This window comes from Argiope bruennichi, chromosome 5, assembly GCF_947563725.1.
Source record: "Argiope bruennichi chromosome 5, qqArgBrue1.1, whole genome shotgun sequence".
NCBI lineage: Eukaryota > Metazoa > Arthropoda > Arachnida > Araneae > Araneidae > Argiope > Argiope bruennichi.
Window position 1 is genome coordinate 119,727,371 of NC_079155.1, and position 60,948 is coordinate 119,788,318.

Sequence of the window (60,948 nt, forward strand, 5' to 3'; positions counted from 1 at the left end):
TGTGGAACTCTCTTCTTTACTTGATCCGTAATGATCAAATCTTTCAGTCCCTCCAAATCTGTGACATTCAAAGCCCTTATCCAGCCTTGAAAGTAATTTGTAACTTCATAAATGAAATCTTTCCAACTCTTCTCTGGATTTCTTTGGTGCTGAACAAATTTCTGCCGAAAACCTTCAGCGTTCAATTTAAACTTCTTCATCAAGATTTCCTTCACATGTTCAAAATTAAACAATTCTTCTTCTGGAATTCTTGCGATCAGTTCCACTATCTCTGCAGGCATGAGAGGTATTAAACATGACACCCAGTTTTCCTCATCAATTTTCAACCTCTTGACTTGTCTCTCAAACAATGACATATATAAGACAATGTCACATTCTTTTTCGTCGAATTTTGCCATGGACTTGGAAATTTCAATCTGCGGATTGATATGAAATTGTCCACCACTAGCTGAACTAGCATTAGCTGCAGCCATTCCTGCTTCTATTTTTTTCTTTTCCAATTCAAATTCCATCTCCATCTGTAACTTTGACTTACTCTCTTGTTCCTTTCTTGTAGAGATTATTGTTTCTAGTAAAGTTTTGACAAATTCTTCTTCATATACCTGACTGCCAGTAATTAATGTTTTTAGCCCATATACTGTTATATCAGATTTCGGTTCCTTCCCCATTTCAGTTGCCAACACTATAAGATCACACTTGATACCCTTTGCCAAAAAAGCCATTATTAAATAATAATTCTGACCCGAAAATAGAAATTTACCCCGTTTCTTTTAAATTATAGAAATACTTTTTTTTGTTGTTTTAAAAACGCGCAACAAGAATTCTGTTACTGCGGCGATACTCTTTACAATATTGAAAAAAAAATACTCAAATGAAAATAAAGTAAAATAATAATAATTGCTAACAATATTATCTTGATAATTTTTAAATTCATAAAACTTATTTTAACAATCTAAAATGCAAGTACATGTTCCAAACAATTTCCGTTTTATTTGAAAACATTTCTTAAAATATTAAACATAAAATGATTTATGCTATTGCGACACACTTTTTATAATGTAACACAAATTAACTTTTAACAACTTTTGTTGTCGTTCTATTTCACAACAATAAAATATAATTTCTAATACAACACTCTCTTTATACTTATATCAATAAAAAAAGAAAATGCAAAAGTAATAAATCTTCCATAAATAAAAATCATTCATATTAAAATATTAAACCAGAATTATTTATTTGAGCTATAGTCAAATGTTACGAAACAATAACTGAAAGAATTTAGTACATAAACAATCATAAAAAGAAGAGAGTATTAGAATGCTTTCCCGAATAACAGCAAATAGTATTAATTCTAAGAAATATCCTTTTAATAAAAAAAAACACAAATGGCATAAATTAGATGATAAAAAAAAAACCATAAATCTACTCTTTCCTTTTACTTATTTCTTGTTTTCTTTTTTTTTTTTTTTAACTGCCGTCAACAGGATTCATAAAACAAGAATGATTTATCCAGAACACCGGAAATACGTATATCAATCAGAAAAGTATTATTTTAAAAATATCTTTCGTTCGGAATCGAAACGAAAGTTTTACTGGTAATTATTTTTCAACCAGAATACAGAATTATCAAGCACAAAATTCAATTAAACATATCACTTATTTACTAGAATACAGAATTATCAAGCATAAAATTCAATTAAACATATCACTTATTTAAGACAACAATCAAAATAAATTCTTTAATGTCCAGAATATCTGAAAAAAGAACATAAATATCAAAACAAGTGAAACAAAAACACGTAGAGCTTATGATTGTATTTTCCACGAATTAATTCGTTGTAATGTTTATGGAACAATTACGTTATTATATATTTAAAAAAATATATCAAAAGAACACCAGTTTTATTCTTATAAAAATAAAGAATTTATTATAAAATGATATACAATTATTTATGACAGCATTCACCCTTTCAAAACGAAACGATAGTGTTAACAGTTTTCAGCTCATTTCTTGATAGAAATAAATTTTTAACACAGCATTTTTTAGTTTTATTTTTCTAAAAGGTACAATAATCAACTTTCTTTTTTTTTTTTACTCTCTTTATTTTACTGACGTAAACTATATTTAATCATCGTAACCACTGACGCGGTATTATCACTGACGTAACAAATAAAATGGCAAGTTCCTGGCGGAACAAAGTATAAACTATAATAAATTAATACTTATTTGTGCTGTAAAGATATATTAAAAACAAGTTAGAAGGTGACACAACATGCAGAAGTTAGAAATCTGGATATCACTGGCGTGATACAACAACTTATATTCCTGACGGAACAAAATCACTGACGTGATACAACAAATTATATTCCTGACGGAACAAAACTATATCTTTACATGCGCGCCAAATCAGTAAACATTTAGCTTACCTGAGTTCCTTTAGCTACTGCCGTAACTTCCCTCATCACATACCTGGATTCGGTGGGTTACCTCGATTTCCTTCTGGATTAAAAGAAAAGATAATAGACACCATTAATCCAGATCCCGTTCGCTGCCACCAAGATGTCGGCGCTGCCGAGCTTTTTTTAATTTTTATTTCTCATCAGAAAAATTAATAAGGCAAAGACTGCCCTTTTAGTAAGTAAGTGTAAACAAAAATAATTGGTATGACACCATATTTAAATTTTTTGACAACATTTAATTGACGTAGGACGAAACATAACACACAAGAACACTATTACAAAATTTAGTACGTGAACCTCATAGAGCTCCGAAAATCCATCTTTTTTTTCTCTCGGCACCGTCTCTCCCGCCGTACTACTTCTCCCCACTCTTCCCTTCAGTTCGTTTTCTGGTTCTAATCATCCGCAGCACCCTCACAGAAAGAATCTAAAACTGTAAAAAAAAAGGAATATATTGTAAGGCATATGTAATATCGATGCCATTGCAACTATGGATGCTCATGCTACAATAAATAATACAGAAATTTTCTTCTTTGTGGCAATATAGAATTTTCAGAATTTTCAACTTCTGATTTTTTTTTAAAATTCGTTATACCTTTTAATAAACATTGCAATGGAAACATCATACTTGTTTAAACATGCGATAATGCAATGCTATTCGAAACAATTGCACCAATATCAAATAATATTTAGAAAGTTTTTACTTCAGTGTTTTGGGTTCAATTTAATTACTGAAAATTTAACCCAAATTATATTTATTTTTAACTAAGGGACTTCGTCGTATTCTCGCTTTTGCTCACCAACTTCAATGTTGTCCTCAAATTATGCATTTCCTCAGATTAGTGGAGTTTCCTGAGGGATTGATTCCTTCTCTCCAGACAACAGAATTAATTGAAGACAAATTTCTTTAATAATGCCATGAACAGAAAAGCTCAATTGGAAATTTAATTATATTTAATTATAATTTAGTTATAATTTAGCAGAAATCTCATAAAATTTTTAACCTTTTCGGTAGAAATGAAGAATTAAAATTTTAAATTAAAAAGTTGTAAATAAAATAAATAAAAAAAAAAAATTTAAACCGTTAAAGGACATCTTTAGTATGTATTATTTAAAGTTATTAATTTTTACTAATTCAGAGCATCTTTAAAAGCAATATTTTTATTGCTGCCTACTTTAACCTGGATTCTAATTCCACCTCTAGATTTCATTCTGGGCAATGCAATCGAATATGGGAAAATATTGCACATTTTGTGTTAATAATCATACCAAGTATGTCACAACTCAGACCTTATGACTTATCGATGGTCATGGCAAAAGCTAATCTCACTGGAAATTGTAACCTTTTCAATATAAATGTCATGTATGAGTATTTTTTAATCGATTTTAATACATGGCATATTAATAATTGTGCCTTTTTTGTGACCCGTTAAAATCTCAGCATGCAAAATGTAGCACTCAGTCTATCTAACCACAAAACAGAATCACTTCAAAGTCTATTTCCCATGCACAGATTCTTTAGCAACATTACAATGCAGCTTAGCTTTAAGTTTAGCTCTATAGGTGAAAAGAAGGAAGTAGTTGAAGGAAATGATGGCAACACAAATCCACCGATCGGCTTATTTCTAATTCAAAACTCAAAGCCAAAGGAGGAAAATGTTCTTTCTGATATCTAAATATTTGTTTAATTTTTCACATTTGCCAGCTTCGTAGATTCACGATCAGCTTTTTTTTAATTGGCAGATTCTCTTTCAATCTTTCTTTGCATTTTTTCTTCATCTGATATCGCTAGAAGTCCCATTACTATTCAAAAGTAATGCTAGGTTAACACGTGTATTGTTTAAGTATTTAGACGACTGCTAGGGGAGAGACGAAAATTCTCCGTTACAAATGTAAACAAATCGGAAATTTATTCATTAGTATTACCGTATTACCACAAACGGCGTGTTAAAAAAAAAGAATTAACAAATAATATTGTTTTAAGCGCATTATGTGTTGATTAATACTTTATTTTTTCCTTTTTTTTTGTCACCATTTCATCATTAAGTAAATATAAATACTTACTAAGACATAATAATAATTCTAATTAAATATTTCGAACAATACTGGCAAAACATACCTCAAATGTTATGGGTCAAATGACCCGTTATCTACCAATCACTAGCGAAAAATAAAAAAAAAATTATATAATAAAAAGAAACTGCATTAGGATCACAGTTTCTTTAGAAGAGAAAGTATTCGCAATAAATGTAAATGTTGTTATCATAGTAAAATAAAAAAAATCGAACTCTACAATCTTGAATTAAAATCGTGATTTAATTTTATCCAGACGACCTATGAAAAGCCAATGTTTATGGAATCAATAAAACAAATGCTTATAGAAAAGAAAGCTTCTAATTAATATTTACCAAATACTTACGCAATGATATTTAATTCAGTACCCACGTGGATATGATTTCGACAGTATTGTTGATTTCTGAAGCATTTATTGAATATGTTGCGTTTATGATTATCTTGCAATGATGCATTCCAAGAACCCCTTTCGAACAACATTCGGTGAGATAAACAACCAATAACACAGTTTTCTCAGATCATTTCTAATAAATGACATCAGGAATCATAGCTGGTCAAAAAATAACCGTGTAATGTGTTGTAGGCTTTTCCGGGATTTTTTTTAACTTCTAGTATACGAAATATAGAAATACAATTTTAATGGTAAAAATTCCGAAATCGGGATTATGATGAATATGTACATTTTAGACCTCCTTGAGACTGAAAACACTCATTTGTGGCATTATATCTGTCTGTGAGCACGATAGCTCAAACCCGCTTTGAGCCAACCAACTAAAAATTGGTATATGATATTTAGTCAAATTTATAAATTTGCAACAAATTTTTGACGAAATCCATCTGCAGGTAATTGGTCTGTCTTACTGTTCCAATGCAATTGAACGCGATAATTACAAAATGCAAAGATATATGAAAATAAAATTTGGTACATATCTTTAACATCTAAAATAGATGCACTTATAAAATTTTGAACAAAATTCGACGAAAGCTAAACCGGTAAACTACGGTCTGTACTTTTGTATGAATGTAAATACAATAATTCATAAATGATATGACATAAATCAATGGAATTTAGTATTTTATCTTGTAATTGCAATTATAGCTTCGTATCAAATTTTTGGTGTCAATCGACGGGTAAGAAGTCGTTCAAAAATATGTATTCTTGCCATCGATTCAGTAAAAATGCTAAATTCATTCCATATTTCTTAACTACCGCTCAACAATGCCATGCAAGGAATTCACGCTCTTACCTAAGCTCCGCATTTTATATTCTTCGAAAAAATATAGCAATGTTTGCAGATCCAGTCCTCTATATCATCATACTGTAAAAAATGTAATTATTATAGATAACATCCATTTCTTTTAGTTCTTCTTGTATTTACCAACCCCAAATATATCACAATGAACGATATCCTATTTAAGTTGATGTTTTTAAGATGTATTTTCTTTATTTTTGCTCAAAATTGCTTAATCTTTAATGATCAAAAAGTTTGAAAAATGGAAGAATCTTTTATGTTAATTCTTGGTATAGCTGTAAGTCTTCAAATTAATAAAGTAGACACCATTGACGGAACCGGAAAATTGTTAACAAAAAAATGTATAATATATCAGAAAGAAGCATTGATTTTATCATTAGTATTTTTTCTTTTTAATACCATATGTAACGACGGTAAATTGTTTCTATAGAAATTGAAGAGTTGTTTTGTCTTCTTTTGTTTTCTGGTTTATATCTCTCTTTGTTGGCATTTAAGCTTCGGTTAAGTTGCTTGGATTCCATTTTCACTTTTATTATTTGCTTTTATTATTTCATGTGCATTAAAAAATAGATCGATGTTGATTAAGTTTTACAATATTCTGCAAATCTTAGAAAATCCTTCAAAAAGAAATTAAGCACTTGATATTTATATATCTCCATGAAAATATCATGAAAAGGACCCATGGCCGTAAATTAAAATAGGTAGATTAATATTTATTTTAGATGCTACATGAGGACTCTTTCAAGACAGGCTCCATAATTTTGTGTCTTGGTCAGAAGACGAAAACTACAGCTTAGTCAGAGCTTCTCTATTCAAATTTGTGCATCATAGCAGCAGGAAGTTTTAGGTTTCTGATTCAATCCATATTAGATTCATATACTAGGTCAAATGTTTTGGTGAAGCATAATATTGGTGAAATAAGTAACCAATTTAATTATGAACTCTTGGACATAAATTTAAAAATGAAAGCCATTTGCTTCACGTAATTCTTTTATATAAGGGGAAGAAAATTTCCTCAAACAACTTTTTATGTGAGTGTAAATAGAACAACTCAAATATTAGAAAGTATTCAGAAATTATATATAATATAGATATAGCGCACTTGTGATCTAATTGACGCATCACATTTATATCATATTGATGTATTTTTAAATGTTGTTCTTTTATTCAAACGTTTCAAAAGTAAAATATAACGTAACAAACGAATATTTTCTATAAAATATTATAATTTAGACAGAAATTAAATGTTATTTCTGTTATTCAAATGATACGGTGAATTGGTGCAAAATTGCATAAAATATTTAACATCGTTTCATATTTTGCGACAAATATTTTTACTATGCATAAATTTGCAGTTTATAATGATATTGAACGATATTATATAAACTATAATTTCTCTTTATTATCCAGCTTGATTGTTACAAATAAATATTACATCTGACTCGTACTGATATAAAGGTCATAAAGTCACGAATCCTTCGATATAGTATACTGGTCATTGTTATAAATTCAGTTAAGGTAAAAAAAAAAGAAAATGTGGTACTATAATAAAATTGCCAATCATATTTCATGGTATCTAAAACTTAGAACTATTTTCAGAAAGCAGTTAGGTTCAGACAGTAACAAAGGCAATAAAAATACCATTAATTTAATTGCTATAATATTACTTTTACACTGAAAAAAGAGAAAAATATTCGGTAGGCCAATCTCACCTCATACTACGTCACATATATAGTTAGCAGATATGACTAGGCAATTTTAAACTGAATTGAAATAAAAATTAACTTCATATTGTGAAATTTCAAGTATTAGATAGTAAGATAGCCCAAGATAGCCCGGAATAATCTCGGGACTTTTTGTTAGTGGCACTTAGCACTAATAATATTGCAAAAATTTACCTCAAATACTTTATTAAAACTTGTAATCGAGATTTCTAATACTGGTTGACTATATTCTCTATATTCTCCACATAGTAAAAAGCGAAATATGCAATTCAAAATCTGACCAATTAGGAATTTTTCCGGTCTGTATGTAAGATACTAAAGTTAGAATGTTATTAAAAAGAAGCTACTAAAGTTAAGATGCTAAAAAATAATGATAGTGCTAAAAAAATAATGACTTCACATTGTGCGCATTGTTATGTAAAATCGCCCAGTTGGTATATTTTTTAAGGAATCCGACAAGCTGGATAGTGAAAATGAGATCTTGTTCTACGTAACATCAAACATACGTAACAAAAATTTAGCCAAGCCACGTTCACATTTGAGATAAAATTGCTGACAGTAACAGAGTAAGCAAAAACAGTGATAAGATGCAGTGAACAGCCAAAGATATCCTTCTCTGGCAGCATACCAAAAACAGAATTGGTTTTCTGAAAAGGCGTGACATCACATAAAATTACCTAAAAGACATTCCAAATCTCACTCTCAAAGAGTCCACACAATCTCACAAATCAAAGAGTCTCAATCACAAATCATCATCAACACAAGTCATCAATCACAAATCAAAGAGTCTCCACAATCTCACTCTCAAGATCATAATTCTTATATTTTCCAGAACCTTCACCTTTATAGACACATTCATCTTTCGAGCTGTCGTGTTCAATAAACAACAACCTATTTAACTTTAAATAATTGTTGGATATTTAGAAAGGATCTGCTTACAAAAATGAATTTTCGGATCCGAATTATTATGATGTTTTTGTGTTGTTTTTTCCAATTCCTCACCATGATCTCAATTTATGTAAACAACTTACTGATTCGAACCCGACCTTTTTCTAAGTTTAGTGATTAGTGATTGGCAATAACTGTTATGAAAATCTAACTGCTTTAAAAAAATTCGGTTCGCCCTTTTTTTTTTTTTTTTTTGAGAAGGTATATGAGAAGGAATGAGACGTGTCGGTATGTGATGCAACGGCTCGAATCGTTTGCCTAAGGTCTGTTAATTCTTTTTTATATGAAAGTATAATTTTGATTGCTTCAGTGATGAGCTAATTGATTTTTTAATTATCTTTAATAAACTTATTTTTAAGAAACTGCTTTTATCATTATGCTTCCTTTTGAATTCACTTAATTCACGTACAAATATTCTAAAAGTGGTTAAAAATATAAGTGACCAAAAATTCAAATTAACGTGTGAAATGAGCAGTTCTTTGTAATATGGCAAGCGTGAAAAATTCCTTGTATTTCAATATTCCATTAGAGTGTCTAATAATGTCATTAGAGTGTTAGTGTTGCAGCTAGTATGAATTCCTTATCACGATTTCTTTCAATTTTCGCAACTTAATAGTATTCGCTGTTTTTCTTCTATAAATAAAATCGAAGAACAGGTTATCACCTCAAATTTTTCTCTAACAGCAGTCTTTTGCCTGTCCCACCAAATAGAAAGATGACCTTGGACAAGGTTTGAATTCCCCGAGTACTTAGATTTTTACTTTCAGAGTCTCACAAATGAGAGTTATGTGCTTCGTAGTATGGTAAAGAAAACGGATATGTCTCTATTAATTGCATGGCATCGGCATGAAATCTGCAAAGAAAAATTAATCTCTGGCGTGATTGTAGTGTTTTTACTAAAACCTGCGAATGATTTTTGGCAATTAATTGCTAACATGCTATATATACACGAGCACCAAGTACAAAATTGAATATACATTTTAGACGCTTTTTTCAGAATGTTTGAAATCAAAATTTGAATTATAACTGCAGTCAAAAGATAACATACCAAATTTCATTCATTTAAATCATTGCCTTTTTTTAATTATCACAAGCATGCAAAAGCACTGACTGACAGACGATTAATCTTTTAAAGTAATTGGATTAAAATACAATTAGGATCTGCACTTTAGCTGTTAACCCTGTGTGCCAAATTTTATTTATCTAGATCTTTATGCGTTGTAGTTATCGTGTTAATTTAAATTAAAACTGGTGAGTAAACATATGGTTTCTGTATGAATATGACATTCAAAATTTGACAAATTTAATATAAAGATCATAAATAAAATTTCATATGTCTAATAGAAAACAATTTTGAGTTATCGTATTCACATACATGCAGAAAGAGCGACAAACAGGCGTGATTCTAAAATTATATTTTGCAGACTGTGGGAGGTCTAAAATATGGATATGCATCAAAAGCTAAAATTTCAATTTTTTGGCAATTGCAATATTTTCTTTTTGTGAACTTTATTTTCGAGAAAGTGAAAAAATGCTTTGGAATTTTCTGCACTTTAAACTTCCCTCTAAAAATAAAACATTCATATCTACGATTCTTATGATTAAATTTTGAATCTGTATTTATATTTGACGAACTCATTGCGCTGACTCATAAGAGGGATTCATATATTCTTTTATTCACTTTCTATTATGACTGTGATTCATATTTTCTGTCATGAATCAATTTCATGAGTCAAATGACTGCTAAAGAGTTAAAATCAGGGTAAATTATTAAAATGGCTTCCCAAAGATTTTTATTCTTCATATTTTTTTTTTTAGAATTTTGTTTATTACTCAGAATTTTCTTAAATATTATATGTTTTATTTGATGAACTGTTATCATGTTTCGTTCTCGTTATGCAATGAAGGAGCATTAAACTTTAAATATCAACATAATAAAATATTTTATGTAAGCCATTGCATATACAGAGCATTGTATTGCTAAGAGCAAGAAGAAGAAAGCAAAATTTTATTCTGGTGATGAAAACTATAACATTATGCTAAACCTATGAAAATTTATACCTCTGTTTTTTATTAAATTCCGAGAAAATGCTATGTATGTAGGCATAGTATTATATATCATCATAGTCTATGGCTTAGTATAAGATGTAAAATTGTTGACTTGTGACTATTTAATCAATCATTTGATAATTAATGGAATTTCATATAAATTTTTGATAATAATAGTGGTATAAATTTGGATTGTTAAATAGTGGAATTCGATATATTGCTTCCAAATAAAAATGTTTAAAAATAATCTAAAAATTTCAATATTTTGTTAAATGTTTGTTAAAAACTCTTAGAAGCAATATAAAATAGCAGTTTCACAATGAAAATATTATAGTATGTAATCAGAAGCTTAAAACCAAAAAAAAAAAATTATATGCCATTAGTTAAATGCACGACACTAAATAAAATTAGCATAATATAAAGCTCTGGGTAGTTAGTTATGCGTATTTGAAGGCCTCGATCCCAGAGGCGGAGGTTCTAGGTTCGAGAATTGATTCAAACCCGAAATCGTTACAGGTTTGGTGATATGTGGGTTTAGTAAAGTTTCTCAAGCATATGTAATACAAAAATATAGATATTTCAGAATGTTAAGTTATAAATACCTACTTAGTATTAGATGAAGAAATATTTATGAAAGTGAAAAGATTTTGTTTTCTGCTTAAAACATACAAACATACACAGACAGTTTTTGATGCAAAACATTGATTCTCCACCATGTTGACTTGACTAAAAATACTTGACTAAAAATAATGAAAGTTTCAATGTACGGGTCGACGGCATTTTATGAAATCGGGGTTTCCAAACTGCTCCAATGCTAATAGAAAGTCTTCAACATAAATGGAAGCTATATCAAATTGTAATTAAGTGTTAGTACTTTCACTCTCGTTTCATATTATCATTTTTATTACTGGCATAATTGTCCTTAATCATTTTTATTTTTGTTACTGACAGTACATAACACTTTTTTATAAATCACTTACTTATGTGCATTACTTGTTGCTATCCCCTCTTATTAAAATCTTTTTTTACATAAAATTATGCTTTGTTCTGTGGATAAAGTTTAAAATTTTGTTTAATTTCTAAATATTAAATTAATTTTTGCATTTCTTTTTGTCTTTAATTTTAACGACTGTATAATGTATATTTTTCTATTGTTCAAATTTGGTTTAAATCGGTTTAAGGGTTAAGAAAGAGATGTGGAACAAACAATCCTGCACAACCACATGCCTACAGTAGTTTATATATATATATATATATATATATATACCCTAAATTTTTTAACCAGACTTAAAAATTCCGTGTTAAAATAACGCAAATACTGCTCAGAGGAACTTAAGAGAACAACTGTACATATAAAATCTATTGTTAAAATATTTACTTTCCCTAGAAAAATAAAGTATTTGCTCATCAGTTTACTGTCACGTAAAGAGAATATATTTTTTCAAAAATGTGATAATTTATAATTATCACAAGGAAGTGTGAACAAATGTATCACATTACAGTAAGCACCTAAATTTTCCTTAATTTCTTCACGCAATTCCAGCATGCTTTCTCTTATGCAGTGTTTCCTTTGATGCAGTTTCGCATTTATATAAAAAGGAAAATATTTGTTTCCATATTTCGTCAAAAATATTTCACGCAACTGGAGCTTTATAAAGATGAGAAATTCCTCCCTTTTTTTCCCCATAATTGACATATTGACAAAGAAATCCTCAAAATGTATAAGAACACCATAATCCAATTGACACTTTGCCTTGTTGGATGTGTTTTAACTTCAGTGATAGCATTCGGTCCGATGGCACAGCCAGCTATGATGTCTAAAGGTAGATCTGAAGGTGAAAAAATGAAAGGAATGGCTGATGAAAATGATATGTCTGAAGAACAGTTCTTTAAATGTTTCAGCGATATCAATTGCAATTTAGGTATGTAGATTCAGATATGCAGAAAAGTATAAAAGCGTCGTAGTGAATTTGATTATTACAAAATAAAATGCAAGCCATGAATATATTTCCTAAAGTGATTCCGTTATAAAAAATAAGAATTATTTAAAAAATGATTACATATTTAGTTATTATTTCAATTTAAAGCTATATTCAACGTTCTTTTTTAAAATAATATAGTATTATAAGCAATATTTTTGTATTTTTGAAAGGCATTCCGATTAAATTTTTAAAAAATCATACAGAAAAAAGATTTATGTTTTCAATAATTTTCAAACATTTGTGAAAACTTAAAATTTTTAGCATTAAATTTGATTTCAAAATAACATAAAGCATTGTTGTACTGTAAAATAATTTTTAAAAAATTCATTAAAGTGAGAGGAAAAGCTGTTAAGAAAATGAAATTAATACTACTGAAATTTTGTTTTAGTTTTAAAGTGGTGTAAAAATAGATTCTGTGCTGTAATATATTTCAAAGTTATTGAGGAAAACAATATGATTTTCATTAATTTTTAAATGGAAATCTAATTACAATTTTGACAAATTTTATTTTGGTGAGTAAGCTATAACCAGAAATTAACTGCCAAATTTGATGCTTGCATATTCAATGATCTTCCGTTTAGAGGTTTTGAATGATTTTTAAACGGATATTCTCCCAATTTTGAAATAATACTCCAGCCTATAAAATTATTATGTTACAAAATTTGAAAATTTAAACTTGTTGTAACGGCTGAGAGTATAAATGCGACATCTAAAGCAATGAAATGTGTTCCTATAAAATACATTTCATTAAATTCATAGATTAAAAAAAATTATATAAATTTCAGAAAAGCGTTATTTTTTTATATATTTTTTTAACTCTGTCAAAACCAAAAGGCTCCAATTGTCCGTTCAGTAAAAAATACGACTGGTGCCCAAAGGACCTAAATATCAAAGTGAAATTCTTCACCTTCCTTTTTCGGTAAGTATGATTGATTGAATACTCGAAGCATATGCTTCATATGCTTCCCTCAACCAGATGAGGTTGGAAACCAGATAGATTTTCTGAGAATTCTCAAAAGAATATAGTTATGCTTACTAGACATCAGCTAAATTGAGTTCTCTTTTGTATTTCAATATCTTAAATACACGAGCTGTCATTGTGTGAGTTTTTTTTAAAGGGATTTTGAGGGAGTTTTTTTTGAAAGAGAAACTCGAGACTTCTAGTAATTGGAGTTACCAAAACTTGAATGATTTTAGGAATGAGAGGATTAAAGTGATATAAAAATGAATTTACTTCAGTAATGAGCTGCTAAGTGACCGTGAAAAAGATTTGAAACAACCATAAATTTCCAATTGTAAAACTGTTTAAAATTTTGAAAAATCTATTACTTGGTGAGTAGCTATTGTCCAATAAGTTAATATGCGCCAAGTTTGGATCTTTGGGACCAACAGTCTGTCCTACAAATCTTTTTGAATGATTATTATATAAGGCCTGTTACATGACACAAGTGACAGATAATTATCTGAACGGTCTATTAGCATTATCATAACCACTAATCACAGCATTATCATAACCACAGAACCAATCTATTAGCAATATCATAATAATATTAACGCAACATTTATTCTAAATTTTGAGTACACTGTCTAAGAATAAGCTTCGACTTCATAATTCTAAGTTTTTACTGCAAGATACGCAAGAGATTTCAATTGTAGATTGTGCAAAATATTTTTCAATCAATCATGTAAACCTAATAAGTTTTATGTATGTTATTTTTTCAATTCTCATCTCTTATCCATTAAATTTTGTTGCTTATTGATCCAAAATGGATCTGTTTGTGCTTAAACAGTTTAGACTTCAGAACATGAAGTTTCCCGATAGCCCCGGAGTTTTCCCCAAATAGAAAGATAAGCCCCAATCCATAAATTTTAATTCTGTTAAATATGGCAAATTTTCGCTTGAAAAAAAAAATTGAATTTATCACCAGTACGCTTTTCTTGAAGTCTAACCCTTACGTATTTTCGACTTAAGGCTTCTTTATCGATATTCTTTTTTATCATTTAATTTAAAAAACAAATAATGTTAAATATGAAGACATTTATTTTAAAAAATGAATACTTAAACATAATTTATTACTTATAAAATTATCTTTGAAATATTCTTCACAAACAGAATTATTTAGATTTAAATACTTTAGATTTGATTTTACTTTTTAAATATTTTAGATTAGATTAGATTTAATTTTTTAAATATTTCAGATTAGATTAGATTTATTTTTTTAAATATTTTAGAATTAAATAGCATAATTATTTATCATCTTTTCTTCACAAGTATCTTTTTATGCAATTTGTTTCGTATACAGGTCCAGAAGCAAAAGCAGAGATGTTTGATTGCTACCATGTACCTAATGAAGAGGTGATTATGATTGAAACGATGTTTATTTAGCAAGGTTCTAAATCTGTTTCAATTTTTTGTTATAAATTTTACAAAATTTTTGTTACAAAAACTTTTTTAGATTTCTAAGTTAAAAATTTTATTACCTTTTTCATAAAGACATCTTTCATTTTAATTTCCTCTTGAAAATGTTTGCCCTCTTTGGAAAAAAATAGAAATAGGCACATGTCATCAGTTAAAGCCCACTCTCACAATTTCAAAACTAAGACAGTGTTATCATTTGACTTATTTTCTTATCAGGATTAAAAGTTGCAATTGCTTATCCAAAGTTGTGAGCAATGATTTACTGGGGTGCTATAAAATTAATACCAAAATTTTTCAGACATGAATATACGCATAGATTACTAAACTTATGTGATCATCAAAATTAATTTTAGCAGCTCTATGTTGAAAAAAAACGGTATTCCTTGGAATACTGATGTATCACGATTGTAGTGAAATATTTGTAATATAATGTTTTTCATCAATGTGTTACATTTCAGATATCGAAAATAAAATGGTGTTTTGTTTTTCTTTAATTCTTTCAGGAAATCGCTGAATATGCGCTGTGGTTCAAAGATTGCCCAGTCGGCGAATTCGAACAGTATGACATACCTACAATAAACACTGCTTTCTGTAAAATGAATGAGACAGACCAGGTACTTGAAACCTTATATTATTTAAGTGTTTGCTGTTTTCAGATCCACAAAATGGATGATTTGTGGAAATATGGATTCATTAGAGCTATAACGTTTGGAATCATCAAACACAAATCTAAACTAAATACTTAGAAAAAAAGATTTTCTATTGCCAATTCTACAAATAGTACGATAATCCAAATAACTCTATTTTTCTGCTCTGAAATCAAACAAATTTTATCCTTTTATTTAGTTATATGTAATTTACAAATTAATTTGAATCGTATTAACTTAAAAGGGCATATTCATATTTTGTATTGGCCCTCAAGATATCTTTTTATCCATTAAACACATTCAAAGTTTTACGAAAATGAAACCGAATGTAATTTGATACAAAGCAACGGGAGCTATGTGGGGAAAAACAAGATGTAGAGGTTTTCTTTACAAATATGCAGAAAATATGAAATTCTCATAACATTTTCCTCGCTTTTTATATTTCATTAATTGATTTAATAGCTTAAAGCGCCGGCGTCCTGGCGTAGGGGTAGCGCGTCTTTCTCGTGATCTGGGCGTCCTGGGTTCGAGTCACCGTTCGGGCATGGTTGTTCTTCACTGTTCTATCTGCGAGATGTGTGAATGTGCCCAACTGTAAAAAGGGATTGAGCAAGCGAATGTGATGCGTGAGTAGCTAAGACGTATTCTTGGTCCTAGTTGGCTCTACTAAGAATAAGAGACGCTCCCTTGGCTTAAAATCGCTGGCTTCGTCAGCGAGCTTGTCCATAGCAAGTGTCATTAGAAACAGCAACAGTTTTATGCTAACATTTCAGCTGTTCTTTCTTATACTTTGAAAGATGCCAGTCATAACTTATGACAAAATATGAATTTGAAAATATAAGCTTTTATTTTGATGCTCATTTATCGAAAGAAAATTAAGTTAATTACTAAACGAAATTTTATTGTTTTATGCTCTTTACATTCATCGCTTTATCCATTTAAAAGCATACTAAGTTGAAAATAGCCATTAATTATTGATACGTAAAACTAGATTTTAGATTTATTTCTGTAATTCCTTATGCATTGCGTAAACATAAGTCCCGGTCTAAAGAATAATAAGGATAAATGTGTTGGTGGTCAGACATTTCATATACATCTAAGTATTTTACGTATATATGTTGGAAGGAAAAATGCAACTCATATGCAATTTTTTAAATTTAAATTAATTAAAATGCAAGCTGAATTATAATGAATTTTTGCAATAACTACTGAAAACATTATCATACATAAATAAATTTTGCACTGTTTCAAAATTTTAATAAATTGTCTCTTTAATTATGCAAATTTAATAGTCTTGAAACTTTTACCTGAATTTTAGCAATTTTTTTAAATAGTTTTTTGCTAGCAACTTTTATACTAATTTTCAATAATATTTTGCATTGTTAACCTGAATTAAAGAGTTTAAATAGTTACGTCTAGTATTTAATCATGTGATTTTTCTTTCATTGTTGGAAACTAAAAAAAAGGATATTTTTCAATAGCTCTGCAGTTTACAAGAGAAATAAAAAGGTGAATTTACATATTTTAGAAAATGAATGAACTGAATATTTACGCTTTTAATTGCACTGAGGTGGAATTGTTCACATTATTTATCACATGAGATTATATACATCAAATCTTTCCCAAAGCAAGTAGCAATAATAATCAGTTCCTATATTTTCTGATTTATTTTTTATAAACATAATTCATTTCATTACTCGTTGAATCGAAGAATTTTTCGATCTATTGATTATATCCAAATATATGCTGAAAAGTATAATAAATTTTATTTAATATGAGAATGATTGACCTTTTACTCCTCATAATATTTGATATCTTCTTCGAAATAACAAAATTTGAACCTAATTTAATTTGAAGAATTCGTATTTTTATCCTAATTTGATATTTCCATTAAAAAAAATTAATGGATAAAAAATTTTAATAAGTAGATGACATTTTCTATCAAAACAAATTGAATACAGTTTTAAAAATTACATTTTTAAAAAGATATAAACTTGGTTTTATGACGATTGATTAGTTCCTGACTAACAAACAATATTCGATATTTTATTAATGAATCGTGCGCAAAAATATATGAATTCATAAAAACGTAGTAGTAAATACTCTTCGAAGTAAGAGATATATCTTAATTTTCCAACAACTCCTTGCAAAAAATTCACACAAGCACGTCTAGGTCACAGCAAGTCCTGCTCTTCATCATTTTGTTCCGTGTGTACCTTTTAATAATGTCGGTATCACAAATAAATAGAAAAATTTGCTTTGTTTTCCAATGAGTTAATAATTCACAATTTATTTGTGGATAAAAATTATAAAATTGTACTTATAATATTACATTTTCTAATGATTATTCATTTACTATTTCTAGAGAACATTAAATGAGTTTTTTGCAGAAGTGGCCGGATCCCATATAAAGGTAGATTTTATGGTTTTATTTCAAATACAAATTTTACATTTGTAAGGATATTATTCATTTTTTAAAGATATTTAAAGTATTTTCATCAAAAAAATTTCCGTTGGAGTTGAAGCTAATAATTATCTTTATATTAATACCCCAATTTAAATGAAATTATTGACCCGCAGCCTCATCCATCCCATTTAAAATACCTCACATCATTGAAGTGGAATCAACTCAACACCACAGCCTTAATGTATATTAAATATTTTATTCACCAGAAAAGCGCGAATCAATCGCACACCTCTAATCTCATTCTTATAATTGATTCGTCAAGATTGCTTATTGAATAAATGTGAAAAACAAAATTCTACCGAAAACATTGTATAGAGAATGATGGTTATTATTCAATGAAAACATAATAAATAAAATTCAAAAAACATTTTGTACATCAGAAAATAGAAAATAAGATGTCATTTCTGCTCTTTTTAAATCCATACATTTTACGATTTCCTCGATTTGTAGAACTAATTTCATAGCTTTTTTTAAGTAACACAATTGCTCCTATTTGCATTATTACATAAATATACATTACATGTTTTTAATGTTATTTAAATTATAAAAATGTTGTACAAAATATCTACCGTGAGTGTGTGTTTGTATGTGTGTGTACGTGCGTGCGTGTGTGCTTGTTGATCGATCGATCTCTACATATCTTTACGTTTGATTCAGAACTACCAAACTTGGCACATACATACTTTTGAATTAAGAATGCGATTAAAAGTTATTTTTTGAAATTTTAATTGGAATAAGAATTAATTAAAAATCAAATGATGTACTGTCGTTTTGCTGCGATGGCTTTCTAGAGTTTTGTTGGACAAAAATGAATTTTACACTATATTCAAATCTCAAAATTTGTCTTCTTTTTATGATACCAATTTAATAACCGAGCAAGTTTTTCCCCGAATTTTGCAATTTTTTGAAAACATTTTTTTTCCTAACTTCCAACAATAGATTACATTGCCGCCTCGAAATCCAAAACCTTTTTCAATTTTTCATCAAATGCTGAATTTTGGGAATATTTTTTTCCATTAATCAAAGTTAAAGAAGTTGGATTTTGTGTAATTTCAGCGTACAGTATCGTACAGCGTACAATGCGAATTACAGTATCTCGAAATTTAGAAGGTGGATAAATCAGATATTTCCATTTTTAATAGCGCTATAATATTATAAGATTGTCTCCATTAAAAAGGTTTAGGTACACAATAAATAAAACTTAAATAAGATAATTAAAATAAAAAGATTTTATTATCAGATAGTTTGTGGAAATCACTGATATGAAGTTATATCTAAAAGGATTTATATGTAATGTAATATAACCTGTATTCCCGGAGTACCAGCTGATCGTCTGAGGCGACTAATCCGAAATAAAAAATGAAGTATTGTCAGATTTAATTAATAAAATATGTCAATATGTTTGGAATAAGCAGAATTGTATAAAGAAACCATAAAAAATATTAGTATGGGCATTGTACTGGTTCATAAAAACATGCTTCATAGAGAAAAAAAAAGTTAATTTTCTATTTGTTTTACAGGAAATCTGTGGAGATCGTAACAAAAAAGAGAAATGCAAAAGAGTTAAAGAAGGAGCAGTAAGTTCAAAACATGTATTTCTCGTATTAGATATCCTTTTAAATGTATATCTGAAATACCAATAAGAGCATGCATAGGTAATTAATCATTTATCCCATCAATTTTTATAAGCATCTCTACTTGATTAAAATAAAGGGCAAAGGAAATTGCTTTCATTTTAATTTGGATTACATTCACTTTGGCAAAGGAATGTAAACTCATAGCAAATATATTGAACAAGAAAGGAATTGTTACACAATTATTAAATTTATCCATTATGAAAAAAATATATATTGGAATTAGATAAATATAATACTCACAAGAAAAAAACAATACCGTTGTATTACTTTTCTTCATAAAAATGCCATTTTCCTTTGTGATTACATTGTTAAGCCTGTAAATTCTTCACACGTGTTTTTTTTTATCTGAATGTTACTATTTTTATCTTACTCTAAGGATAATATAATAGAATAAGTGATTAAAGTTGTGAATTCATTTAAATTATAGCAAGAAGTATGATAATAAGTGTAATAATAAAGTATAATAATAATTATAAAGTATTATAATAATTATAAAGTATAATAATTTAAAATCCCTCCATGTAATTTTCTTGAAATTTAAGTTCCAAAAATGGAGTGATTTCTGAATTATAGTTCAATGTTTACCAAAGTGTAATTATTTAAACTAAAGTGCGATGGGAAAATTTCCAAAACGAAATAATAAAAAAAGGTAGGAAATCAAATAAATTCTTCGATTCTTATTCATTGAAATACTAAATTAGATTGAATAAAAAATAGCTAAAAGCTTAAATGAATTGTAATTTTAAAAAACGTCTTCTATTAAATACTGATAAGGTTTCGATATTGAAATTAAAAGAGGAAAATATTTAAGAAATTATTTGGTGAAGTTATTATTTATTATGTGAAGGAAAGGCGTCATATCTTTTATTTCCATGGTTGCACTGGATTTCAATGAAATATATTGTTTTTACCCCTGAATATACCAGCGTAAAAATTCGATTCCTTGACGTTTTCCCTTGTTGAATGTAAAATCTAGTTTAATAAAGCCTATCAGAAATCTAAACTAAGAAACTTCGAAATTTGAATTATCCTATAAAATGGATGAATATAAAGAATCCATTAAGCTTTCCTCAGTTCAGTATGAAATCTAGTTTAATATCGTGTGCGAGAAACCTAAAATAAGAAATTTCAAAATTTCAATTCGCATGACAAATTGATGAAAATAACCAATTCAATATGCTTTCCTCTTTTGAATGCAAAATTTAGTTTAATAACACATATCAGAAACCTAAATTAAGAATTTTCAAAATTTGAATTCGGCTGAAAAACTGACTAAAAGAAATAATTCAATAAATGATGAAATTATAAAAGGCATTTGTTATAATTACAAACAGAAACTACAAATATATTTGTTAATCTCTTAAGCAGAATTTCAATAATAATCAACTTTGACATTTATTGATATCATGCCACCTAGTTTCTTGTCACATAACAGAAAAATTATTTCCAAATGGAATTGAACTAAATTGTAGTAGCTGAGGAAACAGCCGTAAAACAACAACAAAAATCATCATTTTTTTTCCCACAAATGTTTTATAGAATTTATTAATCATAAACCACGTTTACAGAGTTTAATATTGTGTACTCAGTTGTTTAATAAATATTTTAATTATTATTATCAATGTTATTTCACTTTTCATGTAAGCTTAGAGTTTAACTTTTTCATTGTCTACGTCTGCTTCCAAATTTTTCACCATAATAAAAAATCGTGGCAGGTCTTATAAGACACATATATGATTTTAGCAGACAATGGAATGATAAATTAAAACTCATTTCAACCACATATGGAATATTATCATTAAATAAAAAGAAATTCTTAACAATTATGTGTAATCCATTTTAAATTAAACCGATTCAAAAACAACTTTTCTCAACTTAAATTCATTATTTTTTTAAAAGATTTAAATTAAAAGTAGGCACATATCAAAACTAGTTTATATTAATTACATGATGTCAAATGATAAATTTTTAGAGTTCAGTATTTGAAATGTTTTGTTTTTTAACTTCCAAAATTTCTACTAAGTGAATTACAGATTTTATCCCTGAAATTTCACTTAAAATATGCTGAACTAACTTAAAATTTTTCTCTCATTATCTTTATTTATTGCATATAATATACTATTTACTTCGGCATATAATTTGTTATGTGTTAGACAATTATAGTATATAAAAACTTTAGCTAAGTACAGAATAGAATCAAGTTATTCAGTTTTAATTGACCTTTACAAGTTTTAGGTCATAATTTGTTTTGTTCATTAATGGTTGAATCTTAATCATTTGTTAAGAAAAATACCATTTCTTAAGATTCAATATCTCATTCATAAATAAATTTTTTGTCAGGATATGATAATTAAATATTCACTGTTATTACAAAAATTCACGAAGCAAAGAAATGAGTTTTCATTTTAAATTCAATTGGAAATTAACTTTCTTTTGACTTATGAATACAAAATTTATGGTGAGTTTAAATTACGAAGAAAATTTAGATAAGATGTTTCTTATAGATAAAAAAAAAGAAAAAACACTAAAATCTCATTCCTAATTTCTCATGAGATAATTTCGTTTTACGACATGTAGTTCAAATAAGTTGCATGATTTTTTAACTTACAATATTGCATTAACTGGATTGATCCATTAAATGCGATAAAAATGATTATATAAAGATGTTACCTTTAACATTAATCTGATGATTTATTAATCCGAAAACATTAATAAACCATCGAATAATTATCCATCTTTATTTCTTTTCATTGATAAACGTTAAATGTGTAATAAGTGTTTCTTTCCAAGATCATAAAATAAGAACTTTATACAAAGTTTGAGTACAAAAGTAATACATAATTCATTGTAGAATGGTTATAAGAAGAACTAAAGAAATGAAATTTCATTAGTAAAGGTACTGATATTTTTTTCTTTTAAAATATTACTTCGTATATGATATATAATTCCATCATTACACTGCAGCCATTTCCATTTTTAAAACGCATTTGCAAGTTCATGAAACAACTATAATTGTTCAATATAACATCTTTCACAAACGTTCTTAATTTGAATTTGATGCTCTCCCTTTAAGTCTCTAGTCGTCCAAAACAGATAGACATTGATGACTCTAGATCAGTGCTATATGGAAATTATAGAGCAAATGCCTATTACTATCTTCAAATCTGTCAGATGCAAAAGTACAATCTGTCGTTATCACAGTACAGTTTGGTCTTCATAGTGCGCAATTCTTGCTTTTCGGTTCATGAACTTCTATCGCTCTGCATTTAGATTCACGGGTTGTCCAAGAACGAACGATATCGCTCCGGTCGCTCCATGTTCTAGCGAGATTACCCACCTGTTATTTTAAAAGAACATCGCTATCAATTTATTGTGAGCTTTGCAAATAAAAACTTCTATCAATGTGGCGATGACAAGGTGACAAGGTGAGTACGAATGAATATTCCAAATTTGCATGTCTATTAAAAGAAAATAAGTCAAAGTTCAGCCTTGCTGTTCATCAGAAATCAGAAATACCAGTTGAAAGTTTGAATTCAAAGCATTTATAAAAGTAAAACGTGAATCCCACCAGAAATGCAAATGATATCGAAACTCTATATCGAATATCGACTCATCTCACAATTTTATTCTGCGTGCTTGGTGTGAAGCTTTGAAAAGATGCAGAGATGCTTGTATGGCGTTATTTGATTTTTTTTTCTAGGGCTACATCAAACAGGTGTTTGTTTCCCCTCTACCAGCTGACGTTTACGAACTTAAGGCATGCATATCTGCATGCTTTCCAAGCGTCTCATCAGAGATGTTAAAAGAATATGGGTTGAGTTATTGTATCGCCTTGATATTTTTCGTATTTTTGGAAGTGAACATTTATAATTGTGTTTAATTGAACTTTTTAACTGTTACTTGTAATTTCTGATGACCAAAAGGTTGTTTTAAAGCCCTGCAAACTTGAAATATTTATTTATAATCGTCCTGTATAATGCCTATAATTAGGAATTGCCTGGTGCTATTCAATTACTACATGCTGTAAATAGATCACTTATGGTATTTGGCCAAGATAAACAGAGAAAAATGCTTATCATAAGTTAGATAATAAATAACCAACAATAAAATTTTATGCTTCTATTGTCCGTCATCTTCAAGTTATAGTGGATTTGTGTTAACTCGTTTTCAACATGTGTATCTAGGAAATGATATATTTTTTAAATATATGAAGGTTATTTTTACAAAACCTAATTTTTTTTTCATTTCTTTCCAGCAATGCATTTCCCAACTTATGGAGAGATACGTAGCTGAAGGAAAATGTGAAACGATTGATCAAAAGGTTCCTGAACCTCCAATATAACCACAATAAGATTCTTTCATTGGAATTGCTATAAATCAAAAGAATTGATCAAAAGTTCTACATAAAATTATTCATTAAATATTTTGTTTCTGTTTAATTCGGCTTTAAGTTCTTTAGAGACATAAAAAAATACTTATGTCAATTTTTTTCATGCTCTTTGATATTTGTGGAATGAAGAATTTAAGAATTATAATGCAAGCAAAAATGCTTACATTTAACACACTTTTTTTAACTGCAATTATGTTAAATGATTTTATATTTAGGGGAGGAGATTTGTAAGTTGTTAAAATTCAAATGCAGAGAAATATACTAAGTAATTTCTTTTACATTTTTATAAACAGATACCCAAATTGTCTTCATAACTTTCATATCAAGTTATTTCATTCTTTAATCAGATACATTAAAGAATTACTCACTCTTGGAAAGTTTTTCTTTCTTACTTTTTTTCAAAATTTTCAGCTGCATAGTAAAAAAATGACGTTAAACTTATTAAATTTAAAGTATATTAATTTCCATTTTAACAGAATCGTTAAAACTTTTTAAATTGCACTATTGAGTAAGAAACATATTTGAAAATATATCAAGTTTAATATGTATGAAATTAGCTTAAATTGTGTATACTCCAATTGCTATAATATAGTATTTTAATATTATAAACTTTAAACTATATTAATCCATTCCGGATTAAATTATGACATTTAAACCTAAATATTAATTTCGTCTTTCCACTGAAAAAATATTATTACTCGTTGCTTTATACTCTAAAGTTATTTACTATGATATTCTTCTGTTTATTTAATGCCATTTTAAATATCAATCAATTAAAGTTTTATCTAAGCTTGAAAATCATATTATAGTTGCTTTTCACAAATAAATTGATTCGTTATCTTACTTTCCTAGTAAATGCGGAATTAATTATCTTCAAATAACATAAACTTATGAGAGAATTGCTGTTAAAACTCAACCCTTAAAAATTATCAGACCTTAAGCTATACTTCTATGATATTTCATAAAATCCTGCAGAAAAAATACTAAACATGTATTTATTGATGTTGAAAATTAAGAGCAAATTCTCCTTTGGTAGATTAATTGCTAAGTATTGAAAAGATTGAAATGAATTTATGCATTCACATAGGTTGATATAATACAGGCAATATGCAATATGAATTCATGCTGTAATTTGTGTGAATGGGTCATCAATCCAGAAAAGAGTAAAACTGATGTTAAACGATGGGAAAAAAGAATCGATTGGTGATATGGTCTTCTTTTAGAGTTATACAAAATATGCAATATGAATTCATGCGGTAAATTAAGCATTTTATGTTTCTGAATGTTTCTGGTATTCTCATTACCTATGCAGAATTCGGAATGTTTACAGTTTTAAAGGTATGTTGATATAATGAATTTTATATGGACAATCAGTGTCGCTGTAACAGTTATCACCTGGCCGACAATATTTCTTGAAAATGAGAGCAGTCGCTGTATTGGTCAGCCAGATCTTTAAACTTTAAATCCACAAAGAATGCCCGGGACACTTATGAGAGAGCGAAGCAGCTTAACTTCCATCTCTCCCAACCATCCAAGACCTGAAAACACTGCTGCTAAAAAAAAGGAGGAATGATTAAAGCAGAGACTCTGCACTGTCCTAATTTATGCTGGAAAATTTATTTCCAGCATAGATTTTCATAGTGAATTTTTCACAAATGTTAATATTCTTTACTGTGTTTATTCGATTTTAAGATATCTGTTTTACTATTGCACCGTTACAATTATACAGTACAGTTGTTATTTATTTTGTACTAATCAATGTGCATATCTAATTTCATTGAAGACTATTTCTGAGAACAATAAATCAAAAGTGAAAATTCTTTGAAATAACGTTAATAATAATGATAATGTTTGTTTAACAACAGAATACACAATATTAAACTCAGTAAACTGCTTGATTCGTGTAATTCTCGTGTAAACACCAAATGACAAAAAGAGAAAGGAAGAAAATGATTTTTTGTATCTCTCTAAGGAAAGACTTAATATGGAAAGAAGGATTATTTAAAGAAGAACCAATAATAATATCTCACAATTACTACGATAAGTGACAATTTTAAGCGTTATAAGGTCCATTCGTCATCCCAAAATATGATGAAATTAAATATTTTCAACACGCCAAATTTCGCACCAATTTGTCCTATCGGGCAAATGATATGAAGTTAAATATTTTCAACTGGCCGAATTTTACACCAACTCATCCTATTGTGCAAATGACAGAAATAACAGTTAGTTTCCCTTTAATTTATAACATAAAATGGTGAGATATTTATATAAAAGAGAAAACTTAGAAATTCATTAAAATATGACCCATAGGAATAGCCATAAATGTGCTAAATCTGATTTCTGAAAACTTAGTAATATTAGAGTTGTACCATTTACACTCAAAAGGCAATTTTGCGGGGATTCTTTTTTTTCACTTATAAAAAATTAATGAGTTGTAAATGACTTTCGTTTTCATCTCCGCAATCAAAGGCTCATAGTAAAAGGGTTACTAATTTCATCAATATAAGTATATTTCCCGAAAACAATTCGATTTTGGAAATGAATCTAGCATGGTTGAATTAGAAACTTTTAAAGTTCTAATATAATGCAGAAATTTGAATAGAGGGGTGGTGACAGGTGGAGTTTTCGTCTTCTGACCACGGCATAAAATTGTGAGGTCTGTCTTAAAAGAGCCCTCATGTTGTATCTAAAAGAAATAATAATCGATCTATCTTAATTAACACTTCATGACATTTTTGATGATGTTTTCATTGCAAGACATATAAGTGCTGAATTTTTTACTTGAAGATTTTTCTTAATTTATAGAATAAGAGACAAAATAACGAATTTAATCGACATCAATTGATTATTTTAATGCACAAGAAGAATATAAGTGAAATAAATATAAATGAAAATGAAAAGCAAGTATCCGAAACTCTGGTGATAGAGGCGTGAAAAGAAATGTCCCAAAGCGAGAAATTATCGCAGTAGGGATTGGTTATAACACTGATGGAAGTTCAAGTATATCTCCAATTATCCAATGTTATTGAAAAGCATATATTCCTTTTCTAAATTTCTACCCATTATCTGAAATTTTAATTTGCAACATTTTAAAAACATGTTAACATAGCTCTTGATATATCACCAATTACTGAATGTTATTGAAAGCATATATTCCCTTTCTAAATTTTTTATAATGATTCCTCTTCTCATAACTGTAGACACATAGATTTAGCAAATTGAATCTGCAGTCATTACTGTCTTATTTACTTCGAAGGAAAAAAAGGACTCACAAAATTCTACTACAATACATCAGACTGCTACTTTTTTTACTGAGGAAACAGTGGCTGTTTAACTCACCAACGTTGTTCGGAAATGAAGTGATGCTTCAACAATTGTTGTATGATAATTACGAAGTAACTACATTCTTAAATATTACTAATTGCTATCGAAATCATATCCTCGTGTTGCATGGCACTAAATGGCATTGTATAGATAATTGAAAGGCATCAATTGCAACCCCCCTCCCAATCTATAAGTTTGGGTACTATTAATTCCATAAATATTTGTTGCTCATAGACCATCCTGTATTTTAAATATTCTAGACCTCCCCCTCCACTATTTTTAATTTAAAAGAACCGCAAGTGAGCCATATTTCGATAAAATTTTCTCTTTTTTTTTAACTATGATAAACATATATTTTATCACGAATTACTTTCTCTTCTTACCAATGTTTGAGCCCTATGTGGTTTTTAAAAATAAATATAATTTATATTAAATTTTCAGAAATTAAATTGAATCCAAATAAATTCAATTAAAATCTTTCCAAAGCATCTTACTTATTGTTCCTGTCACAATACAGAATTACAATAGCTTGAAAATTGATATCTAATGTTACATATATTTGCATTTAAATAATTACTTTAACTCTGATAGCCCCATCAGCTTTGGAAATGAAACGATGAGCCGAAGCTTTATGAAAAAGATAAAGAATTTTAATTAGTCCTTTATTCATTATAATACAAAATTATTCAAAAGATTTGCTCTTTTTACATATGACTACAGCATCTTTATGAAGTCAAGGAGAAATGTTTTGAATCAAATACACAAGGAAGCGTACTTTTGTGTTTGCATGCATAATAATTGTCCTATATGATATCCTAACAACAGTGTTTTAGTTCATATCTGACGATGGGAAGAAAGATTTCAACAAGCCTTTTATCACATTCAATAGCCACATGAATGTTCTGTATACAGCTATGTAAATCTCCTGAAATTACATCTCGTGTTTTTATTTAATTGGAATATATCATAATTTCAGTCGTAATACTTCTTCTGCATGGAAACCATTGATGGATTGATGGTCATTGATTCTATTGCGTGGAATGCTGTTAATGCATATCTATTGGTGTTGTTGCTTGTGGCACTTGACATAGACAAACCCGCTGACGAAATCAGCGATTTTAAGCCCAGATTAGTTTATCTTATTTCAATAGCACCATCTAGTACCAGGAGTATGTCTTGGCTACTTATACGACACAGTCCTTTTCACCAGGCGAATTTCATTCATTAACACATTTGATTCACAGATCTTAATTTAGAGCTGAATCAGAGAACGATCACCTCTGATCCGTCACCCCCAGTGGTATTGTCTCGACTTAGAGAACGGACTTTGTGTCTACGACAAGTTTATACGTGCCCCAACCACTTTATATACGTGCATCTGCTCTCTGAGTTCGAACTCACAACCCAAGTGGTGCGAACCCAAGCCTTTACCAACCAGGCTATCAAGGACCCTGAGGAGTATTTAATAACCACATGAATATTCTGAATACAGCTACCTAAATAGTCTGAAATTACTTCTTGTGTCTTTATTTCAAACTCAGTCGTATATTGCAGACTCAGTCGTAATGATTGCAGTGCGTTGAGATCATTGAGGGTAATTATTGATGATCATTGATGTTATTGCGTGGAAGGCCATTGATGAATTCATAGTCGTTGTTGCCATTTTGAAGAAGGCTATTGATGGAAACCCGCAGATCACATAAATATTATGCATTAGGTTATATAAACATTCTGAAATTGCTTCCCATGTCTTTATTTCATTTAATCATGTTTTAGACTCTGACTTAAGGTCTTTATGTGCATCAGTGAACGCGAAGTCATTGTGAATGCTTCACATAGTAGAGAAATGAACTTTTCATGGATATTGCCCTTAGGGCTAATTGAGATTCACAAATGAAGTAATTATTATATTCGCAAATATATATATATATATATATATATATATATATATATATATATATATATATATATATATATATATATATATATATATATATATATATATATATATATATATATATATATATATATATATATATATATATATATATATATATATATATATATATTGTCTTTCTGCTTTGTGCTGAAATTTTGTTTTCAGTAGTTTATTATTATTATTATTGTAGTTGTTCTATTCACGGAAGTTAAGCCATTTGTAGTCGGCGCAATTATTAATTATTTTGAATAGCATTGCATTAATGTATGTTTAATTAAGCATAACGCTTACATTGTAGTGGTAATTCAATAATATAAAAGAATTTTAAAAAGCAGATTTTGAAAATTCTGATTGTTTTATATTGCAAGGTACATTACCTCAAAGGGAAAATTTTCTGTATTAATCGTTCTAGCTTGAACCTTCTAACAGTGGCACTATTTTATTGATATCACATTTTTCTCACAATTGATTCATCTTCTGTCATATTCTAAAAAAAAATACTAAAAATACCAAAAAGATATAAAATATTTGTTTTTGGTATGGTCATTCATTATATTAGGAGACATTAAAGACAAAGCGAAATCGTAAATGTCAATTCATAGAGAATAGATAGTAATCGAAAATTCGTCTTTACCTTGCAATTAATAAATAATTGCCTGGGATAGTATTAATGGGAAATTTTACGATGCATAAAAACTGAATCCGATTCATGCATAGCATGAAAACGGTTGAAAACTTCTTGAAAGTAGTGGTTCCATCTACTAAACTCAGTACATCATGGAGAACAAATCGAGCATCGCGATTTTATGCTTTTTAGGTCTGTTTGTTATCGCTCAGGGTTTGACGTTTAAATATGAAGACTTGGAACAATATTATAAATGCTGGACGTATTCGAACTGCGTTTCAGGTAAGACTGAAATTTTCAAAAGAACAAAAAAAAATATTTTCTTTATTATTTAAAAAAATTTTTAATTCATGACCATTTATTAATAATTACTTTAATAAATATTTATTTTTATTGGCTATTGTCAAAAGCGGAACAAAGTCACAAAATTGTCATTTATTATATAATATTATTAATGTAAAAATTTGATGTCCGTTATTATTATTATTAAAATTAAAATAAGACAAAAAGTCTTTTTGAACTTATTAATTAATTCACTTTATATCTAATAACAGAAATGAAAATTTAGAATTTTTCCATGAGTAAAACGAAGAAATTGTGCATATTGTATGGTTTTTTTTTATGAAATTTTAAATATTTTTCGGTAATTCAAATATTCAAATTACTGAGATCGAATTTTTTTTTTTACTTATTATTCGTATAATATATATTTAGTGGAAAAAATGTTCTAACATTACTTAAAATACTGTATTCTCTAATAAATTTTATTAAATTAATTTTCAGTATACCTAGGCCTACAAGATTTTTATCTATCGAAAATTTGTCTTACGAGCTATTTTAGAAGGAAAATGAATTTAATTTATTTCTGGTTAATTATATTATTATATTAAAATATTAAAAGAAAATGTAAAAAATGATTACAAAGTAAAATCCTTGATTAAAAAATATATTTTTTCAGCAGATCCTTGTTTAAATAAAAAAGATAATGAACGACCCTGTGGCATGTTCTCTCACTTATATTCAAATTATGCTGTAATAATTTTTATTATTATAACTAATTAAAGGATATTAATTAATAATTTTTATTAATATTTTTTATCATATGTTTAATTTTACAAAAATAGTCTACACCTTTCAATTAAAAAACTTAAACGAAAATGAAATATGGAAATAGCTTAGAAAGGACAAAATTGTAAAAAATTAAAAATATATTTTAAATTCCGGCTACAAAATGCCCCCTTTTTTTTTTTTTTTTTTGCAAAAATATTTTGTTTACTGAAAAAAATTCGTGCTCTTGCTGCTGGTGTATGAATATAATTTCTAAATCAAATGAGTGAAGTTTACTGAATGCAGGTAAAAGAAGTTTAAAAGAAGCAGGACAGCACACTTTATGTTTTTATTCTTCGTAAATAATACAAACTAAAATATTAGTATATTTAGTTTGTAAAGAATGCTTCACATTAAATGCAATAACATTCAATAATATATTCTTGAAATTTTCATGATTTTTAAGTGTATGAAAAAAGTCATTCTTAATAACTAATAATATAATTAAGAATATTTTTAAAAAATTTCAATGCGTTTTATTAATTTAAATATCAAAACTTTTGGAAAATCATATTAAAAAGTCTTGAGAATTGAAATAATGCTAAATAATTTTCACAAAGGAAAGTTTTATTAGTTTGAAGCTATTATGCTTTTATTTTTTCAGATGAAGCCGCTCAAAAGATTGAAGACTGCTTGAAGATCTTGAAACCAGACGTAAGATTTATCTCAAAATTTATTTCATAACAAATAGTTTTGTAACTAAAATATTTATAATAGAATCCTTATGAATTAATTAATCTAAGATCTAAATGTTACTTCTCGGCATGATATTAAATTTTCTTTTTAATATTTTGGATTTAAATTACAAAAGCCGATGGTCTCATTAAATGTTCTTATTTATAAACTCTTCAGGAGAAGTTTATTATGTTACGACGATATTTGTAACCTTTATAGTAAATTCAATTTTCATTAAAATGAAATTTACCTTATCATTTTAAGTTTTAAAAAAATCTTTAAATTTGGCTTCTCAATAATATTTTGAATTTTATATTTAGCTACTGTAAATTTATATGCAGAAATTTATGCGACTTCCTTTCTTATATAATCCTAAAAAAATATTTGCAGAAAAATTCGGTTCTTAAGAGAAACAAAGAGAAAAAAATTATATTTGAGCTTTCTTTCTTTTAGAGCGGTATATATGATGTTTCATTAATTTTTTTTCTTTATATATATATATATATATCAATTTCACTTAATATACTGAACTAATCTGCAAAGAATTAAATCGTGCACTGAACAAAAAAAGAGCATCTAATCTATCAGTGGTATCAATGAAACTTTTATTTCTCCGCCTTATTTATCTTAGTTTAAACCACATTATTTACTTATAAAGGAAAGTAATAATTATTGTGGCACGGATCTGCCGAAAAATGTTCTTAAATCTTATTTTCTACTGATATAAAAGAAACCCTGATACTATCCTTTTTGGATAATATAAAGTTTCTGCTTTTTAAAAAGTTTTTTAGAGATTTTATTTTCCCCCACCAACAAATGAAAACTGTTTACTACCAAGAAATGAAAACTTCTTAAAATACTTACTCAATATTTTTCCAGGAGCTCAAATCTACCTTCCAGTACGTTGAAGATAATTACTACAAATACAAAAATGATGACCTTCCTGATGCAGTAAAAGAATACTGCAATGATTATGATGATGAAACAAAGGTTAGTATTTCTTTTCTTCGCACAAAAGGATAAATTTTTTTAAATGATACTTACAGTTCATTTCTTGCTTATAATATCAAAACATGACCGTGTGATATAGTAAATTATAATTTTATTGATATTTTTTATTTAAAATAAACAGTTTTAATGTGATATAATTCTAATATTACACTGAAAACATACATACATTTTTTGTAAATGAATTATTTGTATAAAATATTTCATTTATTACAACGGAGACTTATATGCATTTGCCTGTGTTTTAATGTATATTTAATAATATAATTATTTTCTAAATTGAAAAAGCTTTACTCTGAGGATTCACCATGATTTCCTATCAAAAAATTGCGATGATTCAACATGTTTCAATATTAATTAGTGTGATGTTTAAACATGATTCATTATAAAAAGTATGATGATTCAACATGATTCATTATAAAGACTGTGATGTTTCAGCATGATTAACTATCATATTATGATGAATTAACTTGATTCACGAACAATAAATATTGTAATGATTCAACTCGTCCCATTCACAACTTTTTCCTCAAACCACATTTTTGTTTTCTCGTGAGCGTTACCTGAGTACACAGAAGAAACTCCGTAATCGTAAAAAATAAGGCTCAAGATTTCTAAACCTTTTGATATTTTAGACAGTTATGAGAAAACAAGCCTGCAACTTTGCCAGTGTGTTTGCCCATATGAAAAAATGGCGGTTCAAAAGCACTATGTAGCAGATGAATCAACTTAATGAAATAGAGATTTTTTTTTTACATTTAATGGAAGTAAAAAAAAAGAAACGGGTAATCCATAAAATTTATAAGTGTTGCCAAAAACGTTTAGGATGCTACAAATTCGTTTATAAAAATTATAACTGGTTCAAATAAAAATCTCACGTAACATATATGAATATATAATTCATTTAAATTTTTCTCTTCTGTAACAGCATTAATTAGATCGATCAATTATCTTTTACATCGCGAAAAATTCATTCACTGCTCCTTATTTATTTAGGATATGTATGTCCGAAATTTTAGAAAACTGTTTCTAAGATATTAAAATAATTTTGATAAATTGTTACATTTGATGGATTTTAAAGATTTATTGTAAAAATAATTGTTTTTATCACCAAATTCTTATGTCCGTATTTAAAACTTAATATGATTTTTAACATTTTTTTTTATTTTTCATTTACAGCATGATGCCTATGATAAAACATTGAATGGTGTTCTTACTTATGAGAAGGTAAGAAATGTGATATTTACTTCTTTTTATGTAATAAATGAATCAGTTGAAATCTATACTCTGTGAATAAAGGGAATTAAGTTTTATTTCAAACAATTTGTTATGCTTAAGATTTTTTTCAAAAAATGATGCAGGAGATAAAATGTCACCTGATGTTAGCTATCTCATTGACATCAATTGCTTTCTAGAAATAAAAAAAAACGCGAAAGTAATTTGCTTTAGAGTTCCTTCTACAGATGACAGTAATTAATTCCTAGATTTTTTCATATTTTGGGGATCTCCTTTCTTCTCGAATTGCTTGTTAAACAAGAGTAGTTGCCAAAAACATGGTTAATAGAAATCTCCACCTAAATTTACAAATTCCAGGGCATGCATCAAAAATTACAGTGTAGTGTGGTTTAACATCTTCATTTATAATTGTGACTTACTTGTTTGAACAGAACATACGCTGATATGTGATCATTTCAAGATATGTGACATACTCTGTACGTGGTGTTAGAAATGCTGCTATGATCCGAAATCATCAGTTTAATCATCCAGCAGAGAAATTATATTGACACTATCATCTTTATAGAAGGTGGTACATTACCACCCAACTCTGTACTTATTCGAAACCTAATGCAACATTTCCGAATGCTATGTAAGTCATTCCCAAATGTCTTCACCAACCCGTTTAAAATCCTTGAGAGTTTGCAATAATACAAAATTTACAAGTCATGAAAATTATTTTATTTGTGAAAAGAATGTTCTATTCGAATTTCATAATCTCTAAGAGAAGTGTAACTGAATAATAACTAAAATTTAAGGTGTAAGCACACACTTGAAGATTTTTTTTTTAATTTTAACTTTAAAAGTCCAGTTTTTTCACAGTAGGTCATTAATATATGTTTAAACTCATTTCAGTGAGAAAAAACCACATTACACTAATTATTAATTAATTAAATTATATTTAATGAGCAAATGAGCCTATTTTTTGAAACATGATATTTTAAATTCTAATTTGAACAGACACATTATTCCAGTTGGAAATGATGCCTAATATGAGTCTTCAAGTTGTCTGCCTCAATCAAGTTATAAAAATATATAGTTTTTTTAAACAATTTTTTCATCAACAATGAATAGAAAAAGCGAGATTTTTTCTGTCATTTTAACTTTTAAAAAGCTATAAAAAATTTATTTCTATAAATATAACTTTGTTTGAGGCACAAAACATCTGCTATTTCATACAGATTATTTTGATATATAAATAACTATATTTGGTTCATTTCTTGTTGCGTTACGATTGTTTGAATGAAGCAACATAGTGGAAAAATACCATTCTTCATAAAATGAGTTTTAAAAACTCCGTAACTAGAGTTTTCAATGAAAGCTCCTCAAGAAAAATAATTATAACTCGAGAAATATTTCGAATATTGACAACATCTTGGTATCGTTTGAAAGCTAAAGGACCAGACAATATTATTAAGCAATAAAAAAAAATTCGATATTTTGAAAGATTTTCGAAGTTTCAAGTGTGTACATATACCTTAATAATATTTTTTTACAAATTTTATCATACAACGTTACAAAAAGAAGCTATTTTTTCTATCTTCCCTAGGAAATTATTTAATTATCAAAGGGGCATTCATTTGTGAATAAATTATAAAAAAAATGCAATAACGTGTTTCTTTTGCAGTTTTTATGCTTACTGTTCTAATAATTATAAAAAAAAGACATTTTCCTTGTTGACTCCTTTTTAAGAAATTTTTCAAACTGTAACTTGAAGAAAATACATAAATTTAAAGTCAATAGACTCGCCAATTTACATATTTATCTAAATATATGATAAAAATACTTTAAAAAATTTATTATTCACTTAATTTTTTTTAAAAAAAATAATTTTCTTTAAATAAAAGATTTTATTCATAAAAAAGTATTTCTTCAGGACAAAGACTCAAAGAATTTTATTTAAAAAAAAATTCTATTCACCGAAATTAAAATTAAAAAACAAAGGTTATCGACAACATGATCGATACAAGTGACTAAAAAGAAAGTACAAGTTTAAATAAATATGTAACAATATGAATTTCGAAACAAAAGCTTTCAAGAATTTAGAATTTTAAATACTCGTTCTTGATTCGGAATGATTTTATTATTACATAATTTTCTTTGTCATTGTATTTCTTTTAACTTTTTGAAGAACAAGAGTAATACTAAAAGCTTCACAAAATCCAATATAAGAAACCTCAAGTAATGCTATATAACTCTTTTTTTTTCATTTTACAGAAACTCTGTGGCGAAGACAAGGCAGGAGAATGCTCAAGACTTGGACAAACAATAGTAAAGCTTTATTTATTCCCTAAATTTAATAAATCAAAAGAAACAATCTGTTTATAAATATGGTTGCCTACTGCCTATTTCTAGAAAAATAAAAGAACAAATTAATCAAATGAATTAACTTTGAACCAATCACCCATTTTTAACTGGATTTAATAGTAGAATTGTTCAGCGTAAACATGTAAAAGGAAGTATGCGTATCTGCGACTTCCAAATATATTTATCGCAGTTACAGTCATGAAATAATAGATGAGTAATCATTATAATGATTCAATACATCTCGAAAGCTGAATGTTAAAATTTAATATAAAATTTCGTTTAAATTCTATTGCTTTTTTTATTATTTTATACATTTTATTCTAAATTGTTCACTCGAAGCAGTTTTTCTATAAAAATAATCAAAAAGGAAAAATTAGTATATAGTATGTATTAGTATATCATAATTAGTATCAGCAGAAAAATTTATATATCGTGAAAGAGAACAAACAATTATTTTTCTTATGAATTTCTTTTTGTATCTCAGAAGTAATTGACTGAATTTTGAATAAGTTTTTTTTTTTAAATTAGTCACTTTAATTGAAAATTTTTAAGAATTGAAAGTAAAATTTCTGTATCTGATATTATAATTTCTTAATTAAATTATTTTGATTTGATTATTCGACCACTTCTCTTACTTCAAACAAAAATGCTCAAAACACCTCATTTAATCCTAATCAGTTCAAAGATCGCTAATTCATTGCAAAAAAGATTTGTTTGAAAAGATTCACTTCTTCACTGATTTGGCAAGAAGCCAATATGAGAAATCAAGAATCATTAAAACCATTTCCATTTGATATTATTAGATTTTTACAGCGTAGTTTGCAAGAAACTTTTTAATTTCATAGCCTCTTTGTCTTTTTCTTTTCGTGGTTTTTAATCGGTTCTGTTTTAATTTTTATCATATGTAATTTACCAGTGAATATCATTGTCACAAAGGAAAATAAATGCACAAAATCAATTTTTTTTATTTCATTATTGTATTGATTACGATTGGAAACAGTATGCGGATTCTGCTAATTACTCATATTATGCTAGTTTTATATTTAATACACTTCTTTTTTTGCTTTTACTTTCATTTTTTGCAACTTCTCTTTCAATATAATTAATTATAAAACAAATAGAATCCTAAAATAGTCATATTTCTTATGCCACGTTTTTCAAAACATATACATCGAATTTGTTATGGCTGAATTTCAGAATCTGAAATTAAGTTTCAAATCACATGTACGCATTTTGTGTTATTGAAAAGATGTAAGATCATTAATTAATATGCTGCAAAATGCTACAAATAATATTATTGAAATTGTAGAAATTTTATATTTTTCAGTAGTAAATTTTTGAAAAACAAATTTTTCATTCTCTTATTCTTTCTCTTTCAAATAGATTGCAATTATTTAATGAACACTAACATTTCTGACAATTAATATCTGGAAACTGTAATTAAAAATTTAACTATAGTAATTCATTAACATATTTCGCTTTCTTCCTATTCCGAATTTTTTTATGTTTCGAGTTTTATTAATCTAAATATTTTTAATTGTTAATATTCCCTTTTTTACTTGCAGGGATGCGTTTTCTCATATTTGGACGTGTTGAAGCAAGAAGGCAAATGCAAGACAGATAACTGAGTTTTCAGAAATGCCTTCAACTCTTATAAAAAATATATAAGAGTGCATATTTTTCTTGAAATAAATCAATTGATTGTTTATCAAGGATCTTTTTATTTCATGAAAATTTATTGAACAGATCTCCGAATTCAAATTTTTAAGTAAAGTAATAATTAAATTGAATGAAGTAATTCGGCATTTGCTTATTCTACATTTACGTTGATCAAAACACCCAGAATGTGTATGATATAATTGAGCTTTACATTTGCTTGTTTAATAATATTAATATTACTGTTATTTGTAACAATAATAGCATAACTCTACAGATATTTTGTCCTCATATGCATATACTAAGAAAAAAAATTGAAACTATTAAAATTTTTGATAAATCTAAAAATTTTAAATATCCAATATTCAGAAGAAAATATTTTCAAAACAGATTTGGAATTATGTTTGTCTATATAACAATATCAAGTTATTTTAAAATTGTAACGAGCTACATGAGTTAAATGCGGTATGCATTTTTTGCCTCAAGGTTGTAGATCTCTATCACTATTTTAAGAATTCCGATTATAAGAAGTTTGACTGTCTATCCATATGTATATGAACATGATGATTCAAGCAAACAAAAAGCGTAATAGGCAAAATTTGACACATAATTTATTCCTAACAGTGTACGTGTGTTTATATCCACATACGAAAACACCAAAATTGCAGATCTTTATTAAATTTTGAATCCAATAAATTAAACTAAAGAAGCCCAAAATCTGCACTTGACTATTGTATCATGAAATGTGATGTGATGTATAAATATGCAATGATTCCCCTCTTTATTGGTCACAACAGGACTTCTCGAATAATCAATTAAGCACTCTAAAGAAGAAAGCATAAATGTGTTTTGAGATTATAGTGCCAATGGTTTTCATTGTTTCTATCAGATTTTAACGTTGGTAACTTAAAATAATTAACAAATCAATAGTCCGCGTAAAGCTTTTTATTAAAATTTTTCTCTTTTTATGCAAATAGATTTACTTTGTCCATCTATAAGAGCTTCTTCGTCTTTCTTGATAAATAGTGCACCAAAGGGTCATTTAGAAAATTTAAGAGTGGATCAGGCATTCAAAAAAGGACATTTTGAAACTATTAAGAGGGGCGATTGGCGAAAATGCTAACCACAACAGGGAATTCTTTGTTTATAAATTTAATTTAATTAATAAAGATATTTGAAGAAAAAAGATACACCAAACAAACATTAATATAAAAGTCATATGTATGGAAAACAAACTCAAAATAGCGAAACAATATATTGCCACGTATTGATTTATTGTATGAATATCGATATAAGTGATATATTGTATGAATATAAATATGCGAGGTGAGCACATTTTTGGTCTGCAAATTCTTTCAGCATGATTTTGAAAAGTAAATTTTTGAATAAATTTTAAATAGAAAAATTATGAATAATCCTTTAAGCACTTGTTTGAAGTGCTTCAAAGGTTTCTTTCTTTCTGGTATACTTCCCATTGCCTCCATCATTTTCTATACAACTTGTAATATTACTATTCAATCAATTTCATTGTTCTGATATTGTGAATTTGTTTTCCTTTAAGGATGGGTTGTGCACTTCATCTAATGAATAGTTTTCTTTTACTTCATTAGGGGGCAAAAACGCGACATTCGTGACATAATTTGCTAACATAAAAATGCCTTGATTTTGCATGTCTAATCTACCTTTAGAGTTTAAGAACGAAATAATGAGACAACAGAAATGTGTACTAGATATCACAAAAAGTTGCTTCACTCAAAAACGTTGTCATGGACTGATTCCGATATTGAAAAGAAATCATCAGTTAAGAATAGGGACTTATGTTACATGAAATTAGAAATTATCTGGTGAAAACAAAATGTCTGTAACTCTTTTATTTTTACATGAAATATTAGTTTTAAACATCTCAAACATTCTCTAAACATAATTTTTGGAGTGTATTTTCTTTTGAAAAATATGATTCGGATACATTAGACGTTCATCTTGAGCAAAGTTTCATGATATTTTCTTAAAGGACAGGAAAGCTGGCTTCTGTGGCGATTCCACACTGGTTGTTTTTGTTTCTGGACATTTTAATGTAACCATTTTCTCCCCAACCGGTACCCCAACTGAAAAACGAAATGCTTGGAATTAATATCATCTATGAAATGCTGCATTGAGATATAGATGCAATTATTTTTTAATGATAATAATTTACAAAATTTTTAGAAGTGCGAAAATTATAGCTTTCATATTAGCAATTGCAATAACATAAACTTAAGGAAGAATATCTAATGGTTATATTTTTCATTCTAATGGTTTAAAACACGTTTTCTTTCAAATTGTCATTTTATAAACATAAAGTTATCATACTTAAAATATATCGTACTTTTTTTACTCCGCCGTTGAACACGGCATAAAATGTAAGTTCAAACAAATTATGCTACTTTTAACCCACATTGATAGATTCGCCTCTAAATATAAAGAATAAATTTTAAAAACCAACGCAACGGCATTAAAATTTTTACAGTTCGGCTGAGTACAAATTTTAAAATCTTGCAGCAAAATTTATATTTCTAAATACTAATTAGAATTAATATTCTAATAACATATCTAAATTTCTTCAATTTTTTTCACGTAAACTATGTCTTCAAAAGTTATATCGTCTCAGTTTCACGACTAAAATAAATATTTATTGGAATAAAAATCATTTTGAAGCTTTATTTCTTATTTTCATTTGTAAATTTAATTTCCAGTTAAATATTATTTTTAAAAGCCTATTTTCTTTTATGACGGAATAAAATTTGAACTTTAGAGAAGGAATAATATAAGCATTTAAAAACTAGAATCTATAAAGCGTAACTATCTCTCAAAATTTTATTCTCTTACACAATACCATTTTAAAAACAATCCCATAATAAATAACTATGCATGATATACATAAATTTTATCTAAATTTTTTTACATCTTATCTAACTGTAAATCTTTCTTTTAAAGATTACTTAAATGTATTTAACCTAAAATTTAAAAGGATAGAAACTCTTGAGTAAAAAAGTTATAGAAATATCTAATATATAGTCAAATTTCTTTTAATTTGTTTAGCCTGAATCACTCATTTACACAAAGTGTTAAATGAGTTGTGATCTACATGGAATGCAATGTTGAATGAGTTGCCAGTAATATCCATGAGAGTGAACTCACTCTACTTCTTCGTGAGTGGAGACTCCTTATGAGAAAAATACAGAAATATCTAATATATAATCTGTTCCCTTTTTATCCATTTCGTGTGAATCATTCATTTACATTAATGAATCATTCATTTACATTAATGAATCATTCATTTACATTAATGAATCGTTCATTTACATTAATGAATCATTCATTTACATTAATGAATCGTTCATTTACATTAATTCATTTACATTAATGAATCATTCATTTACATTAATTCATTTACATAAATGAATGATAATAATAATAATTGAATATTGAAAAATTTTAATATTGAAAAATGCACTATTATACGAGTTGCCAATATTGCCTCTAAAAGTAAATCATCTCCTTCTCTCTGAGTAATGACTCCTCATGAAAAAAAAACATAGAATATCTCATATAAGGCCAGTTTCTTCATAATTTGTTCCATGTGAGCAGTTTACTTACAGTAAACATTTAACATCATACCTGTTTTTGACGAGCCAGTAATCATTTCCATCTTCAGATCCATATCCAACGGCAAGTACACCATGGTCCAAATAAGTGCTGCTGCAATTGGGTTCATTGTATATCCCACCTCTTCAAAGAAAAATAAGATATATTATATTTGGGTTCCAATATGTTACAAATAATAGTTAATATTTTTAAATCGAAGTCCCTACCTACGCCATCTGTGATTCAAATTAAGACTAAACTATACATTAGATTTACAGTGAAAATAACGATCAAATTCGTATCAAATGAGGGATAAACCTTTGACATGTACTTAAAAATTTTAGTAAATAAAATTTTACCTCATCTATCATGTTGCCATTTACCAGTTCTGATTATTTGCATTTTCAATGAGAGGTTCTATAAACTAAACTTTATTAATATGAATACTCTTTGCAAAGAAGGCAAATTTGAAATTTTCGTTGCAAGATAGCAGTTAATAATAATTTGGAGCTGCATACATCAGTAAATGCTACACTACATTTCTTATTTTGTTTGTTTCTTATTCACTCATTGAAAAACTCATTATCATTCTCATATCATTTGAGGAGCAGTTCACTCAGAAACATAATATGAAATTTAATAAAAATATTTTTTAAAATATGTCTGTTACGAAAGCAATTAAATGTAGAATGTTTTATTTGTTTTAATAATTTTCAAAACTTTTTATTTTATAATTCTCTATTATGTTGCATTCCCTCCTCAGATTCAATTCCAGGTGACAATTAAATTTCAATGAAATTAATTGAATAACTGATAGTCATTTTTAAAAATACTAAAATTGTTTTGAAATCAAAAATATATAAACATATGAAATTTGCTGTGTTTTATTACAGATATAAAATAAATAAATTCAAATAAAATTGTTTAAAAAATTCTAAAATATTGAATAGTTAGGAAACTGAGACTATTTTTAAATAGGAAACTCTTTTGAAATGCTATTTCGTATAATGAATAAAAACATACAGAGTATACTGAGTGATCGTATCAAAAAATTATTTTAAAAATAAATGTTCAATTAGAATAATACTTTAAAAAATATAATAACCAATAAAAAGATATTTTTTAAACACTCAACAGGAAAATCTTCAAGGTAAGATTCGCACTCTTTTAATAATTTTTCGACTTCTACTAATTAATGTCAAAATCACATTTACATTCCTTTTGTATATGTGTTAGTTTTATTGTCGTATTTTATTTTGAATAAAAATAATGTCTCCCATCTTTTTACTATTATAAAAATGTCAATTCATGTGATTTAATAGTCATATGACGAATCAAACTGCGCATGCAATGAGATGCTGCAATATGTGACACAGCACCCTTGCGCCTTATTTTTTCTATTGATATTGCTACGTTTTTATATTGCACAGCGCTTTTGAATTGAAAGAATGCACTTTCGACTTTTAGCTATTTTAACACCACAACTCAAGGCTTTTATAGCACAAAAATACTTTTAATTTTCTGCGGTATTTTTGTGGAAATTAGTTTGTTTTTATTTAATACAAGCCATTTCTGGCAACCAAGGTAGTTCGCCAATATTAAAAATGGATCAAAATTTCAATTAATTATTTCTGTGACTTGCTATTAATAACTTCGTCAGTAAAATATTTTAAAATTTGAAATCTTGATATTCAATATATTTCACAATATTTTAGTAATTTTTAGCCCTTATTTTCTTTATATGATGAATTTCTCTGATTTTTTATCTATATTTTTAAACATCCAATTATGTCTCAGACAGAAGCAACAATTTTTAAGAATGAATGTATTTTTTTAAAAAAAATTCCACCATTGCTTGATTCAGATTTTAAATTTTATTTGTAAATATCACAAATTTTATTTTAAAAATGACTTATATTAAAGTCTATTCAACATAAAAAAAAAAATAAGCCGAATCTCCCTATTTTGATCTTTAATAATGGAAATAGTTTAATGTCTAAAATCGAGCATTCTTAAGTTCAAAATTGTTATTCTTAATATACTAGAAAATGTGTCTGTCTCAATGGGTTGTTAACCTGTTAGCATTATCTGAAATTTGAATGTCACAGTTTAACTAATGATAGTAAATAATGCAGCAGAAAGTCTTACATGCATTGGCTTGTCATAGATTGACTAACGAAGGTTTTAGTAGAAAATCTTATGCGTGTCGATTGAACGATTAAAAAATATAAAATATATTACTTGCAGTACATTTTATGTTACATATACAGAAACAATAAAAGCTTCAGTTCCTTACAGTGGAATATTTTTATCCATAATGTTCACAACTCAAAAATAATTTCAAATTTGGTTTGATAATAGTGATAGTGACCCATTAATGTAAAGAAATCAGACATGACATAGCCATAAACAAACAAAATTAATTGCTGAATATTATAAAACTATGAATTTTGCTTAGCATAAATACCAAGAAGAAAAGTAAGTATGATTAAATAAGCAAAAAAGTGAATAAACTTATACAAAAAGAGGATGATATATTAAGAAATATTGTAAAGTTTTTATATAAAAGAAAATTAGAATGATAAAACATCAAACAAAAAAAGTCGAAACAATACTGAAAGAAAATATAAACAATCACCAGCTCATTAACCTTTGCTACAATCCAACATTTAAAAATGTAAAATCTCATGACAGACAATGCTCAAAAACACTCATTTTCAAACTAATAATCAAAATCAAACTGTAATGAATCGTGATCTGTTAAAAAGAAAATATGCATTGCTGAATACGAAATCCCCAAAATTATTGAATAGGAAAAAAAGAAAGACCCTAATACTGTTGAAATGAGGTAGAAAAATCCAAACAAAACAAAAAAAAAACAAATTCTTAGAATTCTTGATTTAAAAATTTTTTTACTCATTACGTAAATTGATATACATACTGGTACAACTGGAAGCTGTCATGGCTCGCATCAATAGCAACCGAAATCGGCCCAACCATTGCCACGGCTATCTTCAAAGTATCTTCGTCTCTTGGAGTGACATCAGAATAACCTAAGCACATCGTTTCTGAATTTTTCCTCTTGTAATTGCACTTACCTACCTGTTAGGAATAAAGCTAAACCTTAACAAAAAATATATGGTTTTGGAAACTTGAAATAATTTCTGCCCAATAATCGGAATTTAAAATATATGGTTATTGGTATGAAAAACATAATTTTTTAACTCTCAGTTTTTCTTTGTCTCCATTTTATTTGAATAATAAATTTCAAGGAATTGTTAATGTTTATAATAAGAGTTAATTAAAATTAATAATTTGGAGACATTTTTTTTTAAATTGCTTCAATATTTTTAAAAATTAAATCCCTAGTGTAAGTAAATAATAAAAATTAGAAATCCCCAAATATTGTACAAAATCTGCGTTTTAAGAATTATGAACTTTTTAAAAGTTCATAATATCACAAAAATCATATAACACCAATTTATGTGGTCTTATTCATATTTACATATTACTAGTCGTCTTTGGTGACTAGTTGGTTCGGCAGGAATGTTAGTTATTTTTATTTTAATTAAATAAGATTACCATAACTCGATTATTATGCTTTTTTAAGTAAGTATTTTTAAGTATAAAATTAAAACAAGCATTAACGTTGTGTTAATTTAATAGCACCTGCTGTAATTCAATGTGTATATTAACCATTCTAACAGAATCAAATCCAATGACATCATGGTGCTCTTAAAAATGCTTCTTCCAAAACTCATCTTATAGTTTTCATTATAATCAGAAGTCTCACTTTCTTATTCTGATTTACAATGCATGGATGTTGAATTAAGGTCATTTTCCTTAGCTTTCAAAAATGGACGAAAATCAAGGGGTTAAATATCTGAAGAAAGAATGAAAATGGTCTGTTTTTTTTTCAACATTGAAACCGATTGTGGGAAATTAATAAAAAAAACATTTTAAATTCAAGAAAAATATAAAATTGTGCAAAAAGAAACTAGCCACCCAACTTTATTATGGCATCGCTCATCATCTCAATCAAAAAAATATAGAAAAGGGTAACATACTGTTAAAGATTTTTTTTAGTTAAAAATTTTCTAAGGGGCTGTCTATATATTGCAATAAGAATAAACAAAATTTCTAAATTTAACACTGTAATTAATTTTTCTAACAAATGATAAAAATATATCGAGAATTTTATTTCTTTAGTTCATGCAACAAAACTTTGCATTTTGATGCTTTCAGCATAAAAGCGATTCAGGGTGAGAGGCAATTTTAACATATTCAGTGCTTTTGATATTTCTTTTTGAAAAAGAATCTTAAGTTTTCCTTGAAATTTTCACTTCAGATATTTCGTCATAAATGAAGTATCAATAGATTTTAATTTTTTCAAGTAAATGTATTCATAACATCAAACAAGGGTATTATCATGTCAAAGTTTATACGATTTTAAATAAGTATATAATCGCCTCAAGTGAATGTTAAGCACAACACCTTGTAGTATACATTACTACCTTTAAAACTGTATGTTTATTCTTGCACATTGTATTTTATTTGTATTGTATTTTAAAGTTAATTTGTTGCATTTTACATTAAAGTTAATTTTACAAATGAAGAATTACCTTCGCTTTGTAAGGATAAGACTTCTCAGAATCAAGTCCTCCATTCAACATAACATATTGAAACGAGGCATCCATATCTCCACCATCGCATCCATCATTGCCTGTAAAATTAAATTTGAATAGATTCAATGCTTTTATCTAATCAGTGCTTATAACAATTGCTTATGAAATATAAGTAACATGCATTTACAATTCGGAGGTAGTTAATAATATACAATTTCTTGCAGATGATTGCTAGCTTACTTATTGCATATGATACGCATTTCTATAATTAGCTCATATAGTTGTCAACCAATATAATTTAAATAAAAAAGAAAAGAGAATTTTATTTTATAAAAGCATTTGAAAAGAACTCCATGGAGAAATTTATATTTTATAATTTTTCGCTTGTTGTTACCTCTCATCTAACGTCCTGATCACGTGATAAATGTAACTTCGCATCTTACCTATGCAGCTGTCAAAACCATTAAAAGATAAAATTAAAGTAAAATGCGACAGAAAAAACCGAATATATACGAAATAATACGAATGTGCCTACCGAATTTTTAGTTACTAATTCAGAGTTAATAAAAGTAAGAAATATGAAAACTGATTTAAAAAAATATGAAAAATATTTATAAAAGTACATCATAATGTGTGCTGTGTTCTTTAAGGTGCAAAACTTTTTAACCTTATGACATATAACATTCATTAATTAAAAAAATAAAAAATAAAACATAATTGGTTAAATAGTTTAAATAACGTAAGCTAAAATAACACAAAATTGAACAATGCAAAACTGATTCTTAATTTATAATGAAGCGCGTCACTTTCTGATGTGAGCAGAAATTCATTTTTGGAATTAAAAGCTACTGATAATTTGCCATCCTCTGAGTTAATAAAAAAAATTCAGAGGACATATAGCTTTGATAGATATCATTTAACAACATAATTTCACTCGCTTTCTAATTAAATAAAAAAATGATTTCAATGACCTGTTAATAAACTTCAGTAAACATTTTTAGAAATTTATTCTGTTATATTAACTTTGCTTATGTCTAAAGTGATTGAAAAAATAAAATTTCATCCTATTTATTTCAAATTTAATTAAACAAGCTAAAAAAGATTTTCGGCGCAAATTTTTTAATAAGAAATGTTTACTTCGATAAAAGTGGTTGGATACTTCTTAAGCTAGACTATAAAAGATAGCATCTGCTTTTCCATTTCAGTATTTTAAGAATCATAAGAATTAATTTGTACTATTAGGAACATTTTTAAATGTAATGTTATTAGATTTGATAAGTTATTTTAAACATATCGCGATAACAGTTTTAAGAAAAATACAATAAAATCTGTCGAATAATTGAAAATAATCTTCTTAGGGGTAGTACAAGTTTTTAATTAAAAACTAAATTCATCGACAAAACATATTAAATTTACTTTAAAAAAAGAATTTTGTTATCTAATACAAGTAAAGTTTCAAAAATGCAAATGAATTTTTAAATAACATTAAAATTTATTTTAAATTTCACTAGAAGTTGATATTTAGGTTATCTCTGAATACAAATAATCATTTAAATACATAATCTGTTAAATAATTCTTAAAATAAATAATTTTTGCAATATTGCTATATACAAAGTTCTAGTCGCCTTTTGCGACCAGCTTGTTAGTCCAAATTATTGACTTTTTTAAGCTTTTAAACAATATGGGATGTATTGCTTTTAATTTCAATATATTATTTAATACGATTAAAAAAACCTGAATTTAATTGAATCACCCATTTATAAATTGATGCAGGCACAATTTTAAAAAGTGTATATCGTTCCCAATGAAAACTCAAGTGCAAATCCTATTTCGGAATTAATGTACAAAGAAAGCCCTTTATATTTCAATTTTAACATTGCCAAAAACACGTGTTTGATGTGTGAATCAGAATTTCATCACAGGATTAAAATAATTACTACAAATTTTGAAATACATTAACATTAAAAAGTTGTAAAAATAACGAAAAACATGTACATATATGAAATTAATATCACTAAAAGGGTAATTTATGAGTTTTAAAATAATGTACAAACCATTTTTGTGAAATTAATAATTTTGGAAGATAGGGCCATCGATTCCCATTGGAAAATTACAATGATTGCTCATCTATCGGTGGTTAAGCCTATTTTCGTATTCAGTTAAACTTTCCGTTTTGATGTGTATTTCTTGATTTCTCTTACATCTTTTTTCTCAAATTCTCTTGAGTTTTTGGTATCACAGCAAGCCCTATTGAGATCATTTGTAACATTATTTTGTAGCTCCATTAATTAGAGGAGTGTGGAATTAAGTGGAGCTGTAAAAACAGTCAATGAAGCAGTCTGAAATTCTCATAACAGTTTGTTTACGTTTGACTGTTGTATTCGCAAATTATATGTATTATATGTATTTCACAACATATCAGATATAACCATGATAATTTACCTTCCCTATGAGAGCAATCAATTATATTTTGCTCGCTGAGAGAAACCAACTTTCCTCGTCTCAATTTATGTTGTCCTTCTAAAGCGCCAGTAGCAGAAAAGGAATAACATGATCCACACTGTCCCTGATACAAAAAGAGACAAAAAATTCATAATTGTTTACAGATATTTTAAAATTATTTGTTAAAAGAAAATGCAAAAAATAAAAGTAATTTTAGGAAATATCAAATCTGTAAATGTTCAGAATTTACTTTTTTTTATTTTTATTGTCTTGATTTTCTTCAGATTTATTCTTTTTCTTTTCCTTCTCACATTATAATCCTGAAATTTTGTAGAGTTCTTTTCTTCCGATTATAGTATAAAATTTTAATAATTTCAGAGAGGGTTTGGTTGATATTGTACCAACCTGATACTTTGTGCCAAGTACCAAGAAAAGAGTAAGAGAGAGTGGTAGAAGAAAAGAGTATTAGGTAATTTCTTTTCGATCATAGTACAATATTTTAATAATTTAAGATTACGTTTGGATAATATTGTATCACCCTCATTCTTGTATCAAGTACACAAAAGTGGTAGAGTATAAGGCAATCGGTACAAGTTTTTGGTCTGGATTAATAGCCTACTCGAATTCATTTATTTTCATTCAGGCGATCTTGCATCAATTAGATAAAAACCATATGGACTATATAGAATAGTTCGCCATCAGCCGAGAATAAGTTTCAACTTGATGTGCAAGTCAATACTGAGTCTCCATTTATTGATAAACCAAGTATCAACCCAACCCTCTTTCAGAGCTTAATAATCGCTTAATTGTATAATTATCATTCCAGTGAATCAACAGTGAATTCGAGGAAAATTGAAAGTAAGATCTGATAATAATTATTATTATGAATTACGAAAAATATAAGTTTGCAGAATAAAAAATATTATTTTTATCAAAAATATGAATATCTAAAAAAACCTATAAAACTGTTAGGTGTTGCAAACAATACAATGAGACCATTAAACTATAATTAAATCAAATTAAAAGAAATCCTCAAAATGCATCAATAATTAAACTTTCATTATAAAAGTGATTTGAATTCCAATTTAAGTAGAGTATTTTTTTTCTAAAGCACCAGTTTGATTTGTAGCTATATATTTTCGATTAAAAAGTTATTTATCTTGATACACTGAAAAAATATGCTTTAATAAACTTTTTCTATTATTTGTATGAAAAACACAAGCATACTATCCACAAGGAGAAAACTACGTCAAAATTGATATTTTTTATTCCACTAATAGAAATTCGAAGTAATTGATAGTTTAATCAGGAAGAGAAACCTACACCCCACTGACTGACACTTGGCTAGTTTGCCATTAAAACAAATAACAATCAGGGACTTTCCTTGTGTTACTTGCTGATATTGAAAATATTACTATACATTTAACGCCGTTATTTATTAATATAATGAATATATTTTACGCATTGTAAAAGTTCCAAAAAACTTTCGTCCTGAATTAATTTTTTAAGAAAAAAGAGCTTATATATTTTATGATTAAAAAGGAAGAAATCTAAAGGGATTTATGGAGAAGAACAAAGATGAAACCATCGGGAATCTAGCTATTTAAATAACCAAGGGATTAAAACTTTAAAGGAAACTCAAAACTTGTATCTATTAATAGAAATGATGATTCTCAATTGGGATAATTCTCCCTTGACGAAAAAAATTACCTAATGGATTATGAATGACTTTAATAGAAGATTATTTTACTTGGTTTTTAACTTCCGTAACTGCTCCTTGGTTTCTCCAGTCAACACTATCTGGTGCATTAAAATTGCTAGGAACTACAAAAGGAATTGGAGCCTCGGTTTCTGAGCTTATATATCCATTCACCATTTTCGCAAACTCTTCTAACACCTGAAAAAAAATAAACCGACTCAAATTACATAAGAAATCCAGAAAGCGTATTCTGATATATAGAGTGTGATCAGGGAAAGTTTGATGTAGTTTTACTTATTAACATAACAATGAGTAAACAATGACAATTATTTCGGCTGTTATTGCCATAATTTGGTTAAGGAGAGTTAGGAATTTTTCCGAAATACAAATATCGCTAACACGTGATGACCATCTTTAAAAACTGCCTATGCCTGGAAACTAACAGAAATCGAATGACTATGCCTTTTTGGACTATATGGATGATTCAACAGAACCATCGCTTGCCTCTCTGCACTGTAAATGTAACTCTGTAGTTAGAAACAAAAATGTCTGTTCAATTTCCCTTAAGTACTGTCTTGGCCATCATTCAAAAGCTCGATATGCTATTTATCGTCCTTCACATACTGTCGAAACATTTTTTAAAGTCATAGAACGCCCACCCTCAAAAAAAATCCTTCTTTAATTATGACGAAGGGAAAAAAACAGATAAAACGATGAAATTCCTAAATGCAAATTGTCTATTTTTAAAAGCGCAGCAAGAAAACCATTCATTTTTACAATAACTCTGTAGGATATATGGAAGCAAAAGAAGAGCTTTATATATCTTTAATCAACTTCTCTTCAGTATAATTTCCTGGGATTTCGTCTGATTATTCTTTTATTGTTTTTATTGCATCTATCAAAGCAGAATTAAATCTATTCAACAAATAACATTGCAAAAATATTCAATTCAATGGTTACTAAAAATATTTTAGTTATTTAGCATTTTGAAAATATTAATACAACTTTAAAAAATGAATATTAAAATACAAAAAGAAATTATTTCTTATCAATTTGTTTGCTGAAAATTCATTCTTTAATATATTAAAAATTTTAGATAATATTTTCTTGTTGGTTCCTTAATTTATTTTCAAAATTTCCCTCACGTTACTCCGAAAAATAAATACCATCAGTCAATTTTTTGATGGACTTCAATACTTTAGTAAAACCGCCAACATTTATAACGCTGATTTAATGACGTGGTTAAAATGACGTCGAATATTTGAATTTTTTCTTTATACGCGATATAATTGTAAAGTGCATGACTTAGCATTCTCGTAGCTTCCATTAAGTCAGAAAAATTTATTCTGTTGTAGAAATATCCTGCTTATCTGTATAACATTTTTAAGGGCGATAATTTTTCCTAGTCGCCTCTGAATGCAATGAAACGACAGAAATCAAAATTGGAGAACAAATAATCTTTTCAAAATATGCTAAATCCCATAACAAATGAAAAATGTGGTTATTAAAAGGTATGACAAATATTTTATAGACAGATTTCAAAAACTGCTGCCAGTTCTCAGAAGATAAACTTCTCAAATATTTCAAAGTTCCCTTCAAAGAAACATACTCTTCCATAATAATTTGAATTGAAGAAAACCAAATATTTGACATGCTAATATTAATTAACAGGATGAAAATAACATTGTTTTAAATGGAAATACTAGTGTTAGTTAAATCAAAGTATTGCTCAATCCATATTTATATAAAATTGCAAAAATATATCATGAATTTAGCAATGTGACTACATTCAAGTAGGAAATAAATAGACATCCCTTGACAAAATAAAATTGAACAACAAGTTAAAACTGCTTACCATATCAGCAAACTCATTAAAACCTAAATGGAAAGAATGCAATCCCTGCTCATATCGTTGGTTATGTTCGGAAATTTTTCGAAAATTCTTTTCAAAAGTTTTTCTTCTCATTTCTTCTTCTTCAGCCTTGTAGGTTTTTCCATATGTTTTCTAAAATACGAAGAAAAAAATATTTATCAAAATAAAAAAAATCCAATAAACTACATGAATCAAAATTATTACTTTAAGCACATTCATGTCTGAATATAAGATGTTCGTCACAGAGAGCCCAAATTTTCAAACAAGGTAGTTTTCATAGATACCCAGGGATGCCAAATTAAGTTTAATTTAGTAACATTAACGCCCTCTTTAGGAAGTAAAACGAGGATTCATTTAAGATAAACTTCGTAATTTTAAATCCTGAACAGATAACAAGAACGATTTCTGGTCTCTAAAGTTCTTCCTCAAACTTCCAAACCAGACCAAAGCGAGGTCTGGTTTGGTTTCAAGTGCACTATGTCCGCATTCACTACTAATTAGAATTTCGAGTCTAATTCAATACTACTAATCACTACTAATTAGAATTTCGAGTCGAGGCTAATTCAAATCTGAAAGTATCTGGCTTCAAAGCCTACCCACTGGGCACAGCCAAAACCAGAATTTCAAAACAATACACTCGGAAAATGTCTCAGAAAGGAAGAGTTGTCGGTGAAGTAAATTATATATTATATTAGTTAGATTACTTATATATATTATATTAGTATTATATTAGTTTGTCACTACTTCTCGCGCTGGAGCTCGAGAAAGGAAGAGCTGTCGATGAAGTAAATGCATTATATCGGTTTGTCATTACTTCTCAGGCTGGAGATCGAGAACGGAAGGGTTGTCGATGAAGTAAATGCATTGGCTGGCGATCGAAAAAGGAAGAGTTGTTCGTGAAATAAATGTATTACATTGATAACACAAAGACTCATAAATAATCTCACTGAAGAAATGGTCTGAAAAATGGCATGGTATAAAAATACGAATATAGGAATGAAGGTTATGAGTTCTTTTGTGTTTTTAATGGATGTTATTTAGTAAAACTGGTAGATAAATTTAAAGAAAAACTACTCTCAGTATCATGTTTAACTGATGAGGATTTCGCCGGTTTTTCTTCAAACGAAATAATACACACATGAGGCAGTTTTTCTTGAAATTTTTTCAAAGAAGAATTCTAATCCTGTATTTTGAAGATAAATCAAACTTCTAATTTAGATGCTATCTATATACTCCAAGGTCACTTTAATCATCAGAAAATGTTATATTTTATTCTTTATGACGAGTCCTTGACTCAGGCCCGTGACCCGATGTGTTAGAAGAAATGGAATTAAAACCGTCAAATGTAAAATTCTCAGGAGAAATAAGAAATCTGCAGCAATGCACAATTTTTGGTATCGTTTGTAAATACTAATATAAATGTTTCGGCTGAATAGAGATTTTCAATTATTTAAAATCCATTTAGGGAGAAAGCATGGAAAAACTTCTGAAGATTTAATAGTAACATTTTCATTGTCTTTGTTATTAATACTGATATACAGACAATACGTCCATCTGAGATATATTTCTGAAAAAGTTTTCGAAAGTTTTATTCAAGATATTGATAATAAAAGAAAATTTTTAAAAATATTTAAGACATATAAAAATCCTTCATTGCTCTTTCTATCAGCTTATTTTCCAGAAAAGAAGCAGACACGTTTCTGCAAAGGTTTTGAACAGTTTAATTTTTTAAAATTTAGGTTTAAAATGAAAGGACTCTAAACTTGTTTAGATAACATCATGAAGAAAATATTAATTTTAATTTTGTTTTTTATATCAGATTTCACATGCAATCAAAACCTAATTGATTTATAAGGAGATAAATTGAATTAATATTGTATACCGTTATACCTTAAAAGTTTCCCAACGAACATCTGGATCCGAATCAGCTTGAAGGGTATCAAAAGTTCGAAGTGCATTTAAGAGAAATAGGGACACCAGAAAAATGTGGAAAGCCATCTGAAAAGTAGAATGACAGATCGATAAGAACAGAGATAAAAAAATTATTTGAAATGTTAACTTTTTTTATATGAAATAAGAATTATTTGTTCATTCATTTATAAGAATGATTTATACAATTTTCATATTCTGATATCAATAATTTAGGTAGTTTTATGAATAACATTTCTATGAATTATTTCTATTAATATTTTCTACTAAAAAGTGAGAGTGCCATTTTCATTCAATGATAATGCCATTGGCCGAAATAATTCAATGGCATTATAGCTCTATTTTTGATGCAATTGCAAACTTAGTTCATATCTTCTCGATTTAAAAATAAAATTAAGTTAGCCGTATATTTTTAGCACTTCCATTAATGTTTGAAAATTAGAAATGTAAACGGAACACGCAATGATATAATACATATCCAGCAGCAGTGATGTTCCCCAAATTTTCGCACATACTCTCTTAAAAGGGTCTTATCCCCTTCCTTCCTCTTAAAAGTGTGGGCTTTGAATATGGCAGAAAATATCTTGCATATACTGGCGAACAATAGCTATGAATTATAGGTCTTTGGCGTGAAACTAATATTTTTATTGAATCTATTGTGCAAATATGTCATTTTTAGGACAGGGTGAAGCCAAAATTTGACACATTACTATATTTGTAGTCATAAAGTCACATATCGAATTGCATTGATTTGAGTTATTGAATTTACACGTATGCGAGAGTACAAACCAACAGATGATCGATGCTTTGAGAGACTGGGTTCAAAATTTGTTTTTAGATCGAAACATGTGTATCAAATTTTATTTATATGTATTTGATTTACTTTACTTTTCATAGTTAATTAATTCACTGATACTCGAATAGCCAAATAGGCAAATTACTTCCCAATGGATTTCCTTCAAAATCTGATAAAAAATTACAAATCAGGTTTAAGTTTACAAACCAAATTTCATCCGTTTAGCTCAAAGAGTTTCTGAATTATTGTGTTCAAAACAGACATAATTCAAAAATTAAGTTTTTTGAACTCAGAGAGGTTTGAAACGGGAAGACTGATCAAAATTTAAATTTCAAGGGTTTTTTTTGTTTTTTTTTCGATTACAATATTTTTTTTCCTTTACTACTAGAAAGTATGGAGGTAACAAAAAAACAGTTCCACCATTTGACAAGTTAATCATGCTCGGACGAGCCAGAGTGGAAAACTGATTAATAACTGATTAATTATTAATAATAAATTTATAATCTTAATTCTTTTAAGTGTTATATGTTTGTCTAATGTGATATCTAAAGAAAATACATTAAATTTAATAATTTTTAACTATTAAAAATATTTAAAATATTAAACAAAATTTTGAAAAGTTATCCTCCAAATATTTTTAAGAATAACTTCACAGCAATTGTTTACTGTAGATGACATATCTCGTTATATAGAGTTATATTTCAATTGTTTCGAAAACTAATTTCGATTTATTAAAAATTTATTAAATAATTAAAGATTCTGAACTACATTTTCCAGGATTTCGTTATTAGATAAATAAAAATATGCATTGATTCTCTTAATTTTACGAATCCAAGATGCTATAAAAGACCCATTTAATTCTTTCTTAATAAAATATGAATATGGGTATTTTTAACTAAGCATTAAAAGGATAAATTAAACCTATAATATTAATTAAATTTATAATATTTTCCATAAATGTTCCAAGAATTCTAGAAAGACGCCTTATAAATAATTTGTAATTCAATATAAAAGATCTTCCTCTTTCGAATTTTGTGCAAGAAACATGAATTTCATTAAAGCTTGTCGAATCACTTTCTGAGCATTAATTTAAATGCCGTTATTTAGCATTATAAACTCGTGTCATTTTTCTTAAGGTCCATGTTAAAGATTATGTTAATTCGTTGGCGACAACATTTCAAATGTTATGCTCAAACCAAAAGTCCCTGCCAAAAGCTGTTCTCGTTATCACGCTCATGCCAAATGTTATGCCATTTTTTTTTTAATTAAAACATTTCAAATATTATGTCCATGCTAAATGTTTTGCTAGTTCTTTGTCAACAACATTTCAAATGTTATGTTCATTACCCAAATATTATGCTCTGATTTAATATCATATTCATTTGCAAAGAGATAAAAAAAAACAATTTTCTCGTACAAAAATTCAGAACAAATTTAGATAAGGATCTATAATTATGATATAAATATCCCATATCAAATTTCATCTTCTATCTCGTCTAGTTCTTAAATCATGGGGTATGCTTATAATCAGGCATAAATCAAGAAAAAAATAGGAAGTAAAATTAATCAAAAATGTAATAGTTAATCAAAATTTCGAGGACGATTTTTTTTGTTTATTAAAACATTCTCTTTGTATATTTTTTACAAGCCGTCTTTAGCGAGGGCTAGTCTGCCAAGAGTATTGGCTATATTAAATTTCAGTTAAATTACTTAAACGTAATTTCATGCCCATAGATTCATTAAATTTTCTGACATTTAAATCATGTTGTTTTAATTGTCTTAAATATGTTTTGTTTTTTGTATACATGAATTTTCCTAATAGAGACCAGTCCCAAGACATCTTAGCGATATTAAAACAGAAATTTTCTGGTTTCTAACTTCCATGGTCTTGCAAATTTACTTTTTATTTATCTTGTAAACTATAGACAAATAAAACTTGATCTTTCTCCGTTAGCTTTCTATAATGACACAAAATCTCGTGATTAAGTATTTGACGAAGCAATGAAAACGGTTGAATTTCAAGTCAATAATATATTAGCTATCGTTAGAAATAAGGCAAATAATCCTTTTTTTAAAAAATGACCAAAAATCAGGAAAAATCTGTGAAATTGTTAAATTAGTATGATTAAAAATACATTTTATTTTAATTTTGAAACGCTGTCAAATTTATTTTTGAGCAACAGTATTTTCGACAGTTATCATAGGAAAACATCAAAATTCAGCTTAATTTTTAATGAATTAAAATTCTAACTAAAATTTCAAAAGAATGGATCCGAGGTTACAGGCCTACTCTCCCAAGTACACTAGCGGCCAAAATTATGAAAACATTTGGGAAAAATTGTATTTTAGAGACTTAATTCCTCATAACAGCAATAGTATTTGCAATAATACTTTAAAGTGATAAATCCTTTTAAAGTTAATTTTATCAAGAATGTAACTCATCAAATTATGTTCACTTCTTTTTTTTGTAAGGCTTAATTGATGCCAAAAATTACCCAACTAAATATTAACCACTATAAGTGAAAAGGTTAGTACATATCATCATTGATATATTTTATTTCCTTTCTTATAACTGCTGCTCTGTTACAAATAACCATTATAAAAGCATTTTTTTCATAAATATTTGCTTAAATTATCTTTAAAATTGCACATAACTTTATGATATTCCTATTAATAAAATTGCTGTTATGAACAACTAAATCCCAAAAATGCACTTTTTCATTGTTGTTTCCACAATTTTGGTCACTACAATGAATAAGTTCTAAATTTGTTAGCTGTAGGGCAAATGATGTGGCCCGTAGAGCGCCAACACACATACAGAAACATAGACACAAGCTCATTCGTTTTTGTTATTAGTAGAGATACAGATAACATCGAAGAAAAGTCTCCAAAAGTTTATATAAAGTCATAAACAAAAAAATTACTTACTGACTTGCCTGAAATCTCTTCAAAAGTGAATGACTTGAAGAATACACTGTGCTTGTATCCAAAGCGACCTGACAGTGTCTGATCACACGTTCTGATTGTCTTTTATAAGTCTTTTTAGAATTTACGTCATATAATCGTCTTGCCTCCTTTAATCATAAATATTATATAAGAAATATAAATTAAACTTTTTAATCTGGTATTACTCGCATAAATTTCTTGGAACTACAAAAATTTGCAGATGCATCCATTTTAATAAAATAGCTGCAATTACGCCATATGTTACAGGTTGAATTTGCTTTTTTAGTACAGCTTATCATTAAATAAAAATATTACATCAATTTTTTTTATCGGAATTCTATCTGAATTGTATTCACCGCCGCTTGTATATTTTTTAGAATGATTTTGCATTTCACAAAACTTTTCATTATGCTATTGGATGTCATCAGTTATTTCAAAGTAAACAAATTTCACTTTTTTTTATTTTACCTGCAGTTATGCTGCAATTATCAGAGAAGAGTAGACGGAAGGAAAAAAAAAGAATAAGAAGCTCAGAATTTTATGAATCCTCTTATTTTCATAATTAAATCAAGATTAAATGTTTTTAAAATTTGTTCTGTAGCCTCATACGTTTCCCTCAAAAAAAATCCCTTGCTTATTCTTCTATTTTCCTGCACAACTCTATAAGAATGATAGAGTTGAATCTATCTATTATATAGTTATCTATCTATTACAGTTGAATCTAGAATCTATTAGTTAGAATTGATATATATACTGAAAACATTGATTCCTACCAGTTCACTGAGATCATTCTTTGGTTAAAACGACTTTAGACAATAATTCATTTTGACTCATCGATTTTGGATAACGATTTAATTAATTTAACTCATTAACTTCCGAATTTTTATAAAATTTTTGGCCCGAGTAAGTTATACATATATAGGCACAAAAAGTTGTGTTACAGTACAATTATGTGTTGTTTTGAAAATATTTGATATTTTTTTAAAATGACATTTTTATAAAAAGATCAATAAAATCATTTCAATGAAAAACAAAAGACGGAATATATAACAGATAGTTACTTTAGCCTTTAAATTACATATTTATATACGGCATTTCCTTATAATCAAGCATTACAATGATACTCCGTTCAACTTAAGATGAATTTCAAAGAAACTAAGCACAGAATACGCACTTTCTGCTCACACAATTTTGACTGATATATACAGAAAGAAGCTAAACTTTCAGGAGTACCAAACACATTAATTTTATTACTAGAAATCATTATCAAACTGGAATAAATAATAAGTAAAAACCTCTTTATCAATGCGGAAAACTTTAGTGAACGATTAAATGATATAGTTCTATTATGAAGGACAAAAGAATATTTTTAAATAACATTTATTACGAAGAATACACTTTTAGAATATATTTATATTCATAGTCCAAAGTTGCTATTCTATTATATTGGAAAATATCAAGTGACGTGACCAACTCAAAGCATTGATGTAAACTTTTAAGGAACATACGCTTCGAATCTTAAAGCAAATGATTCGACAGGCAACAAGAATTTAGAAATGAATGCTTGATATCTCATAACCTAAATGCAGAAAATCCTATACAAATAAATGCAACTGACTTGAAGATGAACAAATTAGCGTGATTTAACATCCTGATCTTTTTATGATATAATATTCTAGCATTCGTGTTTGTGTTTCAGTTTAAAAGCATTTATTTATCCAACGACTTCTTATCGTTATGATCTGCATATAAGGACTCTCAGTTACAGTAGCTTTGGCTAATGTACCATCGATTATCTATTAATTATTCCAGATTCATAAAATCTTCCCCACAACTGCAGATTGTTTTTATAATTCCAAATTCATTAGTAATTTTGAATGAATAATCTTCTTAGTTAATCACAGTTTTTCTGCAGGTAAAGTCCTTTAAAACGTATTCTATCATTTATAACTCCAAAAGCAAACCACCTGCTTAATAAATACATAATATTCTATTTTTAATTCTGCCTTGCTTCACAATTTAGCCATTTTGTATTCCAAATGTCTGTAGGATTTTAATGGGGAGTATTGTTTATCCTTTGAAAAAGAAAAAGAAAAAGATTATTTAAACTTAAAGGGAGAAAAATGCTAAAGTATAATTTTTAAAAATAACTGTACCCAGTACGGTAACTGTTCAATTTATTATATATAAAGTATTAGAGTCTTTCCTCTTTAGCTTTGAAGAATAAAGGAATTACACATTTGTTAAATAAGGAAAATTATCCGCCTTTGAAGGCTTTGCTCATCCAGATTATTGCTATTTTCAAGCAATGAAATGATTAATAAGCAATGCATTCTTTTTTTAATTTCATCATTTTATTTTATATTACTGAAAGGCATGAATTTAATTGAATCAATCAATACAAATTACTGAGATGCAAGCTTTATATATATATATATATATATATATATATATATATATACTATGAAATAAATGTGGAAGCGAAAGTCTTTTCTAAGGTTCAAAGAAGACAATGCTTAAATTTCAACACTGGCAAACGCATGAGATTGAGTACGTTAAAGGATGCGTTTGAATTTCATCATAACATTGTTTCAGATTGAAAACCACGGTATGTTTAAAAAAATATTAAAAAGAAATTAATAAAATTATATGAAAATGAAACTGACATCATTAAAAACACATTTTTATGAAATTTTTTTTTAAAAAAATGCAAAAACTATTTTCGGGATTTAGAAAATACGAACATTTGTTTTCATAGGTAACTCGCACTAACTATCCATTTGGTGACGATTCAAAAATTTCGGACTCAATGAAACTTTGTTTGATGCTTCTTTCTAACATCCTTACTTCTTTTACATATTTTTTCTTCTGACTGAATCGAGTCTTTAAAAACATGGCAAGCCAGAGGAATTCTAATAATATTTTGTAGATCTATTAATTAATTAAGCGAAGTGTTGAATTAAAAACAGTTGTAAAAACAATCTATGAAGTAGTCTGATACGTATGTATGATGCTTTGTTGATATTTACTGTTGCCATTCGACAA

At 27.6% G+C, this 60,948-nt stretch overlaps 3 protein-coding genes across 3 annotated transcripts; 2 read left to right on the forward strand and 1 right to left on the reverse strand.

Annotated features, from left to right (window-relative positions):
* Nucleotides 1-12,150: 12,150 nt before the first annotated feature.
* On the forward strand, nucleotides 12,151-24,091 carry LOC129969515 (uncharacterized). Its single transcript, XM_056084121.1, has 6 exons — nucleotides 12,151-12,429; nucleotides 14,793-14,845; nucleotides 15,412-15,522; nucleotides 17,921-17,968; nucleotides 19,543-19,599; nucleotides 23,915-24,091. The coding sequence occupies exons 1-6, from the start codon at nucleotides 12,225-12,227 to the stop codon at nucleotides 23,999-24,001; spliced, it is 561 nt and encodes a 186-aa protein (XP_055940096.1). The 5' UTR covers nucleotides 12,151-12,224; the 3' UTR covers nucleotides 24,002-24,091.
* Nucleotides 24,092-30,031: 5,940 nt separating this feature from the next.
* Nucleotides 30,032-38,020, forward strand: LOC129969622 (uncharacterized). The gene is made up of 6 exons (XM_056084270.1): nucleotides 30,032-30,222; nucleotides 31,652-31,701; nucleotides 32,602-32,712; nucleotides 33,910-33,957; nucleotides 36,223-36,276; nucleotides 37,878-38,020. Exons 1-6 carry the CDS (start codon nucleotides 30,093-30,095, stop codon nucleotides 37,938-37,940), a joined length of 456 nt encoding a protein of 151 aa, XP_055940245.1. The 5' UTR covers nucleotides 30,032-30,092; the 3' UTR covers nucleotides 37,941-38,020.
* A 1,804-nt stretch (nucleotides 38,021-39,824) lies between these two features.
* Nucleotides 39,825-58,042, reverse strand: LOC129969083 (procathepsin L-like). The gene is made up of 9 exons (XM_056083493.1): nucleotides 57,886-58,042; nucleotides 54,123-54,230; nucleotides 52,215-52,364; nucleotides 50,411-50,557; nucleotides 48,661-48,784; nucleotides 46,215-46,315; nucleotides 44,534-44,694; nucleotides 41,626-41,736; nucleotides 39,825-40,073 (listed from the first exon to the last, which is right to left on the reverse strand). Exons 2-9 carry the CDS (start codon nucleotides 54,228-54,230, stop codon nucleotides 39,974-39,976), a joined length of 1,002 nt encoding a protein of 333 aa, XP_055939468.1. The 5' UTR covers nucleotides 57,886-58,042; the 3' UTR covers nucleotides 39,825-39,973.
* Nucleotides 58,043-60,948: the final 2,906 nt, after the last annotated feature.

Coding starts and splice junctions, on each gene's coding strand:
- LOC129969083 (XM_056083493.1), bottom strand. CDS start 54,230: ATGGCTTTCCACATTTTTCTGGTGTCCCTATTTCTCTTAAATGCACTT. Junction 52,365..54,122: donor TTCGTTGGGAAACTTTTAAG/GTATAACGGTAT, acceptor TTCGTATTTTAG/AAAACATATGGAAAAACCTA. Junction 44,695..46,214: donor CTTATCCTTACAAAGCGAAG/GTAATTCTTCAT, acceptor TATTCCTAACAG/GTAGGTAAGTGCAATTACAA.
- LOC129969622 (XM_056084270.1), top strand. CDS start 30,093: ATGGAGAACAAATCGAGCATCGCGATTTTATGCTTTTTAGGTCTGTTT. Junction 30,223..31,651: donor GTATTCGAACTGCGTTTCAG/GTAAGACTGAAA, acceptor TTATTTTTTCAG/ATGAAGCCGCTCAAAAGATT. Junction 31,702..32,601: donor TGAAGATCTTGAAACCAGAC/GTAAGATTTATC, acceptor ATATTTTTCCAG/GAGCTCAAATCTACCTTCCA.
- LOC129969515 (XM_056084121.1), top strand. CDS start 12,225: ATGTATAAGAACACCATAATCCAATTGACACTTTGCCTTGTTGGATGT. Junction 14,846..15,411: donor ACCATGTACCTAATGAAGAG/GTGATTATGATT, acceptor TAATTCTTTCAG/GAAATCGCTGAATATGCGCT. Junction 19,600..23,914: donor AAAGAGTTAAAGAAGGAGCA/GTAAGTTCAAAA, acceptor ATTTCTTTCCAG/CAATGCATTTCCCAACTTAT.